Source organism: Somniosus microcephalus, chromosome 19 (assembly GCF_052327205.1).
Source record: "Somniosus microcephalus isolate GS21.2 chromosome 19, FLI_Smic_1.0, whole genome shotgun sequence".
NCBI lineage: Eukaryota > Metazoa > Chordata > Chondrichthyes > Squaliformes > Somniosidae > Somniosus > Somniosus microcephalus.
This window is the reverse complement of record NC_141005.1, coordinates 54,522,824-54,594,912: the sequence shown is the minus strand read 5'-3', so window position 1 is coordinate 54,594,912 and position 72,089 is coordinate 54,522,824.

The window sequence follows — 72,089 nt, the reverse complement described above, 5'->3', positions numbered from 1 at the left end:
CAGTCAAAAACCGGTCCAGCTCCCTCTTGAAGGCATACAGAGAATCAGCACCGACCACACCAGTCTGTTCCTACTCTTACATAGTTATGTCCTTGTTATAGTAATAACTCTGGCATGAGAGAGCCAAATTAAACAATACTACTTCAGTGACCCTTGGACAGTTAAAGTACTCCTGGGTAATAGTGCTCCATGTTTTAGGGGAAATCAGAGCAGCTTCTCAAGGGCAATTAGAGATGGGCAATAAATGCTGGCCTTGCAAGCGACACCCACATCCCATAAAATGAATTAAAAAAAAACACTTTATACACCACTTACTTAGCTGATGTTCCTGGTGGAAGAGCGGATGAATAGGGCTGAGGTTCAACTATTCCATGCTAGGAATTCTGCACTTATGTTATGCTTTGGGTAAGTCCCTTGCAGTTGAAACCTCATAGTGAACCTCTTTGTATCTTTGAAAACCAGTGCATATATGACCAGAATTAACACAAGAGTTTTGCAGGTAAAGGAGAGAGGAGAGGTGTAGGAAATGAAGATGAGCTTGGAGCTATTTTGGGTATTAAGGGAGAAGATTTCCCCTATGTACAGTGTAACAAAATTGTAAACCTATTCTTTATAAAAAGGTTTACAATTTCAGTACACATAATGCACAGAGGAAATCTTCCTGCTAAATTATCAGCTGTTGTGGTTTTAAAAATAAAAGATGGGACCCAATTTTTTAATGGAACTATCTGTCCTGCAGGTTAATCCCTTCCTGGAAGGAAATGCATGACCTCAACTTGGAAACTGTTCAAAGTGGCACATTTGAAATCACAACATGGTTTAATTTGCAGACAGTGCACTGATTTTACATTGAAAATTAGAATTAATTGTGGTTCTCCTGTTTTTGTTAGCCCACTAACAGGAATACACACCATTTATTCCGAGCACTTTCTTGGAGCTCAGAAGCATTAGGAGTTAATGCACAGCTAAGCAGTTAGTGAGGAAAAAAATCTGCCTTAATGGTGCTGAAATCACCCACTAGCCACCTTAATTGGCATGCAAGCCCTATAAATAACTTTCAGTGCCTCAATCCAGCTGTGGGGGGTCACAAATCAGAGCACTGATAGATGGATGAGGTGCTTCAGATTATTGTGGATGGTTTGAGAGAACAGAGAGATAAGAGTTAGAGGCACAACACAACACTAAGCAGAGAATCCAGCCACTGTAATATATGCAGACTTGTTCTTTCCTGGGATGTGGGCACCGCTGACAAGACCAGCATTTATTGCCCATCCCTAATTGCCCTTGAGAAGGTGGTGGTGAGCTGCCATCTTGAACCGCTGCAGTCTGTGTGGTGAAGGTACTCCCACAGTGCTGTTAGGGAGGGAGTTCCAGGATTTTGACCCAGCGACTATGATGAAACGGTGATATATTTCCAAGTCAGGATGGTGTGTGACTTGGAAGGGAACTTGGAGGTGATGGTATTCCCATGCGCCTGCTGCCCTTGTCTTTCTAGGTGGAAGAGGGCGTGGGTTTGGGAGGTACTGGTGAAGAAGCCTTGGTGAGTTGCTGCAGTGCATCTTGTAGATGGTAAACACTGCAGCCATGGTATGCCGGTGGTGAAGGTGGTGGATGGGGAGTCAATAAAGCGGCTGCTTTGTCCTGGATGGTTCGAGCTTCTTGAGTGTTGTTGGAGCTGCACTCATCCAGGCAAGTGGACATTATTCCATTACACTCCTGACTTGTGCCTTGTAGATGGTGGAAAGGTTTTGGGGAGTCAGGAGGTGAGACACTCACTGCAGAATACCTAGCCTCTGACCTGCTCTTGTTGCCACAGTATTTATGTGACTGATCCAGTTAAGTTTCTAGTCAATGGTGACCCCCTAGGATGTTGATGTTGAGGGAGTCGGTGATGGTAATGCCGTTGAATGTCAAGGGGCGGTGGTTAGACTTGCTCTTGTTGGAGATAGTCATTGCCTGGTACTTGTGTGGCACGAATGTTACTTGCCATTTATTAGCCCAAGCCTGAATGTCTTCTAGGTCTTGCTGCATGCGGGCATGGACTGTTTCATTACCTGAGGAGTTGCGAATGGAACTGAGCACTGTGCGATCATCAGTGAACATCCCCACTTCTCACCTTATGATAGAGGGAAAGTCATTGATGAAGCAGTTGAAGGTGATTGGACCTAGGACACTGCCCTGGTGAACTCCTGCAACAATGTCCTGGGACTGAGATGATTGGCCTCCAACAACCACAACCATCTTCCTTTGTGCTAGGTATGACTCCAGCCAGTAGAGACCTTTCCCCCTGATTCTCATTGAGAGCAAGGGCTGGCTTTTGCCAGCCGAGATGAGTTGCGGGCGGGACTGCTGCCTTCCGGGTTCTAGTCCCACCACAACAACGTCTGATGAACAAATGCTATTTTGTCCTGATTGGCCTTGTTAAGCCTGCCCTGCGGGCTTGCCGGCCAATTAAGGGAGAACCGGTGTCAGATGACGTCAGTGCATGACACTTCATCTTAACTAGATGTTTTCTTAAAGGGACAGGCCCCATAATTTTTTGACAGATGAATTGTCAGTGTTTGATAGCATTGCGGTGCTGTCAAACACTGATAATCACTGTCCAAAGGTGAGCCCTTACACCCAGGCTCACCAATGACTCCTTAGGAGAAAACAGATGGCAGCTGCATGTGAGATTGCAGAAGCCATCTGTCAATTCTCCCGATCAGATGAGGCTTCACAGAAACATCAAGGGGGAAAAATTCAGTATCGCCCCGTTTGGGGCGCCATTATTGGCCATGCGCAAAGTTTAGCGCCTGGCGCTAATTATTGCCTCCGACGGCAAACTTGGCTTTTATCGCCCCTGGAGGTGATTGGAGTGCTAAATCAGCTGCTTCACACCTGTCTTAAGGCACAAAGGCCGAGGAGCGAGGCGCTACCTCAGAGTGCTGGCGAAGCTCATGTGATGTCAGTCAGCAATGGAACACAGACACAATGGCGCTGGCCAGTTCTTAAAGGGGAGGGTCGATCTTGCTCTCCATCCACATCCTGCTCATTGCAGCCTTGAATCTCGGCCTGGAGAGACCTGTACATCAAATCTGCTGGAAAGAACAATGGAGAGACCCAGGGAAAGAGCTCAGAATGCAGCCCCCACAGTCTCTTCTAAATCGATACAAGGAAGGGCAAATCAAAATGAACCTGCAAAGTGCTGCTCAGTACCCAAAACTCCTTCACACAGCGTTGAATCTCTCCAGAAGTCTCTCTCTCTCTCAGAATGCATGGTGCAAAAATGTCGCCAACAAAAAAAGGCAGGAAGCGGTCACCTTTAAATAGCGCTCCCCTAGTCCCTTCCTGACTGCAAAACGCTCCCCTCAACCTGTCATTGCTAGCGGCAGGCGGTAAGGCAGGGGGCGCCACTGAATATCCGGTCCGGGGCGCTACCGGGGTGTTGTGCACGCGACTGATGTCACGATCTGCCAGCGCAGGAGATCGTGGTGGTAGTGTTTAGCGCCGCCACAAAATGTCTAGTTAATTTCGTGAGCGGCGCAAACATCGCTGCGCCCGGGCGCTAGTTGTTTTGCGCCCCATTAGCGCCCTCTTAAGGCGCTAACAGGAGGCACAAACCAACTGAATTTTCCCCCCCAAATCTTGTCACCTGCAGATACATATGAACAGAATAAAAATATTTCTCACTACATTCTCTCACCTGTCATACTTACCTGTACACCATTGCACCCATCACACTACCTCTGCAGCTGTCATTTGCACACTTTGTAAGGGGGGCATCTTTTAACTGGTTTATGGTAATTTACCTGGCCAGCAGCCTTTGCCTCTGAGCTCTGACCAATTCCAACCTTTTACCTGGTTTACGGTAATTCACCTGGTCAGCAGCCTTTTGCTGCTGCACTCTAAACCAATTTACAAACAGCGGTTTTGAATCGCTACCCCTCCTTCAGTTCTGAGTGGAGGAACTTATAATTAATGATATTAAAATGGACAAGTGGTTTGGATGAGAGAAAAATCAAGTTTTATTACCTAAATAAACTACAATCAAAAGAATAAAATATACCACACGAACACAGTAATTAGAGTAAAACTATATAACAGGGGGTTGCAGACGGCGAAAACGAGGGATAAAATGGCTCCAATGTTACTTAAACAATCTTAGCAATTACCCTTAAATCACTACCCCTTAACTCCTGCTAGGTTGCCTTGCCGAGGAATCAGAACACCCTGCTCACCTCTGGTCCCAGGAAGTAAAGAGAGAGAGATAGCTTCTCAGCAGCTATCTTATATACCTGGTGAGCCCCCTGCCGTTCTGCCTTGCAAGGGCTGTGTGCAAAATTCACACCCAAAGGGTCCAATACACAAGAGAAAGCTGTGATTGGCTAACTCAGAGTGGTTGGACTGGGTTGATGTGTCTTCCGGAGCTCCCTGGGCTGAAACAAAAGGGAAATACAACTGCTCTATTGTCCAGAATGCTAGGTGATTTAAACCCATTCAGTTCTTAAACGGTTCCCATTCAAGAGCCAAAAGTCTCTTCTGCAGTTTAGATGGCAGCAAGGGAGGCATAAGTGCAGCGATTTAGTGATTTGGATTGAAAGTGTCAAAGGCTGGTGTTGTGAGGAACAAGTGGAAGGAGAGAGGACAAAAAGGTGATGACCTTACCATTGCTGTCCAGAACGGGGTCGGCGTCTCCAGTGGCGATGGGACCAATCACCGGGCTTGCCACAATCCTGTGGACGCGCTCCTCAAGATCGCTGAGGGGTTGCAGCTGAGGCCGCCCTCCACCGGTCCGTTGCTGCTGTCTCCTATTATGAGGCAGCTTGGCCTGCAAGAAAAAGGATGGCGTCTGAGTAAATATACAGCCATGGTCTTGCCTGAAATGCCTCCCATAGTTGAATAGCCCTTACTGTATGCAGCCATGTTCTTGCCTGAAATGCCTCCCATAGTTGAATAGCCCTTACTGTATGCAGCCATGGTCTTGCCTGAAATGCCTACCATAGTTGAATAGCCCTTACTGTATGCAAAGTGTGGAATGTGCATGTGTGTTTGATGAAAGGGTCATAGGTGTTGGATGAGTGTTGGGCATTGGGGCTTTTAAGACCCTCTGGCCATAAAGTGAGGTTGAGATGGAGGGATGGAGAGGTTTTGAAAAAAAGGCACTCACCCTGACGACCCGAGTGAGGTCGTTGAACTTTTTCCTACATTGCAGATGGGTCCTAGGCACCATGCTGCTTGAGGTGACTCTCTGAGCCACCTCCCTCCACACTCTTCTGTACTCCCCGAGCTCCAGAGGCACTGTCGTCTTTCTATATCCTCACTATTAAATCATCCCATTGTCTCCAACTATAACTGATCCCGTTAACACCCTTCAACCTTCCCTTTCTGCTTTTACCTACAGTTTTTTAAAGTCCAAACTTGGTGCCAGCTAAATACTGCTACATGGTGGATGTAAAATGTCCATGGCATGATTTGAAGAAGAGCACAGGAGTTCCATCTGATGTCCTGGAGTGGTTTCAAACACCTGAAGGGATCCGAGTGGAATTTTCTAGAGTATATTTTCCCTTATTGGCCCTCATTTGTTTTTGTTTTTTTGCCTCCAGGAGATTACATGGCTGGGTAGGAAGCATCTTGTCAATGTGCTCCGGCCATTATGAGTGATTGATTGGGCAGGCTTGACGGACCAGCTGGTCTTGCCCTGCCCATTATTCTCGTATGTTCGCCCATTGTCCTGGCCAACATTTATTCTTCAAACTGCATCACCAAAGCAGATTAACTGGTGTTTTACCACATTTGTTGTTTGTGGGACCTTGCTGTGTGCAAATTGGCTGTCACGTTTGCCCAGATAAGTAATTCATTGGCTGTGAAGTATTTTGGGATGTCCTGAGGATAAGAAAGCTGCTCTATATTTTAATCGCTCCACCATTGGTGGCTATGTCTTCAGCTGCCAAGGCTCAAAGCTCTGGAATTCCCTCCCTAAACCGCACCACTCCCTAAGACGCTCCTTAACAAGTGGCTCTTAACAAGGTCATAATGACCTAAATTGCCTCCCCCTGCCGCTGCGTGTCGGGTCTGTTCAGCGTTGACAGACCCGACATCTGGGAAAGTTGCATGGCGGCTGGTTGACAGTGGGGTCCCGACCGCATTCAAAAAATAATTTCCCACCCGCCCCGCCCCCAAACGCGCCCACTGACCCCCCGAAAAATTCCCCCCAAAGTTTTTGAGGTGACGGTGAGAAGTGCTAAATATATTTTTTTATTAATTAATATTCCAATTGTTGCAGCTTGAAACAGATGTACTTTAAAGACAGATCCCTTTAATACAACTGGAGGACACATATAATGCATGTAGAAGTGAGAAATAAATGGTAGGTCTGACATAAGCTAGTCACAGAAAACCCTATTATCACTAATTGGCATTTTAATAGTATAGGCATCACGTCTTATGTCATTTCTGACATTTGTACTTTTTGCACCTGCTGGATTGTATTATCAAAACCAATTAGCAGAGATAACATAATCTAACCATATTAATACTCCAGAGCAACTTTAATAAATATTTAATTCAAGCAATAGTGGGAGGAATATTTTACTTTTATCCATTGTGTGGAATATAGTGTATTCAAATTCTGTCACCTTCAAACCTACGATTTTTCATAAATAGTCTTGTGGGATAAAGGTAAAAAAAAAATTACATTTCAAATATGATTGTTTTTGATGAAGCTTAAAAGGCCTCACTAATAATTTGCCTGCACTGTCTGTCCCTGTATCACTGTGCCCGGAATACTGTTAAGAACATAAGAATTGGGAGCAGCAGTTGGCCATATGGCCCCTCGACCTCAACTCCACTTTCCTGCCCTATCCCCATATCCCTTGATTCCTAAAATCTATCTATCTCAGCCTTGAATATACTTAACGATTCAGCATCCACAGCCCTTTGGGGCAGAGAATTCCAAAGATTCACAAGCCTCTGAGTGAAGAGTAAGTAAGTTGACTAAGTAGTAAACTTCCCTCAGTGCTGCAATGTGGCACTGTGGGGGGAAATTTTAGTCTCACCGCTGCACCGTTTATGGCTAAAAACAGGGTGGTTGTCAAGACCAATATCGTGCTGACTTACCGTTAGTTGTCCGCCCATTCCAATTTGATTCGGGCAACCAGAGCTCCCACTGGAAACAGGTGGGGGCATCATTAATATATACGCATCGGGGTCAAATGCCACAGTTGAGACCTCAACACCATTTCTGTCTTTACCTCTGTTGCTATTGCCAGGTCCTCAACCCGCCCACAAACCATGGGTGGTACAAGTCGGGCAGTGGCCATTTCTAGTAGTATTTAAAGGGATCCTTACTTAGCGAATATAAGAGAAAGCTGGAAGCAGCTCTGGCACACATTTTTACTGCTGTCGCCTTTGTGTCTGGAGCCTTAAAGGCTTCCAATACTTGATGATCTTGCTGCTGTAGGTGCTACAAAAATGTTCCCTGTCACTATAACCAGCTGCTGCCTTTCACTTGCGTCGCTTCCACCCATTCCCCTTTAAGGTGCTGCTGCAGGCCTTTCAAGCTCGGCCGCCCATCTGGGTTACCCACCCTTCCAATCAGCGAGTTGCCTGCAAGGAGTGCGATTTACAATTGGCGAGCAACCAGAGCCATACTAATGAGGCCCAGCCACGAAAAAGGATCAGGTGGGCAAAACAGATACACTGCCCACCTCCTGCCCGACATACACCAGAACAAAAATCGCTCCTGCGTCGTGAAGTACTAGAGTGTAGGCTTGCGTCTGTGATTAACACGGCAATTTCCCAACCTGAGCCATGGTATCAGCGGGAGGCAGGTGGTAAGAGGAGATAGATCACTATTCCCCACCCCATGCCAGGGAAAGGGGGGAAATTGGCAAGGGGTGAGTCCCACTGGGCCTCTATCACACATCCAATTGCCATCACATGAGTTTGGGTGAAATGTTAGCCCTCTTAGTTGGGAAAGGATTAAAAACAGGGATTTAAAATTTAAAAAATAATTTCCCAGTGGGTCCCACAAGTGGATTTTTTGAAACCAATGTGCTAGTCACTAACGGATTCTCTAGTGACTGTACTTGCCTAAGAATACTTTGGGCATTTTCTATTGTGCCTGCCTAGACCAGTAATGGCTTACTGGTAGTGTGGGCAAATTATAAAGAAGAAAGACTTGCATTTAGATAGCACCTTTTACAATGTCAGGAATTCCCAAAGCACTTTACAGCCAATGAAGTACTTTCTGAAGTGCAGTCACTGTTGTAATGTAGGAAATGTGGCAGCCAATTTGCACACAGCAAGGTCCCACAAACAGCCAAGTGATAATAACCAGATAATCGGCTTTAGTCATGTTGGCTGAGGGATAAATGTTGGCCAGGACACCGGGGAGAACTCCCCTGCTCTTCTTCAAAATAGTGGTAAAAGGACACCCGAGAGGACAGACTGGGCCTCAGTTTAACATCTCATCTGAAAGACGGCACCTCCGAGAGTGCAGCACTCCTTCAGTACTACACTGGAGTGTCAGCCTAGAATTTGTCTTCAAGTCTCTGGAATGGGACTTAAACTCACGACTTTTTCAGAGGCAAGAGTACTACAACGGAGCCATAGCTGACACATACAAGTTATGATAAATTGGGAGTGAGTCAGCTGTAATTCAACTGGATTTGTATGATGGGTCATGCCACTTGTCTCTTGTATGGGCAGGTCTGGAACTGTGAAGTGTAAAGTATACACGGGTTTTACAGGGTTCATCCAGGGTCTCCTGGATGAACGGAGAGGTCCGCTCACCGTTGAAAGCACGCGACGCAGCATTTAAATCTGGCGACGCGGCGGCTTACAGTGCAGCTAGGACCAACCTAAAAAAGGGTATCAGGACTGCCAAAAGGAAACAGACACTGCGGATAGAGGATCACTTCCGCAACAACTCGGACCCCCGGCGCATGTGGCAAGGCATCCAGTCCATCACTGACTACAAGGGCAAAAACACCAGTCCCCCGGTTAGCGATGCCTCCCTTCCGGAGGAGCTGAACAACTTCTACGCTCGCTTCGACAGGGACAACAGGGAGCCGGCTACCAAAGCCTTGCCAACCCCGGAAGACTAGGTGCTCACTCTGTCGACCTCCGACGTAAGGGGTGTTCTACGCAGAGTGAACACACGAAAGGCTGCTGGACCGGATAGCATCCCTGGACGGGTACTCAAGGAATGTGCTGATCAGCTGGCTGATGTCTTCACCGCCATCTTCAATCTGTCATTGGCCCAGGCAGTAGTCCCTACATGCTTCAAGACCGCTACCATTATTCCTGTGCCAAAACAAACGGCTGTGACGTGCCTGAACGACTATCGACCTGTCGCACTCACACCCATCATAATGAAGTGTTTCGAGAGACTGGTCTTAGCCCACATCAAAGCCAGTGTTCCTGCCTCTCTTGACCAACACCAGTTTGCCTATTGTGCAAACAGATCAACGGAGGATGCAATCACAACTGCTCTACACTCGGCACTGAATCACCTAGATGGTAAGGAGACCTACATCAGAATGCTGTTCATAGACTACAGCTCAGCATTCAACACTATCGTCCCCAACAAGCTGGCCACCAAACTCCAAACTCTTGGCCTGAACACTTCCCTCTGCAACTGGACCCTGGACTCCCTAACAAACAGACCCCAGTCTGTCAAATTAGGTAACCACACCTCCCCCCCACTGACCCTGAACACGGGGGCCCCACAAGGATGTGTGCTGAGCCCCCTCCTCTACTCCCTCTTCACCCACGACTGTGTGGCTGTTAATGGTTCCAACACCATCATCAAGTTTGCGGATGACACCACGGTAGTAGGCCAGATCACCAACAACGATGAGTCAGCCTACAGGGAGGAGATCCAGCATCTCGTGAAGTGGCGCGCCGATAACAACCTGGCCCTTAACACCAAGAAAACAAAAGAAATCATTGTGGACTTCAGGAAGTCCAAAGGCGGAAGTCACACCCCCATCCACATCAATGGGGCTGTGGTGGAAAGGGTGGACAGCTTTAAGTTCCTCGGAGTCTACATCACGGAAGACCTCTCCTGGTCCCTCAACACCTCCTCTCTGGTGAAGAAGGCCCAGCAGCGCCTATATTTCCTAAGGAGGCTGAAGAGATGTAATCTGTCACCCCTGATCCTCTCTAACTTTTACCGCTGCACTATAGAGAGCATCCTGACAAACTGTATCACAGTATGGTATGGCAGCTGTAGCTACTATGACCGGAAAGCCCTGCAGCGGGTAGTCAAAACTGCCCAACGCATTACCGGCACCCGGCTACCGAGCATAGAGCACATATACCAGAAACGCTGTCTACGGAGGTCACGGTCCATCATCAAAGACCCTACCAACCCCAGCCACAGTCTGTTCACCCTCCTGCCATCTGGGAGACGCTACAGATGCATTCGCACCCGTACAACCAGATTTAGGAACAGCTTCTTTCCCAGGGCTGTCATCCTACTGAACTCCACAAATAAACTCTAAAGCCTGCACATCTGCCAATGCACTTTATTAGGGTTATATTTATGTTAATATACTACAAGCCAAATGTATGTTGAATGTTTAAATGTCTTTATCCAAATGTACACTCTCGGGAGCTGCACGCCTACATTTCGTTGTACTGCACTTGTGCACTAACAATGACAATAAAAGTTGATTTGATTTGATTTGATTTTTGTTAGGGTTAAATCTCACTCTAAGGTCAGCAATTTTCACCAAATAGGATTCCAATTGTTGGGTCATTTTGATTTTATCTCAGGATGTGAGAGATGCTGGCAAGCGGAAGTAAAACTGTCCTGAACAGGTGGCGATGGGCCTACTTCTTGCGTTACCATAGTAACATAGAATTACATAGAATGTACAGCACAGAAACAGGCCATTCAACCCAACTGGTCCGTGCCGGTGTTTATGCTCCACACACGCCTCCTCCCACCCCTCTTCATCTCACCCTATGAGCATATTCTTCTATTCCTTTCTCCCTCATGTGCTTATCTAGCTTCCTTACATGCATCTGTGCGATTCGCCTCAACTAGTCCTTGTGGTAGCGAGTTCCACATTTTAACCATTCTCTGAGTAAAGAAGTTTCTCCTGAATTCCCTATTGGATTAATCAGTGGCCATCTTATATTTATGGCCCCTAGTTTTGGTCTCCCCATAAGTGGAAACGTCTTCTCTGTGTCTACGCTGTCAAACCCTTTTTATAATTTTAAAGATCTCTATCAGGTCACACCTTCTCTTTCCTAGAGCAAAGAGCCCCAGCCTGTTCAGCCTTTCCTAACCTCTCAGTTCTGGTATCATCCTAGTAAATCTTTTTTGCACCTTTTCCAGTGCCTCGCTAGCCCTTTTATAATATAGAGACCAGAACTGTGCACCGTACTCCAAGTGTGTCCTAACCAAGGTTCTATATAAGTTTAACATAACTTCACTGTTTTTCAATTGTATGCCTCTAGAATTTAACCCCCGTGCTTTACTTGCTTATTTATGACCTTATTAACCTGTGTTGCTACTTTTAATGATTTGTGTACCTGTAACCCCAGATCCCTTTGCTCCTCTATCCCACTTAGTCTCTTAGCGGGTAATCCTTGTGGTGATGGTGCTCCCACCATGATGTTGGGTTGGGAATTCCAGGATTTTGACTCGGCAACAATGAAGGACTGACAATATATGGCCAAGTCAGGATGGTGTGTGACTTGCAGGCGAGCTGAACGTATGAGGAGACTCATACCTTCTAGGTCCCTTTGTTTAGACGTATCGGGCAACCTATATTTTTATTTGACTCTTTGCCTGATCAACTTTCCGTGGCCTCTCATACATATTGATGAGGGAGTCTATCTTTTTTACATAGAGCTTTGAACCAGTAGTTCATGACTTTTATTTTTACATTAATGCTCACTGATAATCATTGCTGTCTCAGCTTTCAAACATCAACTGGGAACAGAATCCTGGAAATCTACAGTCCCTTCAAGAAGTTGGATTAGGATTTTCTCTAACTCCTTGCTTTTCAAGTCCCCTTAAGCTGTCTGCTCCATAAGTAATTCTATCTGTTATTTCTGACTCACAAATTCTCAGGACTACCAAGACACAGGAGTCTCACTATGGCCTGCAAGGGAAAGCTCTTTAACTTTAGATTTCTTATATGCTTTATTCCGGTTGAGGTTTGGGTTAAATCCTGCTGTCAAATAGTCAAAAGTACTTAACTACCTCTATCTTCTATCCAGAAAACATTAGACTTTCTTATTGACACTGATGTAAACAAGAGCACAATTCCAGGTTTCTGTTTGTCCTAATCTCCATTTGTTACAGTATTTGAGGGTAGTATCTGGGTGTGCAATAGGCGCTTTCTTGGATCTGTATTATTGAGCAATTTGCTGCATGATCACCCTCCCTCGGTGCATTGAAATCACTGGCAGTGAGATCATTTCCGAAAGCATTTAATAAGTACAAGGCTAGCAGACATGTGTAACTTACTCTACTGTCTCTACTATCTATTGCTTTAGTGTTTATTTAGGTACAGCAGAAGTTTTTATGTAACTAGAGATATTGTTGATGCTGAGTGCATTGAGACCAGCAGTTCCTGGTGTTAACTTTGCACCTGGTTTCTTTGAAATGCTTTAACTAAACCCCTGTTATATAAGAAGACAATAATACTATGCACTAGAAATGACCTTCACTGATCTAACTTGCATCCCACCCCCTCCCCCCCGGCCCCCGCCCCCCACTGCCATCAGGGTACGGCCTAGCATAGTGGTTATGTTACTGGACTAGTAACCCAGAGGCCTGGATTAATGATCTAAGAGACGTGAGTTCAAATCCTGCCGCAAGCAGCTGGGGAATTTAAATTCAGTTAATTAAATAAATCTGGAATTAAAAACTAGTATCAGTGACCATGAAATGACTGGGTTGTTGTAAAAACTCATCTGGTTCACTAATGCCATTTAGGGAAGGAAATCTGCCGTCCTTACCCAGTCTGGCCTATATGTGACTCCAGACCCACAGCAATGTGGTTGACCCTTAACTGCCCTCCGAAATGGTGGCTCACTGCCACCTTCTCAAGGGCAATTAGGGATGGGCAATAAATGCCGGCCTTGCCAGTGACGCCCACATCCCAGGAACGAATAATAAAAAAATATCATGGCTGGTGCTCTGACCTGCTACAGCTGGAGGTCCAGCAAAGATCAGACACTGGCCTACTCTTTGGCTTCTCTGCAGCTTCACAAATACCAGGGCATCCAAAGCTTTGCAACCCCTCCAACACATGCGAACGTTCGGCTTAACATCACCCGGGTGTGCGGTTATTATGATCACCATAAGCTGGTTGGGGGGCATTTGTAACTGAACTCTCCCCACCGGGAAACTGGAGAGTAAAATCAGGCGGGGTGTAAAACCGACGTTTGCCCCAATCCAGTGGATTCCCCACCTGGCAGGTTAGGTTACAATTACGCCCGTTGCCTCAGTTCCCATCCCGATTGCCCTCATATCCAGGACAATGCCGCAGGCCACCATTCATTTCTGGGTGAAGCTTTTTTTTTAACTTGAAAGTTGCCACTGAAAACGAAAGTGATCCAAGTGCTGCCATGTTGCATTTGCCATTGTAACAGCAGCATGTCCGTGTCTGACAGATGTGCTCGCATTTACAATATTCAGCACATGCCAAAAATCATCTTGTTGGTCTGAAAACAGCAGGCTTCAAAAGGAATTTTTGCTTTCATTTTCCATATGCCTCTGTGAAGTGTCTTGGGATGTTTTTCTATGTGAAACCTGCTGTATAAAGTTGTTATTGTTATATGTGACAAGCCCACTAAATACTAACACAGGGGATGATTGCTCTTTAGGGCAATGCAATATTAACACTGAGTCCATCAAAATTATGGTTTATTTTCCCATCTCACAATGTCCTTAATTATTCCAAAATGTAACTCTGAAGTACAGTAATGTTGCTACTTGTTATTATCCTCCATCACCCAAATTTATGGCTGCACATTGCACAGGAGGGCACAAACAGGGACCAGGCTGCAGTGGCGCAAACCTTTCAATGATCTCAGTAGATCACGAAACGTTACTGTAAAGCCACACTCAACCTCATCCTGCTGTGCCACTCATTACATCCCCATCACTCTGCCTTCCCTACCCTACTCCTGCACATCCTTACTCACACCAGCTTACCTTGCACCTCCACCCATCCCTCTCTATCTACATGATCACATTCCCATCTCACTAGTCACCTCTCACACTCACCCTCATCCTAGTCCAATCATACCAACTAACAACACACAAGGGTAGGCACTTGTGTATCTTAGCCAATGTTTATGTGAAGTTTCTGTTAATGTGTTGTCAAACATTGCAATCTTTATTCTCAACACTTTGCGTTCTTGGACAGATTTGTGTGCACCTTTAGAAGTGGCTTAGTGAGTTGCAGTGAATGGCGACGCATAAGGGTACCTGCCCCACAATGGTGATGAGTGTGAAAGGAATGGCTTGGGCATTGTAGGGATGCTTTATGTTGTTGGTGTGGGGTGGTGCCAACCTAGCGCATCATGTGTCAGCCAGGTTGTCAAGTGAAGCAAATCTGACCATGGTGAGGCCATCCCTGCCATTCCGGGCAGCAATATGCTCGGGTGCTGATGCCCTCTGTCCTGTGCAGCATCAGGTGATTGCGGAGAAGGTTGGTGCGGTTGTTGGTGCTGCTGGTGTGCCTGGTGATGCTGGAGTTGGGGCTGATCGTGCTCAGATTTTGAGGACCAAGGTGAGAGAGTATAAAGTGCACCCATGCTGATGGAATAGATGGCAGGTGATGTAAAGATGACAGAGTGATCTGTCAATGGTGGGAGAGGTAATGAGGTCAGACTGGATGGAGACTTGTGTAAAGACTTGCAGCATTCCGAATCTGTAGTGGAAATGCAGTTTACAGAAACTAGTGGTTAAGGGAACATTTCTCAATCAGCTGGGAGCTTTGACTTGACATTTGAAGCTGTCAACTCATCAGCTGATTCAATGACTGATGACCTCCCGCCTCAGCTTCACTGACAAGATCTAGGCACAGCAGGAAACTGGTGGGCGACCAGTCAAATTAAAAAAACTGGGGAAAAAAAGCATTGGTAAGTGGCTGTAAACAATCCACTAATGATTTGAATTGGGAACCCCGCCGCTGCCTGTTGTGTCTGCTCAGCGCTGGAAATCCAACATTGGGAAATGTAAGTGTGCGCGTTTTAACAGCAGGTTCACGGCCCACTGCCAAACATTTCAAATTTCACAGCTGACCCGCCACCCACCCTGTCCGCTGAGCGCCTGTGCTAAGTTGACAACTTGGGGAAGGAAAAAAATCACTTCCACTTCTGATCACCTTTCAGTAATAACTCTTGGAAAGTGCACACGTGTGAATCGGATGAGGGCAGAAACTAGCTTAGCTTTGATGCCTTCCCTGATTAAATAGACTGTATTAGATAGAAAGACTTGCATTTATTTCGTGCCTTTTCATGTCCCTCAGAAACCTCTCAAAGCACTTCACGTATAATAAATTGCTTGAAAATAAGGTCGTTGTTGTCATATTGGCTCCATAGCTCAGGGGTTAGACCACTGGTTTTGTTGCATATTTTCCTGGGGCTCAGCTGGAATTTATTTTAATATCAGCTTTATTCAGTGGTGGCACTTTTGCTGAGTCAGAAGGTTCAAGCCCCACTCCAGGACTTATGAACATAATCTGGGCTGGCACCTCAGCGAGAGAGTGCTGCATTCAGCGAGAAGTGGTACTCGGTAAAATAATGGGACTCAAGGCGGATAAATCACCTGGACCTGATGGCTTACATCCTAGGGTCTTGAGGGAAGTGGCGGTAGGGATTTTGGATGCATTGGTAATAATTTTCCAAAACTCACTGGACTCAGCAAAGGTCCCGGCAGATTGGAAAACTGCTAATGTAACACCCTTATTTAAAAAGGGCAGTAGACAGAAGCCTAACATCTGTGGTAGGTAAAATTTTGGAGTCCATTATTAAGGAGACAGTAACAGGACATTTGGATAATTATAATTTAATAGGACAAAGTCAGCATGGTTTTATGAAGGGGAAGTCATGTTTGACAAATTTGCTGGAGTTCTTTGAGGAAGTAACATATAGGGTGGATAAAGGGGAACCAGTGGACGTAGTGTATTTAGACTTCCAAAAGGCATTTGACAAGGTGCCACACAAAAGATTATTACTTAAGATAAAAAATCACGGGATTGGGGGTAATATTCTGGCATGGATAGAGGATTGGCTATCTAACAGAAGGCAGAGAGTTGGGATAAATGGTTCATTCTCAGACTGGCAATCAGTAACTAGTGGTGTTCCGCAGGGGTCAGTGCTGGGTCCCCAACTCTTTACAATCTATATTAATGATTTGGAGGAGGGGACCGAGTGTAACATATCAAAGTTTGCAGATGATACTAAGATGGGAGGGAAAGTAGTGAGTGAGGAGGACATAAAAAACCTGCAAGGGGACATCGACAGGCTAAGTAAGTGGGCAGAGATTTGGCAGATGGAATACAATACTGGAAAGTGTGAGGTTATGCACTTTGGCAGGAAAAATCGTAGAGCAAGTTATTATCTTAATGGCAAGAAACTGGAAAGTACTGAAGTACAAAGGGATCTGGGGGTCCTGGTGCACGAAACTCAAAAGGTTAGTATGCAGGTGCAGCAAGTGATTAAGAAGGCCAATGGAATGTTGGCTTTCATTGCTAGGGGGATAGAATATAAAAATAGGGAGGTATTGCTTCAGTTGTACAAGGTATTGGTGAGACCGCACCTGGAATACTGCGTACAGTTTTGGTGTCCATACTTAAGAAAGGACATACTTGCTCTTGAGTCAGTACAAAGAAGGTTCACTCGGTTAATCCCGGGGATGAGGGGATGGACATATGAGGAGAGGTTGAGTAGATTGGGACTCTACTCATTGGAGTTCAGAAGAATGAGAGGCGATCTTATTGAAGCATATAAGATTGTGAAGGGGTCGGATCGGGTGGATGCGGGGAAGATGTTCCCGATGATGGGTGAAACTAGAACTAGGGGGCATAGTCTTAGAATAAGGGGCTGCTCTTTCAAAACTGAGATGAGGAGGAACTACTTCACTCAGAGGGTGGTAGGTCCATGGAATATGCTGCCCCAAAAAGCTGTAGAAGCTACATCATTACATAAATTTAAAACAGAAATAGACAGTTTCCTAGAAGTAAAGGGAATTAAGGGTTACGGGGAGCAGGCAGGAATTTGGACATGAGTCTAGGTTTGGATCGGTCATGGCCCTGTGGGTAGCAGAGCGGGCCCAGGGGCCGTGTAGCCTGATCCTGCTCCTATTTCATGTGTCTAATTCGGTTAGATTCAGGAGATGGTCCTGTGATAGTGGATTGGCGGTTAGGATCAGATCAGCCATGATCTTATTGAATGGCGGAGCAGGCTTGAGGGGCCGATTGGCCTACTCCTGCTCCTATTTCTTATGTTCTTATGTTCTTATGCATTGACAGAGGTACTGTCTTTCAGAAGAGACATTAAACCAAGACCCCATTTGTCTATTCAGGTGGATGTAAAAGATCACATGGCATCATTCGAAGAAGAGCAGAGGCATTTCCCCATGTCCTGGCCAACATTCATCCCTCTACCTACTCTACCAAAAATAAATTAACCGGTTATTTATCTCGTTGCTGTTGGTAGGACTGTTTTTGCACAAATTATCTGCCAAATTGCCCACATAACAATAGTGACTACAATTCAAAAGCGATTCATTGGCTATGAAGCACTTTGGGACATCCTGAGGGCTCGAAAGGCTCTATATAAATGCAGGTCCTTCTCTCTTTGGATGGGCAAATGTGTTTCTCGCTGTTTAGGCTCGCACGTGAAGAAGGGGCACATGGGCTGCAATCGCCTGTGAAAACTGTAGCCCAGCTTGAGTCAACAACTTCACGATAGAAGAGTAGAAAAGGAGAAGGGGAAAAAATAAAATCTTCTCATCCGAATGTCATAAGATGTCAATGTAATAGAGCACACTAAGGGTGAGATTGGCATTGTTGGCATAAACACTGGGCCAAAAAATAATAAAATTCTCATGTATAATTCATACAGTCTATTATATAAAGAATAGCAAGTGCTAGAGTGAATGATTTCAAGGCTGTATTCTAATCCTGAAGTTCAGATGACAGCTATAAACTACTTTCCGTTTGCTACTGCAGTTTATGACATCTGTTTGAAGCCTTTTAATAGATTATTGTTTTGTAATCACTCCCAAGTATCCATTATCCTCTGTTTAATATTTGGTTTGGGGGTCACTGTTGTGTTTTAATGTTTCCTTCCTTTTAAAATGGTCTTTACATAATCTAACTAAAGGGACCCTATTTCAGTCATAATTTTTATGGTTTGAAAGCTTGTTTGCTCATTGACTTTTTTGGCTGTCATTGAAAAGCTTCTGTTACAGAGCTACCCACTGTAAAAGAAGACGGGATATTAAGCCACTGTAGCGTGCTGTCAATATTTAACACAAAGCCTTCTAGCTTTGATTGGATTCAGATTTGACTTCAAGTTAGCATTTTGCAATAATGTCTATTTAAGCAATAAGCTCTTACATTTACCAGCCAGTAAAGCTCTCCTGCACTCCGGAGAGACAATGGCGTGTTGTACTGTTTTGCTGCATGAATGATCCTTCACTTTTCACAGGATTTGTTGATGCGATTGTGAAGCCAGAAGTGGTTGAGGGTCCAACCTGATCAACCCTTGACTCACTTGCATGGGCCAAAAATCCAAAAGGGCAGCTGTTAATTAGTTGCCCTGTTACCAGCCCCACACCCAAAACTAGAAACAAGGAGTAAAATTGTTTGCAGTGCTCAGATGGTTAATTTGTTTTCCTCAGTTAAATGCATAAGTAAAATATATCCTTCGTGAACGACCTTAACTTATGGTAATACTTGCCCTATTCCATTGCTGGCCCTGACATGTCCCTGGCATAATTGCTCCTTTCACTGATTGCACTGTCTCATTAAGCATTAAATGTGCTCCATTGACGCAGTGCACCACGGGACGTTGTCCATTCCCCTCTTCGTGCCTGGTTGCTGTAGAGCTACATTTGTTTAATGCACTGCTTACTGAGCACAAGGAGACCATCCCTGGTAAGAAAAGAAGTATACGTGCGAGTATAACCTCAAAAGAGCATAAATATTCATTTTGCTGTTGAAATAAAATTCTCAGCATACCGCAGTAAAGCACCCAGTGTACTGCGATAATAGATTTATTGCATAAAGCATGACTAGTGAAAATACTTTGATCATAATCCAGATCATGAAAATAGCCCGGGCTGGCTCTTACAGACTAAAATAAATCAAAATTTAAGGTTTGCTGTGTAACTAGGATTGATAATGGCTCAGTTGTAAACAGATGGACGTAAGGCAGAATGGCTTTAGGCAGCTGTCAAATTGCCATTGGCACTGAAGTGTGAATGGATTTATGTGCGAACATACCTCTCTAATTGTTGTTTATGACATCATAAAAGACATGGGTCTTTCCACAAAACCAGTCAGCGCATTTGCTATTGAACTACAAATAGAAATGTTTCATCATGAGTTTCTAGCCAGGAAGTTGCAACTTTAGTCTCAAGTCATATATAAGTAAATGAATGGTTTACAGTAAGAAAGGAAGACTTGCATTGATACAGCACCTTTCACGATCCCAGGATGTCCCAAAGCACTTTACAACCAGTGAAGTACTTTTGAAGTGAAGTCAATGTTGCAATGTAGGAGTGCAGCACTTTCTGATCTATCCTGATTTTATAACTATCAATGAACGTTCAGTAAATACCACGTCCTACAAAATTAATATTAGACCTGGTAACAGAAAGCCATACAATAGACAGGTAGTGGGAGCAATACAACATTTCCCACTTTTTTCCTGGAGACGCTGGCTAATGTTGGGCCTCGGTTCCATGGCTGTTGACTGCTGTCCAGTGCCTTTCCCAAGTGGCCGTTCTGCGCGAGTGAGCCTCGACGGTGAGGATCTGCACTGTATCTAACTGCAAAGGGCACCTAGTCCGATCTTGTCCTTTTATCTGACATCCAATTGCAATTTCCAACAGAGGTCACTGGATACCAGTGTGGGACAGGAATCCTAGCTGATTGTTCTCCTCCCTATCCTAGGTGTATTGTGGTCAATTGTAACACACCTACCGCCAGCTGAGATCAGTTATCTTGCCACAGATAAGGAATCAAACATGCAACTGATCTGTATGGCTCAGTACTGCACCAGGTGATAGGAGGGATGCAGCATTTCTTGTTCAGGGTTTTATGCTGCACCTATTAGATAATGATGTCATCAGTTTAAGCTAATAAAGAATACACATCAAAATCAGTGAATTAGGAATAATAAACACCTCGAGGTGTAAAACAAGCGTCTGTCCCCAACCCGCCCCATTCCAACAGGTGGGTTAGATTAAAAAGGATGCATTGGTTGTGATCTTCCAAAATTCCCTAGACTCTGGAAAGGTTCCAGCAGATTGGAAGGTAGCTAATGTAACCCTGCTATTCAAGAAAAGAAGGAAAGAGGAAAACAGTGACCTACAGGCCAGTTAGCCTGACATCAGTCATCAGGAAAATGCTGGAATCCATTATTAAAGAAGTGGTAACAGGGCACTTAGAAAATCATCATATGATTAGGCAGAGTCAACATGGTTTTATGAATGGGAAATCGTGTTTGACAAATTTATTAGAGTTTTTTGAGGATGTAACTAGGAGGGTAGATAAAGGGGAACAAGTGGATGTAGTGTATTTGGATTTCCAAAAGGCAATTGATAAGGTGCCACATAAAAGGTTGTTACACACAATAATGGCTCATGGAATTGGGAGTAACATATTAGCATGGGTAGAGGATTGGTTAACAGACAGAAAACAAAGAATAGGGATAAACGGGTCATTTTCCAGTTGGCAGGTTATACCTAGTGGGGTGCCGCAAGGATCAGTGCTTGGGCCTCAGCTATTTACAATCTATATTAATCACTTAGATGAAGGGACCGAGTGTAATGTATCCAAGTTTGCTGATGATACAAAGCTAGGTGGGAAAGTAAGCTGTGAGGAGGATACAAAGAGCCTGCAAAGGGATATAGACAGGTTAAGTGAGTGGGCAATAAGGTGGCAGATGGAGTATAATGTGGGAAAATGTGAGGTTATTCACTTTGGTAGGAAGAATAGAAAAACAGAATATTTTTTAAATGGTGAGAAACTATTAAATGTTGGTGTTCAGTGAGATTTAGGTGACCTTATACAGGAAAAACAGAGGGCTGAATTTTGTGAATGGAGATGTGCTGGAGGTGGGACTGCTGCTTGTCGGATCTCAGTCCTGCCTCCATCATGTTTTGGCCAACCAGAGGGATTTTCCCCTGATTGACCTTGTTAAGCCCGCCCTGCGGGCTCAGCAGGCCAATTAGGGGGAAGTCACTGACAGAGCACACTGACGTGCCATCTATCAAGACTTCTTGAAAGAAGAAATGTCAGCATTTGAGAGCTCTGTGAAGCTGTCAAACACTGACATTCTGTGTAGTTTGATGAGCTCTTGTGTTCAGGACTCATCAAACCTTTCAACTTTGTAGATTTCAGATGACTGTTGGTTCGGAGGATCTAACAGCCAGTCTGTGAAATCAACAAGGAAGATGTCAGGACTCCCGATCCAGAGCGGATGAAGGCTGTAGGCAGAAACCAATCCAGCCCTCTGTGTTTCCTGTATAAGGTAACCTAAATCTCTCTGAACACCAACATTTTTTAACACTTAACACTCACCTTACTTACTTACCACTCCACACTTGCACCCATCACTCACCTCTACATCTTACTTTCACAACCCTCTGACCACCGCAGACCTCCTACGCATCCTCCAACCCCTGCGGGGTTCTCCGAGGTCGGGAAGTCTTCACCTAAAAAGGTAAATTGGCACTAATCCTTTTTTCTGCCTGTTAACTACCTGTTAACAGGCAGTTAAAAGTATTTAATCCCTTTCCCACCTCGAGGAGATGGGGCCCAAAGCAGGACGTCTTGTGAAGGAATAAGCAATATAACCTATTCAGAAAAATACACCATTCTATGAAAAAATTCTGGCCTTATTAAAACATGACAAACTGGGTCTGGAAATCTAGAAACCGAACGATGAAAAAGCTGTGATAGCATTCTGGCGATAGAGATAAGATAAGTTGTTGACACTGCATCAATAACCTTATTGAAACAGAAGGTTAAAGGCTCCTGAAATCTGAACCTTTGGGAATAAGACAAAAGTTACCCGGTACAAGGTGTTCTAATTTACACCTCGTAAAGGAGCACATAAAAGTAACAAACATCTGCCTTCATAAAAATGATACCAAGTAAAGCGCACCTGCTGATTACACCATTTTTTATGATAAATTTAGAACACCTAGAGAAGAGACATAATTCTGCAGTGCTACCAGCTGAGGTGACTGTAAGAACTGCAGGGGTTAGCAGAAAAATGACTAGAGATAATTAGCTTACATCAGCAGAAAACCTTAAAGGAAACACCACTGCAAATGGGATAATAGACTCGCTTAAAGGGGCATAGCGATTCGTGGCTTCAGAGCTAGCTCTGTAAGCCTACAACTCTTTGTACCTCGGGGATCAAGGTACTGTATTTGATTTTGGTGGATATCCTGAATAAACTTTAAGAACTGTAAAACTGTAGCGAATTTAAGATTTGAGAGTAAGGTTCTCTGATAAGATTGTAAAGCTTTCTCTTTTTGGAACTGTTAATGTTGTGATTGACTCACCAACTGTAAATTATATGTCGGTTCTTTAATAAATCTATATATTTTTAGAATTGTCTCACATAATACTTCTGTATCAAACTCGCAAACTCAATCTCTGTACACTCTTTGGTGAGGAGTTGCAGAATTCTGGGGGAGTTTTCCGGACCCTTTTAATATCCAGAACGTTACAGTCTAGCTAAACTTATTAAAAGTGCTATCTGGAGGATGGTAACATTTTCAGGTTGTTCCTTTCCTTTAGGGAGAGATAGTCCGGATCTTTAGATACAATTAAGCGTCTTTAGGATTCGGCTACCTCAAAGTTTAGTTGAAAGTGAACATCTGAGGAATACGCCTGATCCGGGGTAGCCCTAAAGGGGCAAGGACTAGTAATTATCCTTTCAGTTGGCGCCCAACGTGTGTGTTAACGAGTTGCTACAGAACCCTATACTTATATTTATATCTATATCCATCTTGTAGATTGTTATGTATAGAAGGAGTGTTTTACTGACAGTGGTACTAAGACCCAGATTTAAGTCTCTAGAGACAACAAGTCCCTGATCAGGCCTTGTAGAACTTAAATCAGAACTCCCTCAATATACCATTGAGGTCTAGAAATTTCTTATAAAGTTCCTATTAAACCCTAACCGAGGTTAGGTCCTAACGAAATGGCAAACCCTGACGGAATTGGCCAAGTCTTTTTATTAGGAAATTCAAACGATTGCTTTATTAGGGGAAATAATCCTATCCCTATACCTCCACAAGACCAAGTAATAATTTTTGATGGATCGTCAATGACGATTAAAAAAGGGACATCCCAACAATCCTCATCTGGGATGGGGATAGTAGTAGGGACTTTTCGAGATTCCTATACTTTTTTATCCAGAAGAATTACTGTCCATACCCGTTGGCCATAAGACAGAGCAATATGCTAAAGCCGCAGCACTACAGTATGCTTTAGAAAAGGCAGACCCTATTAAACCCACACTAACCTGTATGGATAGTGACTACTGTAAAAGAGGATATAACCAAAATCTAGTTTTCTGGGAACAAACAAACTTTACCAATCATAAGGGTAAACCCATAAAACATAAGTCATTGTGGGAAGACATTCTCTGTTCTAGAATGAAGAAACAGAATTGTCAGGTGATTCATGTAAACGGGCATACCACTGGGACAGTACATTCAAAAGGAAACAGCCTTGCAGATGAACAAGCGAAACGTTCAGTCTGCATGACACCCCCTCGAGAGGGGTCTGCCAAGATTAGTGTAATTACTAGGGCAGAATGGGCATCTAATCAGGATGAGGAACTGATTCAGCTATTAGACACAACAAAAGAGAATCCACCAGGATATCCACCAAAGTACTTTTACTCGGAAACCCCTACTGGTATTGTGCTAGTTAAGTTGCCCAAGGGAAACCGAGAAGTACCCCCGAGACACAAACGAGAACAGCTTGTAAAAGAAGCTCATGAGGGCATAGGTCAAGCACATTGTGGTGCCAGAACAACATTCTGCAAATTGACTCCCTTATGTTGGTGGCCAGGCATGCTTAAGGCCTGTAAAACATACGTGGCAAATTGTGAGCCATGCAATTTAACCAATAAGTCATCACTAATTAAGCCACCACCATTGGTTCCTGTGAAAACTGATGAGCCAATGGGAAAATTCTTTATTGACTTTATTGGACCACTTCCCCCATCTTTGGGATACAGACATGTTCTCGTTTGTGTAGATGGATGCACTTCCTTCTGCTGGCTGTTCCCCACAAAACCTGTTTCAGAAAATGCACTTGCCAGGGCTATTACTGACATAATTACTGTAGCTGGTGCACCCAAAACCTTGCACTCCGATCAATGTGGAGCCTTTGTCTCCAAGGTCTTCAAAGACTACTGCAAACAAAAGGGGATTGGGTTAGAGCACAGCACGCCACGTCATCCGCAATCAGCGGGGCTGGTGGAATGTAAAAACCAGGAAGTAAAAAAGCCATTGGTCAAACTGTTGAGAATCAGGGGAAATAAGTAGAACACCATCATTCCGGAGGTACACTTAATAATGTGCCCGCATCTGCATCAGGGACAGTGTCTCCTCAAACTCCATATTGTCTGATGTATGGGGTTGAGATGCATACACCGCTTACCCATGGTTCTTTTATTGCCTCTAGACTCTCTGATTCCTTGACCCGACAGCGACAGTTAGATTTTAAAACAGAAGTAACAGAGGAGATTCCTCAAATTGATCAGAGGATAAGAGAGGCAAATAGGCAGAAAAAATGGACAAACAAAGCATGGCAACCCCTAGCAGGAGAGTGGGTACAGGAAAAGAAGTTTGAGCAAAAACCTGGTTTAAGACCAAAGTGGAAAAAACCTGTTCAAAAACATTCTGTTATTAATGAAAGAACAGTTAAAATACATGTTAACCAGCCGAATGGCAAGCATATTCTTAAAACTGTCTCCATAGACAATCTCAAAAGTTGTCCTGCGGGATACCGAAACAGAGGAACAATACAAGGTGCAGTCGTACACTGTCTTTCTAGACCCAGCGTGGAGCACGACACAGGAAATGGATGCGATCGAACTACTGATGATGGTCAACCAGACAGTGTCGCCGACTCCCCCACACGATGCTTGGCAACGCCTCAGGAATTGGATTCGCAAAAAGCCACAACCAAAACAAGTAAAGATCAACGAGTTACTTCAACGAAGGAGGAAAACACTGTGGATGGAGAAGGAATCAACTGAGCTCCTGGCAAGGCCTTTACGAAAACAAGAATCTGTCCTCACGCTGGATCAATGGAACAGCGTGTCAAGCTTCAGCCAGTTCCAAATGACATCTCCTTGACACGTATGAATAACTCACCTCTACGGAACGTACATATGCCAATTGGACATTCTAAGTACATGTTGTTTCGCTAATTGCATGACAATGTACCTATCATCCTTTTAATTTGTGTTCAATTTAAAATAAGGCAAAACATTGTCCTGGGATGATTAAAATAAATTTTCATGTAGCACATGATTGGGCTCTTGTGAATCTCGTGACATTAATGTGCTACTGTAACCTTATTAGTAATATTGACCAAACTCTGTCTTGATGCTCCAGTTCATTTTTTGGTCAAGAGGGGGGTGTGAAGGAATAAGCCATAGAACCTATTCAGAAAAATACACCATTCTATGAAAGAATTCTGGCCTTATTAAAACATGACAAACTGGGTCTGGAAATCTAGAAACCTAACGATGAAAAAGCTGTGAAAGCATTCTGGCTATTGAGATAAGATAAGTTGTTGACACTGAATCAATAACCTTATTGAAACAGAAGGTTAAAGGCTCCTGAAATCTGAACCTTTGGGAATAAGACAATAGTTACCCGGTGCAAGGTGTTCTAATTTACACCTCGTAAAAGAGCACACAAAAGTAACAAACACCTGCCTTCATAAAAATGATACCAAGTAAAGCGCACCTGCTGATTACATCATTTTTTATGATAAATTTAGAACACCTAGAGAAGAGACATAGGCCTAGAAATTCAGTGGTGTTAGCGCCCACTTAGCGCCTAAAGAGGTCTTTAGTGCCGGCGCTGTTGGTAGCCTGGAATTCAGTGTAGCGCAAATGGTGGCGTTAGTCGGTAGCACTGCGCCGGCACCGATGACGTCATCGGTGTGCGCAGCGCCCCGGTTCCAACGCGATGCCGGCCCAATGCCCAAATTCAGTTGCCGCCGCCTCACCCGTAGTGGGCGCAAAGAGCGTTTGTAAAACGGGGCCTTGCAGCTCCGAGAGGCCGGGGCGTAAAGGTGGAGGTGTGGCCGGCCGCTTTCCCGGCGGCCGCTTGGCCGCTCCTTCCTCCCCGGACTCCCACACCACCCCCCCCGCAGCATTGGTCTCTGACCCCCACGAGCCCGGCACTTCTCCGTGGTGCCGGGCTCATTTGCCGGGGGAATCCAGCGGCGATCTCATGGCTGCAGGCAGCTCCTCCTTAAGAGAAGGAGGAGGCCTGCAGTACCCCAGCCTGCCGCACCGCATCGGGTGGCGCTGCGGCAGCTGGACGCCTGAAATTGACTTTCAGCGCCCCAAGCGGAGGCGGCCAAACCCTGCAATAGCGCCCGCCTCCGTCTTGGGGCGCTGCAACTGAATTTCAGGCGGGCGCTACGGGAATCCGGGCGTGCGCTAACTTTCGGGCGCTAAAGACCTGGCGCGGCGATAGCGAATTTCTAGGCCATATGTCTGTAATGCTACCAGCTGAGGTGACTGTAAGAACTGCAGGGGTCAGCAGAAAAATGACTAGAGATAATTAGCTTACATCAGCAGAAAACCTTAAAGGAAACACCACTGGAAAAGGGTATAAAAATTGAACTCTCAAATGGGATAATAGACTCACTTAAAGGGGCATAGCGATTCTCGGCTTCAGAGCTAGCTCTGTAAGTCTACAACTCTTTGTACCTTGGGGATCAAGGTACTGTATTTGACTTTGGTGGATATCCTGAATAAACTTTAAGAACTGTAAAACTGTAGCAAAGTTAAGATTTGAGAGTAAGGCTCTCTGATAAGATTGTAAAGCTTTCTCTTTTTGGAACTGTTAATGTTGCGATTGACTTACCAACTGTAAATTATATGTCGGTTCTTTAATAAATCTATATATTTTTAGAATTGTCTCACATAATACTTCTGTATCGAACTCGCGAACTCAATCTCTTTACACTCTTTGGTGAGGAGTTGCAGAATTCTGGGGGAGTTTTCCAAACTCTCATAATATCCGGAACGTTACAGTCTGGCTAAACTTATTAAAAGTGCTATCTGGAGGATGGTAACATTTTCAGGTTGTTCCTTTCCTTTAGGGATAGTCCGGACCTTTAGACCCAATTAAGTGTCTTTAGGATTCAGCTACCTCAAAGTTTAGTTGAAAGTGAACGTCTGAGGAATACACTTGATCTGGGGTAGCCCTAAAGGGGCTAGGACTAGTAATTATCCTTTCATTTTCCCGCCTCCTGGCAAAAGGGCATGGAGGCGGGATATGGGCGGGTTTGCCATTGCCCCCACTTTCTGCAACTTTACCGGCAGTCCCGCCTCCATACCCGCCTCTTCGGGGCTGACAAAATCCAGCCCAGAGAGCGAGCATGCAGGTACAGCAAGTAATTAGGAAGACAAATGGCATGTTGGCCTTTATTGCAAGGATTTGGAGTACAAGAGTAAGGAAGTCTTGCTATAATTGTACAAGGCCTTAGTGAGACCATACCTGGAGTAATAGTGCACAGTTTTGGTCTCCTTATTTAAGGAAAAGATATACTTGCCTTAGCGGTGATGCAACGAAGGTTCACCAAATTGAATACAGGGATAAGAGGGTTGTCCTATGAGGAGAGGTTGAGTAGATTGGGCCTATACTCTCTGAAGTTTAGAAGAATGAGAGGTGATCTCATTGAAACATGTAAGATACTGAGGGGGATTGACAGGGTGAAGCTGAGAGGTTGTTTCCCCTGGCTGGAGAGTCTAGAACTAGGGGCAATAGTCTCAGGATAAGGGGCCGGCCATTTAAGACTGAGATGAGGAGGAATTTCTTCACTCAGAGGGTTGTGAATCTTTGGAATTCTCTACCCCAAAGGGCTGTGGATGCTGAGTCATTGAGTATATTCAAGGCTGAGATAGAAAGATTTTTGGACTCTAGGGGAATCAAGGGATATGGGGATAGTGTGGGGAGGTGGAGTTGAGGTCGAAGATCAGCCATGATCTTATTGAATGGCGGAGCAGGCTCGAAGGGCCATATGGCCTACTCCTGCTCCTAATGCTTATGTTCTTATTAAAATCAGGCCTTTGATTCCTCATATTAATCCACTGGGGCAAAATAGCATTTTGTATTACTGAATAGAATCAGTGCTTTGAGGCAAGATACCTAGACTATGCTTTGCAGTACATTATGGTGTGCAAAAACACACAACAATAAATATTACATTCAACCCTAACAATTAACTGATGGGCCTCCTCTGTTGTCCAGCTCAGTGATGCTATTATTGTTTGGTTGTAGATTTACCTATGCAATTGTAGCCGCCTCCAGCAATCGTTTCTCTTCCTGGCCCTGCACCATTAAGTCTGGAGTCCCCCAAAGTATCTTGGCCCCTCCTCTTCCTCATCTACATGCTGTACCTTGGGTGACATCATCTAGAGACATGGAATCAATTTCCACATGTACACTAATGATACCCAGCTCTACCTCTCTCAACCTCTCCACTCTCTCTGTGCTGTCAGACTGCTTGTGCAACATTCAATCTTGGATGCGCCACAATTTTCTCTAGCTGAACATTGGGAAGACGACATCATGTTCGGTCCCTTACCACCAACTCCAACCACCTACCCAGCCACTTTCCCAAACTGAACCAGACTGTTCGCAACCTCAGTGTCCTATTCAACTCTGAGCTGAGCTTCCTACCCCATCACAAAGACTGCCTACTTTCACCGCCATAACATGCTTCACCTCCACCCCTACCACAGCCTATCTGCTGGTCAACCAACACCTAAGCCTTTACTATTCCCAACTCAACTATCCCAATGTTCTCCTGACTGGCATCCTTCTTCCTTATGTAAACTTCACCTCAACCAAAGCCCATATCCTATTCCACACCAACTCCTGCTCACCCATCACCCCTGTCCTTACTGACCTATGTTGGCTCCTCGTCCCCCAAAGCCTGAAATTTAAAATTCTCTTACTCATGTTTGAATCTCTTCATAGCCTTGTCTATATCTGTAACCTTTTCCTTCCCCAAAGTTCTGTTCCTCTAACGGCCTCTTGTACATTCGCCCTCCTTTCATCCCACCATTGGCGGCTGTGCCTTCAGCTGCCTAGGCGCCACACTCTGGAATTCCCTCCATAAACCCCTTTGCCTCTCCACCTCCCTCTCCTCCTTTAGGGCCCTCCTTAAAATCCACTTCTTTGACCAAGCTTTTGGTCACTTCTCCTAATATCTCCTTCTTTGGCATAATGACCATTTTTGTGATTATGCTTCTGTGAAGCATCTTGCGATGTTTTTCTACATTTAAAGCGCCATACAAATGCAAATTTTAATCATCTAATTTGGGTTGATAATTCTCCCCTCCCTAAATGTACTTATCTACATATTTTTGCTCAGAAACTAAAGATTAATTTTGTCCAGTCAGATGAGGTGATACAATATTTTGTTACTAAACAGGGCCAATTATATTATCAAAATGTCATGAAGGAAGCAGTGGCATTATCTTACCATGAGTAACCTAACCAGCAGAGATAGGAGTCTGTTATTATCTGAGCTTTCATATGCCTATTACTTTTTAATACTCTGTAATCTGTACCTGTCATATTGTAACATGCAGTAATAACACTGTTTTATTACTACACTTAGTGTTAAATGGAGTATTGTACAACAGAAATCCCTTTCAAAGCTTGTCACAGTCCTTTTCCATCAATATTCTGTCTAAACATGACATTGAAAATGAGTGTACCCATTTTTGACTCTTTTGCAAACCTTCCATATATTTTAATCTATTTTAATGTATGTACACTCTTGCCTGTTTGAATTTTTGAAGTTCTCCATTTTCTCCTGAACTTTATAAATCACATGCGGGTAAGAAGTAGCTTTCATCCAATTTACAGTCAAAATTGGGAAACTGAAATTTTGGATCCCGATCGCATACGAAATTCAACCCTTTGCTAAATCACATAAGCACACATGCTACAGGATCCAAGCCTGCAAGAAGAATCACTAAAATCTACTGCCTTGCAAATAGCATCCAAATATTTGGCCTCAGGCATTAGCGATGGTTCAGTCTCACCTCTGAGTTAGAAGGTTGTGAGTTCAAATCATGAGACTTGAGCACAAAATCTGGGCTGATATTTCAGTGCAATGCTGAGGGAGTGCTACACTGTTGGAGGCGCTGTCTTTCAGGTGAGCTGTTTAACCCAGGCCTCATCTGCCCTCTTGGTGTCCAATGGCAATCTTTCGAAGAAGAGCAGGGGAGATCTCGCTGGTGTCCTGGCCCATATTTATATCCCTCAACCAACATCAGAAAAACAGATTATATGGTCATTATTTTGATGCTGTTTGTGGGATCTTGCTGTGTGCAAATTGGCTGCCGCGCTTCCTACATTACAACAGCGACTACACTTCAAAAGTACTTCATTGGCTGTGAAGGCTATGACAGCCGTTATGTAAATGCAAGTCTTTTATTAAACACATAGGGGGTGCAGGACAGAAGTCTGGGATGAGATGCCCTTTGATATTCTCTCACCCTGTGGGATGTCCTCTATCCACAGTCAAAATCAAGAAGCCACTGTGTAGGGAATCTTCATTGACATTGTATTGTTCTATGCTGTGCTGCTGCCTTATCGCATCCCACTTTGTATCGTAATGATTCAATTTACGACCAGCTCAGATTCATAATGTGTTTTGTGATCTATCAGTTAGTAGAGTTTGAATTTGTAACAACAACAACAGCTTCCATTTATATAGTACCTCTAAGGTAGTAAAACGCCCCAAGGTGCTTCACAGGAGCGAAATCAGACCAAGTTTGATGGAGCCACAAAGAGCTATTAGGACAGGGAAAGCTTGGTCAAATAAGTAGGTTTTAAGGAGCGTCTTAAAGGAGGAGAGAGAGGTAGAGAGGCAAAGAGGTTTAGGGAGGGAATTCCAGAGCTTAGGGCCTTGGCAGCTAAAGGCACGGCCGCCAATGGTGGGGCGATGAAAATCGGGAATGCGCAAGAGGCCACAGTTGAAGGGGCGTAGATATCTCGGAGGTTTGTAGGGCTGGAGGAGGATACAGAAATAGGGAGGGCTGAGGCCATGGAGGATTTAAACACAAGGATGACAGTTTTAAATTTGAGGCGTTGTTGGACTGGGTAATGTAGGTCAGCAAGCACAGGGATAACAGTTGCACGGAACTTGGTGCAAGTTAGGATACGAGCAGCACAGTTTTGGATGAGCTGAAGTTCATGGAGGGTGGAAAACGGGAGGTCAGCCTGGAGAGCATTGGTATAGTCGAGTCTGGAACAATGTTCCCATTAAGCTGCGTGGCGGCCGCGCAGCACTCCAGGGATCCCGCGCAGCCGGTGAGCCGGCCTTTAAAGTGAAAAAAACGCCCATGTGTGAACTTTTGAATGGGCCGCGTGGCCCAAAAGATAATTACGGGGAACATTGGTCTAGAGGTAACAAAAGTATGGAGGCGGGCTTCTGTAGCAGATGGGCTGAGGTGGGCAATATTACGGAGGTGAAAGTAGGCGGTTTTCGCTATGGAGAGGAGATGAGGTCGGAAGCTAAGCTCAGGGTCAAATAGGACACTGAGGCTGCGAACATTCTGGTTCAGCCTTAGACAGTGGCCAGGAATAAGCTTGACGTGCAATATAAACGTGCTAACATGTAGGGGTAGATTTTCAACTTCTTGCCCGGGCGTAAAACTGGCGTTATGGATTGTCCGTCTGATACAGAAACCGGCTGATTTTCTTCTCCATTGAAATTTGGGCAGTTTCTATCATTGGTGGCAGATCAACAATGCCAGTTTTACAGCTGGGCAAAAAGTTGAAAATCTACCCCATGATATTCCTAGGTGGACTGGTGCAGTATAAATTCAGGTGTTGAGGCAAACTGTGCCACTGGAATACTCAACATCTGCCACAAGAGGCAGCACTGAGCTATGTAAATTCTTTGGACCCCTCTAGTGGTAACAATGGGGTGCTACAACATACTGTTTAACATGAACCACACAACTTGGCCCCAATGTCTCCAGGCGTGAAGCCGGTGGCTATGCCAGGATGGTGACCACTAGTATCCTCCAAGCAGTGAGCACTTCATTTTCATGGAGTAGGTGGGCACAAGTGCCACCCACAGAACTATGAGTGCTTACCTGCCCCATGCAGCCAGAAGGGGAACGAAGAAAAATTGGCATTTTTAAAAAAAAACGGGGGATCATATTTAGTTGTTATTAGTTACATGGAGGAACAAATTCCGGTATGCGCGCTCCTGGTGCAAGCCTGGAGTTCACATTATAATGCTGTGCACTCCCAACCTGTTATTAAGTCCATAAAAATAAACATATAAGATTCTGAGGGGGATTGACAGGGTAGAAGCTGAGAGGTTGTTTCCCCTGGCTGGAGAGTCTAGAACTAGGGGGCATAGTCTCAGGATAAGGGGTCGGCCATTTAAGACTGAGATGAGAGGAATTTCTTCACTCAGAATCGTTGAGTATATTCAAGACAGAGATAGATTTTGGGACTCTAGGGGAATCAAGGGATATGGGGATCAGGTGGGAAAGTGGAGTTGAGGTCAAAGATCAGCCATGATCTTATTGAATGGCGGAGCAGGCTTGAGGGCTGAATGGCCTACTCCTGCTCCTCATTCTTATGTTCTTATGCTCTTATAACGGCTGGGAAAGCACAATTTGGTGAATTGTCATCCAAGCAACACCAGAAACAGGCACATGGGAAATTTTACCCCAATCTTGTTCTTTTGTCAATAAAAATTGGTTGAAACAATATGATAACTAGTTTACAAAGTATTACAAAGTATTTACAGCACAGAAACAGGCCATTCGGCCCAACAGGCCCATGCCGGTATTTATGTTCCAAACGAGCCTCCTCCCACCCTTCTTCATCTAACCCCATCAACATATCTGTCTATTCCTTTATCCCTCATGTGCTTATCTAGCTTCCCCTTAAATGCATCTATGCTATTCACCTCAAATATGCCATGCGGTAGCAAGTTCCACATTCTAAGCACTCTCTGGGTAAAGAAGTTTCTGCTGAATTCCTTATTGGATTTATTAGTGACTATCTTATATTTATGGCCTTTAGTTCTGGTCTTGCCCGCTAGTGGAAATATCTTCTTTACGTCTATCCTAGCAAACTCTTTCATAATCTTAAAGACCTCTATCAGGTAAACCCTCAGTCTTCTCTTTTCTAGAGAAAAGAGCCCCAGTCTCTTCAATCTTTCCTGATAGGTATAACCACTCAGTTACAATGTACATAAATATGGGTGATATTTAAATTGTTGAATACACTGACGGATCTATTTGAATTATTTGCTAATTGCATTTGTGTGCGCTCTCTCGTTTACTAATATGTTGTCACAAAAGATTATCAGATACTTAGAGAATGTTTCCGCCTCCAGTGAGTGCAGAAAGCGAGATATCTTAATGCTAAATTCATCTCAGAGCAAGGTGCCGATTATACAGTCAATTACTAAGGCCATAAATAACATTATCAGATGATCACAGAAAGACAGATAAAAAGGAAAAAATGCAGATGCTATAAATCTGAAATAAAAACAGAAAATGTTACAAAGACACAGCAGGTGCACCAGAAACTGTAAAGAGAAATGATGGGCTAATGTTTTGGGTTTAGACCCTTCAATTCTATGCAAAAATTAAGTTAACTTTTCTCTTTTCAGGTGCTGATGGACCTGTTGTGTAATTCTAGCATTTGCTGTTTGTATTCAAATGAAATGCGATGCCTACAGAGAAGACACTGATTACTTGTTGTCATTCTTGGTTACTTAGAGCTTCAGGAACGCAATGTACGACAAGGAGAGAAACAGCTGGCTGACTGACATCGAACACCGGGCTTCTGATCACAATGCTGTGTTCTGGCAAATATGTTGTTTAATCATTGGCCAACACCATGTATAGAGAAGCATCTATTTAATGGGGCTGAACCAGTCACTCTATTTAGATAGGTCTAAAAAAAAAACAAATTAGCTGACAGATTAATCGCTGTTAGATTTGTCACTAACTGACAGAGTCTTCATAAAGATTGGGCCACGACCCATTTGTTCTATGATCTATGGATTTTTTCTTTAGGCACATCAATTTATCGTCATTAGAAAAGAAACAAAAAGCAGAACATCCATGGCTCAATACCTGACCTGCACTGAATAGGCTGATTTCAGCAAGGCGGGGTGGCAGGGTGGCAGGTGGGTAGCGGTGAGGGTGGTGCGGTGGGCGGGGTGGCACGCGGGGGGGGTAGAAGCATTAGAAGTGGTAAGATTGCATGTGGAAATTGGTCAAGTTTTCCATCCCTGATTGCTATCCATTGGCTACTGAAAATAAAGACATGCACTTATATAGTGTCTTGTCACATTGCTGGATACCTTCCAAAAGCACTTCAACAAAAAATTACTTTAAAGTGCAGTAACTGTTGTTATATAGCCAAACACCACTTTGTGCATTGCAAGATCCCACAAATAATGATGAGCTAAATGACCAATTAGCTGTTTTTGGTGTTTGTTATGAGTATTGTTGGCTGGGGCAGCAGGAGAACTCTCTGCTCTTCTTCAAATAGTATCAGGCAATCTTTAATATCCACCTGAACCACAGGAACAGTCAGATGGTGCCTCACTTTAATATCTTCTCCAAAGGACAAAGACCCTCTGATGGTGTAACAGCCCCTCAGTACTACGCTGGGTTGTCAACCTATGTTATATTCTCAAGTCCTGGACTGGGGTCTAAACTCACAGCCTTCTGATGCAGGGGGGGGGGGCGGGGGGGAGAGTACTAACAAGTGAGCCAAGCTGGCACTGCTGTAAGTATATCACTGTGATAATTCTGCATAGATGAGGAATGGAACACCTCTATGGTGTGGATAGCTGAATCAGACATTTGACTGCAGTTAGCAACTAAGCCACTAGGGGAGCCACGGTCTCATTTTTGAAGGAAAGATGGAGATGTGCGGCTCCAACATAACAGGCAAAATGAAGGAATAGAACCACTCCTTTAATTTTCATTCTTTAACAGAGCTGTTTCCAATACATTTCTGCTAAGTGGTAAGGTTGCTAAACCCACTCCTAATATAAGGATTTCTACTTGCCGATTGGTAATTTTTTTCAAGCCTCACTATTCCATCTGCTCAAAGCAATCTGCTCCAAGTACAATGAATGAGGCAAAAATTGTCGACGCAAAATGTCTGCAGCATTTGAAGATGATTCTGCATGTAAACGTCTCCTTGAAAACGTGACAACCTGCAATCAGTAAGGTGGCAGCGGACAGGTCTACTGGTGGATCCCGAGCAATCACTATTGGAGCGCTGTGAGCATTCTTATCACTAAAGGATTTTTGTGATATTTTAATGTTAGCCTACCACACTACAAGAGAACTAGAGGTGAGAAAGACCATTCCCGCCCCCGCCATTAACTTATCCCGCCAGGAAAACCTGTAGTCTGCCCACTCCCTCATCCAACTGTTTCTTAAATGATTTTTTCCGCACCTCCTACTTGGATATTGATTACTAGTCCCCAACTGAGACTCATTTTGTTTGTGTGTTTTGTGCTGTTATTAGATCTCCTGTTTGAAGATGACATAGCAGCACAGCTGGTTGGAAATCCAACACACTGTGCCATTGAGTGGTAGGATACAATCCGCTGCACAATCACTTTCTGATCTCAGTTGTAGTGGTCTGGAAAGGTGCTGTAAGGTTACTTTTTTCTCTTGTTCAGAATACAAAAGGTTAAGAAGTCAAGCAAGACACTGTAGTTATTTTCCAACTTTAAAGAATTTAACTTGACGCACAATGCGACTATTTGTACCAGAAAGAAAATAGTGTCCGTTCGATACAGAAACCGGCCAATTTTCTTTCCCATTGAAATTTGGGCAATTTCTATCATGGGAGTCCGATCTACAATGCTAGTTTTACGTGCAGGCAAGAAGCTGAAAATCTACCCCATGACGTCCCTGGATAGTTGGAGCCTAGGTGGACTGGTGCAGTATAAATTCAGGTCTTGAGGCAAACGGTGCCACTGGAATACTCAACATCCACCACAAGAGGCAGCACTGAGCTATGTAAATACTTTGGACCCCTCTAGTGGTAACAATGGGGTGCTACAACATACTGTTTAACATGAACCACACAACTTGGCCCCAATGTCTCCAGGTGTGAAGCCGGTGGCTATGCCAGGATATGTCGACTAGTGTCCTCCAAGCAGTGAGCACTTAATTTTCATGGAGTAGGTGGGCACAAGTGGCACCCACAGAACTACGAGTGCTTACCTGCCCCATGCAGCCAGAAGGGGGAACGAAGAAAAATTGCCATTTTGTTTTTAAAAAGGGATCATATTTGGTTGCTATTAGTTATATGGAGGAACAAATCCACTCTTGGTGCATGTTTGGAGTGCATATTATAACGCTGTGTACTCCCAACCCATTGTTAAGTCCATAATGGCTGGAAAGGCATAATTTGGTGGATTGTTGTCCGAGCACCTCCAGAAATAGGCAGGTCGGAAATTTTACCTTGACTTAGTCTTGTTTTCTTTCCAATAAAAATGGGTTGAAATAATATGATAACTAGTTTACAAAGTATTACAAAGTATTTACAGCATAGAAACAGGCCATGCGGTCCAGCAGGTCCATGCCTCCTCCCACCCTTCTTCATCTAACCCTATCAACACATCCTCCTATACCTTTATCCCTCATGTGCTTACCTAGCTTCCCCTTAAATGCATCTATGCTAGTGGTCTCAGCTACTCCTTGTGGTAGCAAGTTCCACATTCTAACCACTCTCTGAATAAGAAGTTTCTGCTGAATTCCCTATTGGATTTATTAGTGACTGTCTTAAACTTATGGCCTCGAGTTCTGGTCTCGCCTGCAACAGGAAACATCTTCTCTACATCTATCCTATCAAACCTTTCATAATCTTAAAAACCTCTATCAGGTAAACCCTCAGTCTCTTTTCTAGAGAAAAGTGTCCCAGTCTGTTCAATCTTTCCTGATACAATCTACATAAATATGGGTGATATTTAAATTGTTGAATAAACCGGAACTGGCAGATCTATTTTAATAATTTGCTAATTGCATTTGTGTGCACTCTCTCGTTTACTAATATGTTGTCACAAAGATTATCAGATACTTAGAGAATGTTTCCGTATCCAGTGAGTGCAGAAAGCGAGATATCGTAATGCTAAGTTCATCTCAGAGGAAGGTGCCGATTATACAGTCAATAAATAACATTATCAGATGATCACAGAAAGACAGATAAAAAGAAAAAATTTCAGATGCTATAAATCTGAAATAAAAACAGAAAATGTTAGAAAGACACAGCAGGTCCACCAGAAACTGTAAAGAGAAATGATGGGCTAATGTTTTGGGTTTAGACCCTTCAATTCTATGCAAAAATTAAGTTAACTTTTCTCTTTTCAGGTGCTGATGGACCTATTGTGTAATTCTAGCATTTGCTGTTTGTATTCAAATGAAATGCTTCCTGCTCAGATTTATTTTTGAGTGTGGCACTAGGTGATGCCTACAGAGAAGACACTGATTACGTGCTGTCATTCTTGGTTACATAGAACTTCAGGAACACAGCGTACGACAAAGAGAGAAACAGCTGGCTGACTGACGTCTGACACTGGGTTTCTGATCACAATGCTGTGTTCTGGAGTATACCTTGTTTCTTCATTGGCCAACACCATGTTTGGTGTTTGTTTTGAGTATTGTTGGCTGGGGCACCAGGAGAACTCTGTGCTCCTCTTCAAATAGTATCACGCAATCTTTAATAGCCACCCGAACCACAGGAACAGTCAGATGGTGCCTCACTTTAATATCTTCTCCAAAGGACAAGCACCCTCTGATGGTGTAACAGCCCCTCAGTACTATGCTGGGTTGTCAACCTATATTATGTTCTCAAGTCCTGGACTGGGTTCTAAACTCACAGCCTTCTGATGCGGGGGCGGGGGGTGGTGGTGAGAGTGCTACCCACTGCTGTAAGTATATCACTGTGATAAGATTAGATAATTCTGCACGGATGGGGAATGGAACATCTCTATGGTGTGGATAGCTGAATCTGACATTTGACTGCACTTAGCAACTAAGCCACTAGGGGAGCCACGGTCTCATTTTTGAAGGAAAGATGGAGATGTGCGGCTCCAACATAACAGGCAAAATGAAGGAATAGAACCACTCCTTTAATTTTCATTCTTTAACAGAGCTGTTTCCAATACATTTCTGGTAAGTTGTTAAGGTTGCTAAACCCACTCCTAATATAAGGATTTCTACTTGCCGATTGGTAATTTTTTTCAAGTCTCCCTATTCCATCTGCTCAAAGCAGTCTGCTCCAAGTACAATAAATGAGGCAAACATTGTCAACACAAAATGTCTGCAGCATTTGAAGATGATTCTGCATGTAAACGTCTCCTTGAAAACGTGACAACCTGCAATCAGTAAGGTGGCAGCGGACAGATCTACTGGTGGATCCCGAGCAATCACTATTGGAGCGCTGTGAGCATTCTTATCACTAAAGTATTTTTGTGATATTTTAGTATGGGAGGGGGTTAGCCTACCATACTACAAGAGAACTAGAGATGAGAAAGACCATTCCCGTCACCGCCCCCCCCAAACCCCCGCCATTAACTTATCCCTCCAGGAAAATCTATAGTCTGCCCACTCCCTCATCCAACTGTTTCTTAAATGATTTTTTTCGCAACCCCTACTTGGACATTGATTACTAATCCCCATCTGAGAATCATTTTGTTTGTGTGTTTTGTGCTGTTATGAGATCTCCTGTCTAAGGATGACATAGCAGCACAGCTGGTTTGAAATCCAACACACTGTGCCATTGACTGGTAGGATGCAATCCTCTGCACAATCACTTTCTGATCTCAGTTGTAGTGCTCTGGAAAGGTGCTGTAAGATTACTTTTCCTTCTTGTTCAGAATACAAAAGGTTAAGAAGTCAAGCGAGACACTGTAGTTATTTTCCAACTTTAAAGAATTTATCTTGACTCACAACACGACAGTTTGTACCAGAAAGAAAGTAGTAATTTTTCATACATCCTTCTAGTGAGTACAGGACACAGAATTGATCAGATTTTGTGTCTTGGGGAGGAATGGAAGTTTCCTTTCCTACAGCATTTTGTTCTGATGTCATTTGTGGTTCTGTTTTGTGAGCTTTTCCAAAATCTGTTGTTTAATTATTAAACATCTAAAAAAATCTGTTAACATTTGGCAGGCCTTGCTATCTTATCTCTGCGATTGTCCGCATTTATTCTTCTTATCAGTTATTTCAGGTGTAATCTTACAAAGGCTCCATTTCATCCTGGCTAACACATAGGTTTCTCTCTCTCAGCATCCTCAACAATATGCATCCTGACTTGGTCAAGCTGATTTACCAAGAAAGTGAGGGTTTCATCCAAGTCCATTATTTTTAGTCTTTTAAAAAAAACAACCATCAAGAGTCCAAAATCTTTCATGTGTTGTGTATAATTCAGTCATGTTTTCAAAGGGCAGGGAGTACAAATTGGAGGACAACTCACTCCAGGCTGTTTTTGCAAAGCTCCCAATGATTGGCATAGTGCTGGGTACAGGCACCTGTGTATAATCCAATCTAATCACACCAGGAATGGAGTGCAGCTAGAGGAGAGGACAAGAAAGATTGGAAGGAGAAAAAAACTAAATAGCTTAGAAATATAACACCTTCAATTTTCTATCTGAAAGCAGCAATCTATTTCTTCCAATCCTTTCCTTTCAGGTTGCAGGTGACATTGACAAGACCATATTTATTGCCCATCCCCAGCTCTCCCACAGGCGGTTGTGGTGGGCTTTAGTCATAGAGTCATAGAGTTTTACAGCACAGAAAGAGGCCCTTCGGCCCATCGTGTCTGCGCCGTCCATCAATCCCTGTCCAGTCTAATCCCATTTTCCAGCATTTGGTCCATAGCCTTGTATGCAATGGCATTTCAAGTGCTCATCCAAATGCTTCTTGAATGTTGTGAGGGTTCCTGCCTCTACCACCCTTTCAGGCAGTGAGTTCCAGATTCCAACCACCCTCTGGGTGAAAAAGTTCCTCCTCAAATCCCCTCTAAATCTCCTGCCCCTTACCCTGAATCTATGCCCCCTTGTTATTGACCCCCCTACGAAGGGGAAAAGTTCCTCTTTATCTACCCTATCTATGCCCCTCATCATTTTGTACACCTCAATCAGGTCCCCCCTCAGCCTTCTTTGCTCCAAGGAAAACAACCCCAGCCTGTTTAGCCTTTCTTCATAGCTGAGGTGCTCCATCCCAGGTAACATCCTGGTGAATCTTCTCTGCACCCTCTCCAAAGCAATCACATCCTTCCTATAGTGAGGCGACCAGAACTGCACACAGTACTCCAGCTGTGGCCTCACCAGCGTTCTGTACAGCTCCATCATAACCTCCCTGCTCTTATATTCTATGCCTCGGCTAATGAAGGCAAGTATCCCATATGCCTTTTAAACCACCTTATCTACCTGTTCCGCTGCCTTCAGGGATCTATGTACATGTACACCAAGGTCCCTCTGACCCTCTGTACTTCCTAGGGTCCTACCACTCATTGTGTATTCCCTTGCCTTATTTGTCCGTCCAAAATGCATCACCTCGCACTTTTCAGGGTTAAATTCCATTTGCCACTTTTCCGCCCATCTGACCAACCCGTTTATATCGTCCTGTAGCCTGAGGGTTTCCTCCTCGCAATTTACCACCCCACCAATTTTCGTGTCATCTGCGAACTTACTGATCATACCTTTTACATTCTCATCCAAATCATTTATGTAGATCACAAACAGCAAGGGACCCAGCACCGATCCCTGAGGTACCCCACTGGACACAGGCTTCCAGTCACAAAAGCATCCTTCGACCATCACCCTCTGCCTCCTGCCACTCAGCCAGTTTAGGATCCAACGCGCCAAGGCACCCTGGATCCCATGGGCTCTTACCTTCTTGACCAGTCTCCTATGCGGGACTTTGTCAAAAGCTTTACTGAAGTCCATGTAAACCACATCCACAGCACCTAGTCACCCCCTCGAAAAATTCAATCAGATTGGTCAGACATGATTTACCCTTGACAAAGCCATGCTGACTATCCCCGATTAATCCTTGCCTCTCCAAGTGGTGACTAATTTTGTCCCTCAGAATTTTTCCAATAATTTCCCTACCACAGATGTTAGGCTCACTGGCCTGTAATTCCCTGGTTTATTCCTGCTACCCTTCTTGAATAATGGTACTACGTTAGCTGTTCTCCAGTCCTCTGGTACATCCCCTGTGGCCAGAGAGGTTCTGAAAATTTGTGTCAGAGCCCCTGCAATCTCCTCCTTTGCCTCACACAACAGCCTGGGATACATCTCGTCTGGGCCTGGGGATTTATCCACTTTTTGGCCTGCTGAAACCGCTAGTACCTCCTCCCTCTCGATGCTAATATGTTCAAGTATGTCACAGTCCCCTTGCCCGATTTCTATGTGTACATCGTCTTTCTCCATAGTGAACACAGATGCAAAAAATTCATTTAAAACCCCGCCTACATCATCTGGCTCTACACACAGATTGCCACTTTGGTCCCTAATCGGCCCTACCCTTTCCCTGGTTATCCTCTTGCCCTTAATATACTTATAAAACATCTTAGGATTTTCCTTTATTTTGCTCACCAGTGTTATTTCATGGCCCCTCCTCGCCCTCCTAATTTCTCTTTTAAGTATGCCCCTGCACTTTTTATACTCCTCTAGGGCTACCTCCGTCTTTAGTCTTTTGTAACTGCCAAAAGCCCCCCTTTTTTTCCTAATGCATTTTTGTATATCCCTTGTCATCCAAGGTTCCCTTTGCTTGTTGGTCCCACCCTTGACCTTTACAGGAACATGTTGGCGTTGTACTCTCTCTATTTCCCTTCTGAAAGTCTCCCACTGTTTTGATGTGGATTTTCCTATAAGTAGCTGCTCCCAGTCCACTTTGGCCAGATCCTGCCTTATCATATTAAAATCGGCCTTCCCCCAATTTAGAACCCTTATTTCCGGGCCGTCTTTGTCTTTTTCCATGACCACCTTAAATCTCACCGAATTATTCTTGCAGTGCTGCAGTTCTTGTGGTCCCACAATGATATATAGGGAGGCCCAGTGACAACAAAAGAACAGCGTCCAACTCGGGATAGCATTGTGACTTGGAGGTGAGGGTGTTCCCATGACATTGCTGCTCATGCCCTTCGTGAAGCTGGATGTTGCTCATGTAATTGCTTGTGTATGGTTATAGCTCCACTTGGAGTTGCCAACTCTGGTTGGAGGTATTCCTGGAGGTTTGATCACGTGACATCTGCAAATATTATTGCATTTACTTTACTAAGGTTGGGTCCCCTGCAATTGGATATCTTTGCTCGCGGTTTCAAGCCAGCAGCTGTTGTGCAAGAACTTTCGAGAACCAGGAGGCCACTCGTGAGCAGGTGAAGAGGGGAAACCGAGGGGAGGGAAAGAGGGGAAACCGAGGGGGGGGGAAGAGGGGAAACCAAGGGGGGGAAGAGGGGAAACCGAGGGGGGGGAAGAGGGGAAACCAAGGGGGGGAAGAGGGGAAACCGAGGGGGGGGGGAAGAGGGGAAACCGAGGGGGGGAAGAGGGGAAACCGAGGGGGGATCCGAGGGCGGGGAAGAGGGGAAACCAAGGGGGGGGGAAGGGGGGGAAGAGGGGAAACCGAGGGGGGGGAAGAGGGGAAACCGAGGGGGGGGAGGAGGGGAAACCGAGGGGAGGGGGGGAAGAGGGGAAACCGAGGGGGGGAAGAGGGGAAACCGAGGGGGGGATCCGAGGGGGGGGAAGAGGGGAAACCGAGGGGAGGGAAGAGGGGAAACCAAGGGGAGGGAAGAGGGGAAACCGAGGGGGGGAAGAGGGGAAACCGAGGGGAGGGAAGAGGGGAAACGAAGGGCGGGGAAGAGGGGAAACCGAGGGCGGGGGAAGAGGGGAAACCGAGGGCGGGGGAAGAGGGGAAACCAAGGGCGGGGAAGAGGGGAAACGAAGGGCGGGGAAGAGGGGAAACCGAGGGGGGGAAGAGGGGAAACCGAGGGGGGGGGGAAGAGGGGAAACCAGTGGGGGGGGAAGAGGGGAAACCGAGGGGGGGGAAGAGGGGAAACCGAGGGGGGGATCCGAGGGCGGGGAAGAGGGGAAACTGAGGGGAGAGAAGAGGGGAAACTGAGGGCGGGGGAAGAGGGGAAACTGAGGGCGGGGGAAGAGGGGAAACGGCGGGGGAAGAGGGGAAACTGGGCAGGGGAAGAGGGGAAACTGAGGAGGGAAAGAGGGGAAACCGAGGGGGGGAAGCGGGGAAACCGAGAGGGGGGAAGAGGGGAAACCGACGGGGGGGGGGAAGAGAGGAAACCGAGGGGGGGAAGAGGGGAAACCGAGGGGGGAAGAGGGGAAACCGAGGGCGGGGAAGAGGGGAAAACGAGGGTGGGGAAGAGGGGAAACCGAGGGTGGGGAAGAGGGGAAACCGAGGTGGGGAAGAGGGGAAACCGAGGGTGGGGAAGAGGGGAAACCGAGGGGGGGGGAGAAGGGAAACCGAGGGGGGGGGAAGAGAGGAAACCGAGGGGGGGGGGAAGAGAGGAAACCGAGGGGGGGAAGAGAGGGAACCAAGGGGGGGGGGAAGAGAGGAAACCGAGGGGGGGGGAAGAGAGGAAACCGAGGGTGGGGAAGAGGGGAAACCGAGGGGGGGGGGAAGAGGGGAAACCGAGGGTGGGGAAGAGGGGAAACCGAGGGGGGGGGGAAGAGGGGAAACCGAGGGGGGTGGGAAGAGGGGAAACCGAGGGGGGGGGGAAGAGGGGAAACCGAGGGGGGTGGGAAGAGGGGAAACCGAGGACGGGGAAGAGGGGAAACCGAGGGCAGGGAAGAGGGGAAACCGAGGGGAGGGAAGAGGGGAAACCAAAGGTGGGAGAGCGATTCAAAGGCGGGAACCAGAGGTGGAAGGAACTTTGATTCTACCAGTAACTAATAGTAACTCACAGAAACTGCACTGATAACTAATAGTAATACTGGTAACACTCAGATTCCCCATTATAACCATTAGTAATACAATAACTCACTGATAGTCTATAGGTAACTGGTAGTAATAGGTGTAATGCCCCAATATCGTACCTGTAACTAGTAGTAATCCTATAACCCGCTGATATTCATTCTGTAACTACAATCAGAATCCCCCTGTGCTGCACAAGGTGCGGTCAGGCTCCCCAGCCGATGCCACTTTTAACAGGCCCCATCTCTCTCCCTATCTCCTTGGACTCTGGTTTGGACTCCGGTTCTGTGTGAAGGTGACGACTCTAAACTGGGAGCCTCAGTCAGAGCTGATCTGTACTTGGACTTCACACTTCAAAACCAGACGGCACAGACTGACCTGAACCAAACCGAGAGATCGCTCAAAGGACAGTTGGACCAGTGTTTGGGGCAGTTCTCACAGGTATATCATCCTAAACTCAGATCAGCACCAACATTTGTAAACCACTCCCTGAGCTCAGACTCAATAAAGGAGAGTTTTCACAGAATGATAGAAATTACAGCAGAGGAGGCCATTCGACCCTTGGTGCCTGTGCCACTCCATACCCCTCAGATCCTTTTATATGCCTCCTTTTCAAATACTTATTCCATTCCCTTTTCAATTAAGTTGGAGTTCAAAAACCATCCTTCCCCTTTCCCCCTTAGTTCTTTTAGTGAGAATCTTTGGTTTCTGTCACCTAGTTCCCCATTCGACAGTGGAAACAATCTTTCACTATTTACCCACATTAAAATATCCAAGTTTCACTCACTCCTTTACTGGCTGCTCCTCTCTTGACGTCGCTCCCACTAGCCAGGTTGCTCCTGTTGCTCTCAGTCCTGCAGGAAATGCTGGGCCCCAGGCCCATGCTCACTCCTACTCCATTCTCCCTCTTACCCCACTGCCCAAGCCCCAATCCCCACTGCAGCCAGTCCCCAGTCCCTTTCATCCTCCTGAGACCCAATCCTCTGACTCCCAAACTCCCTCTCTTCACCCACCTGATCCCGAAACTCCTGACACCATTCCCCAGACTCCCTCTCTCCCCTGAATCACCATCCCGACACCCATTCCCCCAGTCTCGCTCTTTCTCCTGAATCACCATCCCCCGACACCCATTCCCCAGTCTCCCTCACTCTCCTGAATCACCATCCTCGACACCCATTCCCCAGTCTCCCTCTCTCCTGAATCACCATCCCCGACACCCATTCCCCAGTCTCCCTCTCCCCTGAATCACCATCCCCGACACCCATTCCCCAGTCTCCCTCTCTTCTGAATCACCATCCTCGACACCCATTCCCCAGTCTCCCTCTCCCCTGAATCACCATCCCCGACACCCATTCCCCAGTCTCCCTCTCTTCTGAATCACCATCCTCGACACCATTCCCCAGTCTCCCTCTCTCCTGAATCACCATCCCCGACACCCATTCCCCAGTCTCCCTCTCCCCTGAATCACCATCCCCCGACACCCATTCCCCAGTCTCCCTCACTCTCCTGAATCAGCATCCTCGACACCCATTCCCCAGTCTCCCTCTCTCCTGAATCACCATCCCCGACACCCATTCCCCAGTCTCCTTCTCTCCCCGAATCACCATCACCGACACCCATTCCCCAGTCTCTCTCTCTCCTGAATCACCATCCCCGACACCCATTCCCCAGTCTCCCTCTCCCCGAATCACCATCCCTGACACCCATTCCCCAGACGCCCTCACTTCCCGAATCACCACCCCCAACACCCATTCCCCAGTCTCCCTCTCCCCTGAATCACCATCCCCGACACCCATTCCCCAGTCTCCCTCACTCCCCGAATCACCATCCCCAACACCCATTCCCCAGTCTCCCTCTCTTCTGAATCACCATCCTCGACACCCATTCCCCAGTCTCCCTCTCTCCTGAATCACCATCCCCGACACCCATTCCCCAGTCTCCTTCTCTCCCCGAATCACCATCACCGACACCCATTCCCCAGTCTCTCTCTCTCCTGAATCACCATCCCCGACACCCATTCCCCAGTCTCCCTCTCCCCGAATCACCATCCCTGACACCCATTCCCCAGACGCCCTCACTCCCCGAATCACCACCCCAACACCCATTCCCCAGTCTCCCTCTCCCCTGAATCACCATCCCCGACACCCATTCCCCAGTCTCCCTCACTCCCCGAATCACCATCCCCAACACCCATTCCCCAGTCTCCCTCTCCCCTGAATCACCATCCTCGACATCCATTCCCCAGTCTCGCTCCTTCTCCTGAATCACCATCCCCAACACCCATTCCCCAATCTCCCTCTCTCCCCTGAATCACCATCCCTGACACCCATTCCCCAGTCTCCCTCTCTCCTCCTGAGCCCCCATCCCTGACTCCCAGTCCGCTGTCACTCTGTTCCCCTGCCCCAATCCCCTGCCGCCTAGTCCCTGTTCACCGTAGCCTCACACTCCTTCCCACTCTCTCCAGAGGCTTCTCTACAGTGGCAGCTGGTGACGTCACAGGGCTAGGGGCTGCTGCTGTGGTGAGAAATTTAAAAGGCGAAGTTGGCCCGGGAGATTCATGCCTCATTCCAAGAGACAGACTCCTGGGCTCTCTGGGAGGGATGACAACCCTAAATTCCACAAGTACCAGCAGCCTAATTAGCCATTCCTCATGTGAGTCTGGACAAGGAGTCTCAGCAGGCTATTGAAGATGTAGAGGCATCACATGTGAAAGCTGATAATGTTATTATCTTACTCACTCACTCACACACATGCGCTAAATATCTTTAAATTTCCACTAAATAAGAGTAGGAACCTGAGCTCATTTTTTCCCCCTTCCATTTGAGGAACACCAAAGCCAATTGTGGCACGCCACCCACCAACCAACTGTGATCAAATAGCTGAGCAGAGGTGCAATTTATTGCTAATAATGGTGCCGTTGTTGCTGTGAGCTGAATTCTGAACTTACCTTTTCAGAGCTAGCTGACATTTGACCAGTTGCCATGACAACTCGCAGGTATAACTAAGCAGGCATTGGAGGACTTTGCTTTTTCCATTTTCCTTTCAGAATTTCTTTTATTATAAATTGATTTTTTATTTGTGCAATAAAATGCTAAAGCTTAAATAAATAAACGGAACATTCCACGGAAAACAGTGAACATTGTTAGAGAGGAAAAGGCATAAAGCCCAAATGCACTGGGTTCAGTAATCTCCCTAAACATTTAAAGGTTTGATTGAAATCTAGAGTGTGACTAGACAAGAATTGGTCTGTGGCATCAACCAGTGAGTGATGTTGGAAAACAATAAAGCAAATTACTATTGCCTTTGATGTCACGCAGCTAATTGCCCGCTATCAAGTTCACAGTATCGATCAGCCATTACCTTGCACATATACAAGTGACTGGAAGCCAATGTTCAAGAAAAAAAGAAAGACATTGCATTAATATAGTGGCTTTCAGGACCCCAGGACGTCCCAAAGCACTTTACAGGCAATTAAGTACTTTTGAAGTATTGTCACATTTGTAAAGTAGGAAATGTGGCAGCTAATTTGTGTACAACTAGGTCCCACAAACAGCAATGTGATAATCATCAGATCATCTGTTTCAGAGAAGTTGGTTGAGGGATAAATATTAGCCAGGACACTGGGGAGAACTCCCCTGCTCTTCTTTGAAATAGTGCCGTGGGATCTTTTACGTCCACCTGAGCGGGCAAACAGGGCCTCTGTTTAACGTCTCATCTGAAAGACGGCACCTCCGACAGTGCAGCACTCCCTCAGTATGTTGCAAGGAAGAACATCGAAAATCTGAAAATGCAGTGGTGGTAACTGTTTTATTTATGCTCAGATTGTAGAAGTGACATTGACTGTAGAAGAAAATACTCTTTACTTTCCCTCCCCACTGTAATCTTTGAAACATTAATTTAATGTCACACTTCCCAACAATACCCACTGCACCGACACTACTCAAATCTATTGAGGATCCCTCATGGCCGTTCAACTGTTACAGCTATTTCCATAAGGAAGGTTGTCATCTTTTACCAGACCCAAAACTGGGCCGGATGCAGAGTAAGGGGGAGTTGGGACAGGAACAGGATCGTAGTTTGAGTTCTCAGGTGTCCTTTGCTGCAGGTGAAATTTCATTGAAATCCCATCTAATCTCAATAACTAACGTCTCCACATCGTAACGTATGGAGATAAGTGGGAGACATTGGTTATTAAAATCAGATGTTTGGGAGTAGATGCCCGCCCCCTCCCCCCCACAATGCGGTTTCCACAATAGAGCCAATGGGAGGTGACATGAATCAGAGAAAGACTTATGAAATAATATGGGTGGCGCTGTCCAGGGAGAGTATAAATACTCGGGCACGGGCCCAGCTTGCGCAGGACATTCTTAACAGGAACTAGTGAAGGACACAACTAGATCTCCATGTTGTAAAACAGTTGATTAAAGCTTTGTTTAATGCTTAGACCAAGTGTCTAATAGTTTTTTTTACGTCAGGAGGCATGTTCCATTTTGAAGCCGAGCCTCACTAACATAGTGGGGGGGCTGCGTGTAGAAAACGAGCAACCCAGGGCAGCTTTGGGCATCCACAATATCAGGCAGTCCAGCCGGCCTGTGGGTCCAGATAAAGGAAGGTACGGCGGTGGAGGTTGGTGGGGGGGGGGGGGGGGCTGGGTGGGATTGATCTTGGGAGGGATGGGGACCCGGTGAGATTGTGGCCAAGGTTGTTTTTGTGGGGCCCAGAGGAGCAATCCTGTTCCCTCCGGGCCCAGAAAAATTAATTAAAACTTTCCCCCTTCAACTGGACCGCCAGCTGAAATTGTGAGGTGTGTGCACGGTGCATGGTCTGCCCAGTACTGTTCTAAAATAACAATCAGGGTCCTATGTACATTATAGGACCCTGATTTCAATATTAAAAGGGCCTACTGCCTGGCACAGGCAGGCGCTCCGGCACCCCCAGCGGTAGGCCCTTGCGGATATAGCGTCGGCCACGCTATCAGCGGGAACATGGCGATACGTCAGACCCCACCAGTTCCCGAGTGTTGGAGCCCCGTTTCTGCAGGGCAGGAGGCCTCAAGGTCTCCCCCGCCGCCCCCACCCCTGTACGAGAAGTTTCCAGACACCACGTTCAACAACTGAGTATGAGGATGACTGGATAAATCACAGGCCGCAATGTACTGAGATGTTTACTAATCAGTATTGTTAATGGATGTAGTTAAATCATATGACTGTTAAGTAAAAACAAATTGTTTCTGTAGCTTGTCTTGTCAAACAAAATCCATACTTGTGCTGCCACTTTAGTCATTGTAGTATTGTGTAGAAATATTACTTTTAGACCCACTGATGTTTCTCTACATGACTGTTATACTGGGTAATGAATCACACGAAGAAAAGAACTACAGGACATAATCATTTCCTTGTGACACGCAGATAAATGTTCTTTTCTCCCGCTCAAATGTTCTCTCCTCCTCTCCTGAAGACACTGACCAATGCTGAGGTGTAGGTCCATGGCTGTCAGGCGCCCTCCGGTACCTCATCCAATGGCTATTCTTCATCTGTGATCCGAGACAGTGGATGTTAGTGGGCTATTAATCAATGGGACATCATAGCCAAATGGAATAATGCTCTCACTAGATTTCCCCGCCACCCCTGCCCTCACCCCTACCCCTCACACACTTTCCAGAAGGGGGTCTCTGGCCAGCATTCAGGAGGGGGAGCCCTGCATTTTCTACTTTCTATCACAGAGGCAGTGAGCCCAATTATAGGGCACTTTCCACTATATATATAAATAAAACATTTAAGGAGCTTTAAGAACATAAGAAATAGGAGCAGGAGAAGGCCATTTGGCCCTTTGAGCCTGCTCTGCCATTCAATAAGATCATGGCTGATCTTCTACCTCAACTTCACTTTCCTGCACTATCCCCATATCCCTTGATTCTCTTAATATCCAAAAATCTATCGATCTCTGTCTTGAATATACTCAACGACTGAGCCTCCGCAGCCCTCTGGGGTAGAGAATTCCAAAGATTCACCACCCTCAGTGAAGAAATTTCTCCTCATCTCAGTCCTAAATGGCCAACCCCTTATTCTGAGACTGTGACCCCTGGTTCTAGACTCCCCAGTCAGGGGCAACATCCTCCCTGCATCTACCCTGTCAAGCCCTGTAAGAATTTTGTATGTTTCAATGAGATCACCTCTCATTCTTCTAAACTCTAGAGAATATAGGCCTAGTCTGCTCAATCTCTCCTCATAGAACAATCCCCCCCATCCCAGGAACCAGTCTGGTGAACCTTTGTTGCACTCCCTCTATAGCAAGTATATCCTTCCTTAGGTAAGGAGACCAAAACTGTACACAATACTCCAGGTGTGGTCTCACCAGGGCCCTATATAATTGCAGTAAGACATCTTTACTGTTATACTCAAATCCTCTTGTGATAAAGGCCAACATACCATTTGCTTTCCTAATTGCTTGCTGTACCTGCAGGTTAACTTCCAGTGATTTGTGTACAAGGACACCCAGGTCCCTCTGAATACCAACATTTCCCAATATCTCACCATTTAAAAAATACTCTGCTTTTCTATTTTCCCTACCAAAGTGGATAACTTCACATTTCTCCACATTATATTCAATTTGCCATGTTCTTGCCCACTCACTTAACCTGTCTATATCCCCTTGAAGCCTCTTTGCATCCTCCTCACAACTTACATTCCCACCCAGTTTTGTATCATCAGCAAACTTGGATATATTACATTTGGTCCCCTCATCCAAATCATTGATATAGATAGTGAATAGCTGAGGCCCAAGCACTGATCCTTGCAGTACCCCACTAGTTACAGCCTGCTGACCTGAAAATGACCTGTTTATTCCTACTCTCTGTTTTCTGTCCGTTAACCAATCCTCAATCCATGCTAATATATTACCCCCAATCCTATGAGCCCTAATTTTGTTTAATAACCTCTTGTGTGGCACCTTATCGAATGCCTTCTGAAAATCCAAATAAACCACATCCATTGGTTCCCCCTTATCTATTCTGCTATCTACAACCTCAGAAAACTCTAACAGATTTGTCAAACACAATTTCCCTTTCATAAATCTGTGTTGACTCTGCCCAATCCTATTATTATTTTCTAAGTGCCCTGTTACCACATCCTTAATAATAGATTTTAGCGTTTTCCCTACTACTGATGTCAGACTAACTGGTCTGTAGTTCCCCATTTTCTCTCTCCCACCTTTCTTAAATAGTGGGTATCAATTTGCCACCTTCCAATCCACGTGAACATTTCTAGAATCTATTGAATTTTGGAAAATGACAACCAATGCCTCCACTATCTCTATAGCCACCTCTTTCAAAACCCTAGGATGTAGGCCATCAGGTCCAGGGGATTTATTAGCTTTCAGTCCCATTCTCCAGTACATTTTTTTACTAATATTAATTTATTTCAGTTCCTCATTCTCGCCTGAGCCTTGGTTCTCCACTATTTCCAGGAAGTTTTTTGCGTCTTTTTCCGTGAAGACAGACACAAAGGGCTGGATTTTACCAGCTCTGCGGAGGTGGGTCTGGAGGTGGGACTGCTGAGAAAATCCAAAAAAATGGGAGCGGGTCCCAAACCCACTTCCAACCCACCTCCAACCAATCTTCCCGGGAGTCAGGTTCTCGATTTGCGCAGGAACCCGCCTCCTAGCGGCGGGAAGAGGATTATAGCCACTTAACTGCCTGTTAACAGGTAGTTAACAGACAGTTAAGAGGCTTTTTTCAATTTTTCGACTGCTGCTGCGGGCTTCCAAACATCGGGGAACCCCGCCAGGGTAAGTGAGGTGTGCTCTGGGTCTGTTGTTATGTTGGTGTTTGGATGACAGCTGCAGAAGGGATGTGAAGGATGCAATGGGACACTGGTGAGTAGCAGAGGTAAGGAAATGTTGTGAAAGTAATTTTTAATGTGTTTAGATGTTTCTGCAGGTGACAAGCTGTGAAGTGTTTGTGTAGGCTCATCTCATCGGGAGAAGTGACAGATGGCTTCTGCAATCTCAGCTGCCATCTGTTTTATCCTAAGGAGAGAATAATTGGAGAGCCTGAGTGCAAGGGCTCACTTTTGGACAGTGATTGTCAGTGTTTGACAGCACCTCAATGCTGTCAAACACTGTCAAATCATCTGTCAAACAAATGTGGTGCCTATGCCTTAGTAAGAAAACCGGCAGATGAAGCGTCACAGAGCTGTCAAACGATGACATTTCATCTGCCAAAAGCTCTTTTTTTATTATTTGTTTTATGGGATGTGGGCATCGCTGGCAACGCCAGCATTTATTGTCCATCCCTAATTGCCCTTGAGAAGGTGGTGGTGAGCCGCCTTCTTGAACTGCTGCAGCCCGTGTGATGAAGGTACTCCCACAGTGCTGTTAGGTAGGGAGTTCCAGGGTTTTGACCCAGCGACGATAAAGGATCGGCGATATACTTCTAAGTCAGGATGGTGTGTAGCTTAGAGGGGAACCTGGAGGTGGTGGTGTTCCCATGCGCCTGCTGCCCTTGTCCTTCTAAGTGGAAGAGGTCGCGGGTTTGGGAGGTGCTGCCGATGAAGCCTTGGCGAGTTGCTGCAGTGCATCTTGTAGATGGTACACACTGCAGCCACGGTATGCCGGTGGTGGAGGGAGTGAATGCTTAAGGTGGTAGATGGGATGTCAATCAAGCAGGCTGCTTTGTCCTGGCTGGTGTTGAGCTTCTTGAGTGTTGTTGGAGCTGCACTCATCCAGGCAAGTGGAGAGTATTCCATCACACTCCTGACTGTGCCTTGTAGATGGTAGAAAGGCTTTGGGGAGTCAGGAGGTGAGACACTCGCCGCAGAATACCTAGTTTCTGACCTGCTCTTGTTACCACAGTATTTATGTGGCTGGTCCAGTTAAGTTTCTTGTCAATGGTGACCCCCAGGATGTTGATGGTGGGGGATTCGGCGATGGTAATGCCATTGAATGTCAAGGGGTGGTGGTTAGACTCTCACTTGTTGGAGATAGTCATTGCCTGGCACTTCTGTGGCGCGAATGTTACCTGCCACTTATCAGCCCAAGCCTAAATGTTGTCCAGGTCTTGTTGCATGCGGGCATGCGGGCAAATGAAACATCACTCATTGACGTCAGCTGTAACCGACTTTCCCTTAATTGGCCTGCTAAGCCCGCTGAGCGGGCTTAACAAGGTCAATCAAGGGAAAATAGCGTGGGTTGGCCACAAGTCGATGGAGGCGGAACTAAAACCCGACAAGTGGGAGTCCCGCCTCCAAAAGCTCCCCATTGACAAAATCCAGCCCAAAGTATTTGTTTAAATCCTCTGCCATTTCCTTATTCCTCATTATAATTTCTCCTGCCTCAGCCTGTAAGGGGACCCACATTTATTTTCACTAACCTTTTCCTTTTTACATACCTATACAAGCTTTTACAATCTGTTTTTATGTCTCTTGCTAGTTTACTCTCATATTCTATTTTGCCTTTCTTTATCAATTTCTTGGTCCTCCTTTGCTGAATTCTAAAATCCTCCCAATTCTCAGGCTTACTACTCTTTTTGACAACATTATAAGCCTCTTCCTCATTTAACTATGTTGGCTGCAGGAACCTAGGTCTGACTATGGCTTAGCTGTCTTTGACTGATACTAAAGCTTGTTCCTGTAACATCTCTGGAAATGAAACATTATCAGCAAGCCTTATAATCTTCCTCGCTCTTATGAGTTTGTTGAAGATATTTTGACTCAGCCTCAGGGGGTTTGATGCTCAGTATTGAGCTAGCATCCAGGAAGAGGATGAAAGGAGCAGTGAGGATTAAGTGTAATTGTAATATGTGCTCCAAGGGTTAATAGTCAAAGCAGAAATGATACTTACTGAGGCAATACATCCATCATCTTAACTGTGGTCAGACACTGAAACAGGCTGCAACCAACATTGTATGGATTCCTTCAGATTAATGGGACTCAAATGTATTTAATGTAACCCCAGGTCTTCCAGATGGACGAAGCCATCTTTAAAGCCCATTAACCAGACTTCTATAATTGTGCTGGCACTAGTGAGATGCTTTTGCACTGAAGGTGAAAAATATTCTTCTCCACACTGTCCTCCCATTGTGTCGTGGCTAACTGTCATACAGTGAACTGAATAGATTGCCAACACAGCCATGTGCTGGTCCTCCCTATTTAATGACATGCCAGGAAAGAATGTCCACCCAATGTAGATGGTGTAAGCACACACTTCTTCCTTTCTCCTCTCCCCTCACCACAACCCAACCCTTGTCCCTTTATCATTTCAGATACCCAAGAATTGGAACCTTCCCAGTCAAAGGAGGAAGAGGAAGAAGACCATGAAGATGAAGAGGAAGAAGACAGTAAAGATGAAGAGACACCGTCACTCGATCTTACACTCGCAGCCACCAGCTCAGAGATTGACCCTGCGCATATTTTAGAGGCTAGGATAGAGGAGGGATCTGCAGATGGTGAGACACCGGGCACAAGTGAGCAGGAGCCAGGGCAGGGGGGGAAGGATAGCGCAGGTGCCAGCTTGCCGGAGGGCGAGGTCTCACACTAGTGTTGCTGCAGAGGTGTCTGATGAGGGCTTCAATGGGCCATGCTACAGAAGAAGGCTGTAGCGGATTTCCCGTGGTTACAGTCACAACAAAGGGTTATTAGTCCAGCAACAATAACCACCACTCGATTCAGGCCCGAGTGGTTTTAAACAGCAAACTTCAATATTCATTGACTAATAACAGTATTGTTTTTATACACCTGACCTACAGTATTACATTAAATGAACAATTAATACAACCTGTTTTCTTCATAAAGTCTCGTTCAAGCTGATCAGACTTGTAGATCTTTGTGAATGGTTCTCCGACCATCCTGAGAGCACTCTGAAGTTAAGAGGGAAAAGAACATAAGAAATAAAAGCAGGAGTAGGCCATTCGGCCCCTTGAGCCTGCCCTACCATTCAATAAGATCATGGCTGATCTGGGCTGCACCTATGCACAACAGTCTGCGTAGGTGCATGTTGGCTGAGGCCACTTACTTAGGTGCTTACCCTGCTTCTAATATTTCAGCCTTCATCTCTGTTCTACAAGCTTTGTTTAATGTGTAGGCCAAGTGACCTTGCAGTCTTCCATAATTCTGATTGCCTTGTACTATCTTTTACTGTGGTATGTGGTGTCTTAGCAACTGCCCCCTTATCTCGGTATGGGCCATCGCTTGACCTGGGTGTTTATCATTCTCTCTCTTTTGAGTTTCCAAACTGTCTTTGTTCAGATGTTTACCTTTTCCTCCACAGTCGCTGGCTGGCTAAAATACTAACACAAAGCATGCTGGGATACTTTGACCATTTAAACAATTTTAAAATATTCTGAAAAAGGCAGATGGGTTTACACAACCGAATGCTTGGTGCACTGGAAAGCCTGACAGAAAGCCTGCGCACAATGTCAAGGAGCATGGAGAAGTCCAGCACCAACTTGGCACAGGGCATTGTGCAGAACTTGGAATCCATCCTTTCCAACATGGAACAGGTGTTCACTTCCATCAGCACACCTGTGGAAGCCAGGTCTGATGGCCGATATCACAACTTACATTGCAGCACAAACAGCTTCCACCAAAGGTCTGAGTGCTGCAGTGGAAGCTCAGACTACTGCCTTGCAATCTCAGACTTCTGCCATCATGGCGCTGAATATTACTGTTCAAAGGGGCTTCCAGGGTCTCATAGCAGTCCATCAATCTGTTCTCTAATAGATCAGCAGGATTGCTGAGGTGCCGTCCTGGGAGAGTGGTAGTGGCGCCGTGGAACACGGACCTGCTGCCCTCTCTCAGGATGACAACATTCCTGCTCCCACCCCTGCCAGTCAGCCTGGGCTGCCAACCAGCCCAGACTGCTGCGGCCCAGGCTGAGATGGTGCAGTCTGTAGCAGGGCCCTGTAGGCCCAGAGCTGCTCGAGGTCGTCCTCCAAGGCCATCAGCAGTCTCTTGAATTGAAGGTCAGCAGCCTTCCACCACCCATGCTGCAGCCACTGGGGAAGCACCGGGTAGGGGCACTAGGATAGGTAAAGGCAGATGGAAGACAGGCACTAAAGGAATGCACAAGGGTGATTAGTTTAATATTGTATGCATCATGTAATGATTGAATTTATAAAATTGGATTGGAATGTGCATTTTCTAGTTTTTATTTTTGTGTTGTCGGAAATAGGATGATGTGATGGTCAGTGATAGAGGAAAGGTAAGGAGTGTAGGACTATTGGTGAATGGGGAGGTTACTGGTATCACTCATGAATAATTTGATCTCATAGAGCCCAGGCAGAAAAGGGCTGTCTATGTTGTAGCCTTCCTTCCTCTTCCTGTTCCTCTATTTCCAGTTGCACTTCCTCCTCCTCCACTGTATCTACTTCCTCCTCCTCCTCGTGCTCCTGCCCCTCAGCTTCTCGCCTGACAGGTGAAAGCAAGGGCTGTTCCCTCATGATGGCGAGGTTGTGCAGCATGCAGCATACCACCATAAATCTTAATGCCGACTCAGCTGAGTACTGCAGGGCTCCTCCAGAGCGGTCCAGGCAGCGGAAGCATTGCTTGAGGACGCCTATGGTTTGTTCTTTAACGTTCCTTGTCGTAGTATGGCTCACATTGTAGGCCTGCTGTGCACATGTGCGTGGGTTCTGGACTAGAGTCATGAGCCATGTCATGAGTGGATAACCCTTGTCGCCCAGTAGCCAGTCTCTGACTTGCCGCGGAGGGTCAAATACAGGTGGCACAGAGGACGGTCACAGAATGAAGGAATCATGACTGCTGCCTGTGGTAGCACACCAGATGCACATTGAGGGAGTGAGATCCCAATCGGTTCATGAAAATGGCCGAGTTCAAATGAGGCACACGCAAGGTAATGTGCGTGCAGTCAATGGCACCCTGCACCACGGGGAAGGCTGCAATCCATGCAAAACCCTCGTGTTTGTCTCTGGCAAGAGGGAATGTAATGAAACTGTTTCTCTGTGTATAAAGAGCCTCAGCAACTAACCTGTAAGTAGTTCAGGATCCTTTTAAAGAGCGCTGGTCGAGGGTCCATCATTCTGGTTAACACGTGTTCAGCTGTGCAAGGTTAGGACAGGACATTGGCTGGAGTGTGCAGTGCGAAAATGGCAGCGCACTGATTCGCATCATCATCTCGTTGCTCTGCATGCTGGAGGCGGTCGTTAGGTGCACGCGTGCAAACTCCTTTACCAAGATGGCGTCCTGACCACTTCTCGTCAGAAGTGTGCGCACACATTTCGGACCCCATTTTCGAGATTTGGTAGCTGCAAAAGGCCTAAAGAGCGGGCGCTACACAGCTTAATTTAGCCCCCAAAATCTGGTCATTCATTCATTTGATGTGCTGTTTGTGGGACCTGCTATGTGTAATTTGGCTGATTGATTTCAATGAAAAGGAAAATTGTGGTAAGTTGAAAATTGCCTAATTATCTTCACAATATGTGTGAACTGTTGAAAATGTAATTGCATTAAAAAAAAACCTTTTGGTGCCCAGTGGATGTTTCAATTCAACCAGTGATTTGCTTCTTAGTGGAGGAAGCTAACTGTGTATCATTCTGTTCCGACAACTGTCAGACACTATGATGTACATTGACATGAGGTACATCACCATTTGCTGCGTTTGTAATCAGGCAAAATTATCTTTTTGACGAGCACTTTTTCCACAAAGACGGTAAGCCGAGCAACAGTATTTAGACTTCTTTGTACTCCTTTCACGTAAGAATGCAGGTATTTATTCTACTGACATCTATAACCATCACTAAGCAAAGCAGTCATCTGTCAAGATGTCTGTCAAAGTACCTAAATAAATACATAATTATATATAGTATGTATTTATTTAAAGCACTTTCTTTCCCATTTGTATAGTCAGGAAGTGTGAAACAGCTCAGCTAATATCTTCCGTTTAAAGTATTGAGTGTGGCGCAATTGGATTACGACGTCTTTCTTGGCATGGATTGTGTTCTTAATAAGCTTCTGGATTTGGGATTCACTTGACTTATGAGCACAGAACTTGATAAATATATTTGACCTGTTTATAACTTTTTCAATGGAAACAAGTCTTTATTTCGAAACAGAGAAAGTGAGAAATAATTTTAGCATTGTCTAAAATATTTCTGTACGGACAGATAATGCATTTATAGCAAGTTGCTTTTTTCGCTATTTTAAACAGATTAATACAGTAGACAAAGACATTCTTTGACACTGACGTTGAGCATTTCCACGCTATTATCAATCATTCCTTGACTGAAGTGTGTAGATCAGCAGGAAGATGGTTAGCATAAATATTTCATACACCAAGATAGAGTTAGAGTTAAATTTTTTCATCTGTGCTGGCTGTGTGCAAAGAGATACAGGGTCTCAAAAAATATACTCTCAGATATATTGACAATTAGATGCGTTTTTACAGCAGGAGCTACTGGTTATACTGAATGGCATAAGTTGGTGGACAGGACAGCGGCTGCAGGCTACTTTTGAAATAGCGAATGAGAGAAGAGTCCACTTTGGTAGGTGATACAATAAAATGAAAAACCTGTCCTCTTCTTGGAATTAGACTCGTGCTTCAATATTTAGAGGATCATTTGTTTCACATAGCAAGGAAATCATGTGCATTTTTTTTTCGGTCGGGCAAATGCAACAATCGGCCACTGTCAGAGAATCTGCTGAAGCACTCGCGCGTTTTTTTCTTCAAAGTGTGCATTGATTTTTATTTCCCCATTGACGTTTTCAAATGACAAGGGTGTTAAATTCAGACCCAAGTTGACCTTGTAACCAGCCTTTGAAGCAGCCTGCAATAATAGTGTTTTTTTTCCAGTGTCACCTTGGCTCACGGACAGTGGGGTTGATTTTCACCCGACTCACCTGCTGGTAACTGGCTGGGTGGGCAGTTGAACAACGAAGGAGAGGAGGTTGGGTTTTCTAATCCACTTGTAACTCGGCCTTTTCCTGACACGGCAGATTTTAAGCTGCGGGATTCTGCAGGTAGATGGGGCTGTTAAGTCTGTGTGTTATATTGAGAATTACTACACAGACCACAAGAGTAAACTTTAACAGGTCCTTACTAGTCGAGGGTCAGGGTGGAACTGCCCAATAAATCATTACACAGTACTTATATACCGGTGTGGTCACCACCGGTATTACAGTATACAGCAGCCAAGATAAAGTAGTGCAACTCTTAAATAGTTCTCTTAAAGGTGGAACGGTTCTCTTAAAGGTGGAACGGTTACATACACTACAATCCTCCCTTTTTAGCTTAACCGTATATATTCCCCATTAAACATAACATCATAACATATATACACAACTTCATGTAAAAACAGTTCACAGATTCAGTCTCTCTGGAGGCTTCCTGACTCGGTCCGGATAATGCCTCGGTGGTGTAGTAGTTTTCGGTGGTGTAGTAGGTTCTTTTGGCAAGGTCGATTCGGCTTGAATGCCAGTGTCGGGTTCATCTGATTCCAGTATCGCCGGATCGGAGGCAGATACTATGGGTATCTCTGCTTCATCATTAGACGTATAGAGTTGTGGAGTAGGTTGTCCCTTTTCGGATGACCCTATGATCTGGTCAACATGGCGCCTTATTATGCTTTCACCAATGTCCACGGTATACATCAGCGGTCCTAGTCGTGTACAAATAGCTCCAGGCTGCCATTTCTCGGTACGGTAGTCCCGGGCCAAAACTTGTTGACCTATCTGGAAGGTTCTAGTTGGCCTTTCATTCATGCCTTGAAATTGCCGGTTCTCTACGTCCCTTCTGATGTTTGGCTTGATCAAATCCAGCCGACATCTTAGTCTTCTATTGAAAAACATCATGGCGGGAGTTTGGTTTGTAACCACATGTGTTGCATTCCTGTACGCCAACAAGAAGTTATCTACCTTATGTTGTAGATTTATGTCTTCATTACCCATGGCCTTTATGGCTTTCTTGAAGGTCTGGACAAACCTTTCAGCTAATCCATTGGTGGCGGGATGGTATGGGGCAGACGTGTAGTGCTTAACCCCATTGTTTTTTTAAGAACTTCCTGAATTCTTCGGACACAAATTGCGGTCCATTATCAGAACAGATCTGTTCCGGCAGCCCATTCCTGGCAAATATGGTCCTTAATACGGTGATGGTTTTTTCCGTGGTGGTGGAGGACATCTTTATTACCTCCGGCCACTTGGAGTGTGCATCCACCGTGATTAAGAACATTGAGTCCATAAATGGACCAGCAAAGTCGATATGTACCCTTTGCCATGGAGATGAGGGCCACTCCCATGGATGTAGAGGGGCTTGTGGTGGGGCGTTTTGGACCTTCTGGCATCCTAAACAGCTCTTGGTCATTTCTTCGATGTCTCCATCGATACCTGGCCACCACACAAACGCTCTGGCTAGATTCTTCATTTTCACTCCACCCAGATGCCCCTCGTGAAGCTCCTTTAGCACTTTATGCTGGAGTTTGGGTGGAATCACCACTCTGGATCCACACATCAAAGTTCCTCGGCACACTGACAGCTGTTCTCTTCTTTGCGAGAATGCTGGCAACAGTGGTTCGCCATGTGCTGGCCATCCCTTCAACGTTAAATCGTAGACTCGTGAGAGAGCCGGGTCATTTCTTGTTTCCTTTTCGATCGTAGAATTTGTTACTGGTAGACATTCCACTATGGTTGAGTGGAACATCTCCACTGGGTCCACTGTAGGCGCCTCTTCTGCCGTTGGCAACGGTAGGCGCGATAAACCGTCAGCATTCCAATGCTGTTTTGATCCTTTGTATTCGATGTCATATTGGTGTGCCCCTAGGAAAAGGGACCACCTCTGTAGCCTTTGCGCTGTCATAATGGAAACGCCCTTTTTAGGGTTGAATATGGATACCAACGGCTGGTGGTCTGTCAGCAGTGTAAACTTCTGGCCCTGCAGGTAATGATTAAACTTCTTTACTCCCCACACCAGGCTGAGAGCCTCCCTATCTATCTGAGCATAGTTGCGCTCAGCGGAGGTCAATGATCTGGATACAAATGCGACTGGCCTTTCCGAGCCATTTGGCAACTTGTGTGAGAGTACTGCTCCAATACCATAAGGAGAAGCATCACAAGCTAAACGAATAGGTAGCGTTGGGTTGAAGTGAGCCAACACTTCCTCTGAGGTGATCAATGCCTTGCTTTTGCGAAAGGCCTTTTTACAGTCCTCGCTCCACTTCCATGGTACTTCTCTCTGCAAAAGAGCATTCAGCGGATGCAGCACCGTGGATAGATTTGGCAGAAACTTATGGTAATAGTTAATCAACCCTAGGAACGACCTCAACTGGGATACATTTTCCGGAGCGGGAGCCTTCACAACAGCTTCGATCTTGTCAGGTGACTTGTGCAGCCCCTCCTGGTCAATGATATGACCACAGTACGAGATCCGTTTCTGAAAGAACTCACATTTCTGGCGATTAACTCGAAGGCCATATTCCTTCAACCTGGTGAGCACCAGTTTCAAATTAGCAAGGTGTTCCTCACAGTCATCTCCTGTAATCAGGATATCGTCCAAGTAACATTGAGTGCTTGGAATTTCCTGTAATACCTGCTCCATGGCCCTCTGCCAAATTGCTGGAGCCGAAGCCACTCAAAAAAACAGTCTATTATATCGATACAAGCCTCTGTGCGTGTTGATTGTGAGATACTGGCGCGACTCTTCCTCAACTTCCATCTGTAAGTACGCTTGTGCCAGGTCTATCTTGGTGAAGCGTTTCCTGCCAGGCAATGAAGCAAAGATATCCTCAATCCGCGGAAGCGGATATTGCACCGTGTGAAGCACCGGATTAACTGTGATCTTGAAGTCTCCACAGATGCGGACCTTCCCCGGTTCCCCTGGCTTGTTACTCGATGAACGCTTCATGACGGGAACAATGGGCGTGGCCCACTCACTCCAGTCCACCTTAGACAGTACTCCTGAACGTTCTAGCCCTTCCAGCTCAGCTTCCACAGCAGGTCGTATCGCATAAGGTACCGGTCTGGCTTTGAAAAATTTTGGGGTTGCATGTTCTGCAATCTTGATTTTTGCCTTAATTCCTCTCAGTGTTCCCAGTCCCTGTTGGAACACCTCTTTAGCCTCATCCAATATTCTGGACAATCGTTCAGGTTTGACATCTTTTTTCTCGGAATCTACCGTTATTGCGTTTAGGGAGTGCCAGTCCATATTTATTTTCCTGATCCACTCCCATCCCAGAAGTGGTGGACCTCCCTCAGGTAGTACATATAAGTCCATTCCTTGGTGTTCTTTGCCCTTGTGTACCACCTTGACTTTTATCTTCCCGATGGGGTATACTCTTTGCCCCGTGTATGTCTGCAATACTATCTTCGTATCCTGTAGGGGAATATGTTTGAATAACCTTTTGTAATCTTGCTTATTCATGACCGTCAACGCCGATCCGGTGTCCAATTCCATCTTCATTTGGACTCCTGCTATCTGCAGTGTGACCCAGATAGTTTGTCGGTCAGCTTCCTTACTCACATTGTGAATTCTCAGACTACCCAGTTCCTTGCTGTTGGAGTCTGAATCCGAATTCTGTTCATCCGAACTCTTCTCAGCCACCTTATGTACCTTTCTGCACTTTCCCTGCGGTGACTTTTTGTTGCTGGTCTTCTTTCCTGACCGGCATACTTTAGCTATGTGACCAAGCTTGCCACATTTTCTACATTCCTGGTTTTTAAACCAGCATTGGTTCTGATCGTGTGTTGTCTTCCCACAACGATAACATTTCGTTGTACCCGAAGCCATTTGATCTACGCTGAGTACCGCTGCCTTCAGCTGCATTTCCGCAGTGCCTCTCGCTGCGGCTTCGTGCGATGTTGCAATAGAGACAGCCTTATCAAGTGTAAGATCATTCTCTTCAAGCAGCCGCTTTTGTGTTCCTTCTTTCGACAATCCACACACGAATTTGTCTCTCAGTGCCTCTGTCAGGCTTTCCCCAAACTGGCAGTATTTCGCTAGCTTACGCAGTTCAATTAAATACTCCGCGTTGCTTTCCTCTTTCAGTTGCGTTTTCGCATAAAATTTAAATCGTTCCGCTAACATTAGCGGTGTGGGGTTCAAATGATTTTTCAGGACAGCCACAATTTTAGCAAAAGTCTGATCCGCTGGTTTAGCTGGTGATAGAAGATGCTTCAATAGCCCGTATGTCTTCGCACCCATTGAGTTTAGTAAGGTTAGTGCTTTATCTTCATCTGATATTTTATTTGCCTTACAATATATCTCTATGCGTTCTACATACGTGGCCCAATCTTCAACATCGGGATCGAAATCGTTGATGTTACCATGCTTAGGCATCTTCGCAACCTTCTTGAGAACAAAAAGAAATTTTTCTTTTCTTTTTTTTTCAAAATGGCGGTTTCCCGCGCTTGTCTTCTTCCCCCGCCTACGAAAATGGCGGCTTCCCGCGTTTGCCTTTCTCCCCCGCTGGCTGTAATGGCGATTGCCGTATTGCTGCGTTCGCCCTCCCCCAGCGGTTTTCAAATCGCGCCTCCCAGCCCCTCCTGCAGCCCGGTCCTTTCCCCCGGCTGCGGCTGAGTTCTCCGCGTTTTTTTTTGTTTTTTATTCTCCCGCGCCTTACGCTGACCCGGTCGCTGTGCCTCGCGGCCTCGGTAGCTGCCCGGCCTTTTTCACCGGTCGCGGTCGAGCTCTCTCTCGATGCTGTTGCGTCTCCCAGCCCGCTTGCAGCCCGGTCTTTCGCACCGGCTGTGTTTGCATTCACCGCGGCTCCCGTGCCTTACGCTGTCCCAGTCTCAGCGCCTCTGGCCCCGACTTCTGTCCGGCTCTTTTCCCTGGCCGTGGTTGAGTTCTCCGCCCTTATATCCTCCATTTTTCCCTCCCCTACTTCACAGTCAACATGGCCGACTTGCTGCTCGTCGCTGATCGGCTTACCCACCACCGTGATAGAAGGGATGATCACTGCCTGTTGCTGATGGAAGGCTTCGTGTCAGAATCCTTCCTGTGCTCTGCAGACCCGAGTCTTCTCTCAGCAGAATGATGAGGGCGGATGCCTCCTCTCGACGCCCGTTAAACTGCCTTGGATGTATCTCTGCCGCAGGGTAAGATCGTACTCGTCGCCACTGTTAAGTCTGTGTGTTATATTGAGAATTACTACACAGACCACAAGAGTAAACTTTAACAGGTCTTTACTAGTCGAGGGTCAGGGCGGAACTGCCCAATAAATCATTACACAGCACTTATATACCGGTGTGGTCACCACCGGTATTACAGTATACAGCAGCCAAGATAATGTAGTGCAACTCTTAAATAGTTCTCTTAAAGGTGGAACGGTTCTCTTAAAGGTGGAACGGTTACATACACTACAGGGGCGCCCGCCTAAAGCAGGTGGGACCTTCTGAACAGGACCTCGGTTACATTCGAATTTGAATGGAAATAAAAATGGGGAGAGATATAAAATGGGCTGGCAATTCGCTATCACCCGTTTAACACTATCGCACAAAGTCAAGATCGAACCCAAGAGTGAGAAAGACAGGAAATAAATGCTGCGGATGCTGGAAATCTGAAACAGAAAATGCTGGAAATACTCAGCAGGTCAGGCAGCATCTGTAGAGAGAGAAACAGAGTTAACGAGCTGTATTTTGCCAGGCCCGAGGAGTCGGGTTTGGAGGTGGGTCAGGTGGGAAAGTTGCAAAAAATGGCAGCAGGCTCCGATCCCGCCTCCAGCCCGCGTCTGAGCAACTTTCAGACCCAGTTTCGGTCCCTAAGAGGCGGGATAGGCCCTTAAGGCCCTTAACAAGCTCTTAATTGCCTCTATAATCCCATTTTGAGAGGCCTTTCTGAATTTAACACATTTCCCCCATGCTGCACCTCTCCTCTGGAATACGCCAGTTAATCCTGGCGGGCTCACAGCAGATGGCTTACTAACAGCTGCAGCTCCACCATTAAAAAGGAGTTTTCTACAATGATCATTTGCAGGTGGGAGAACTTTGTTTTCTCAGGTCTGGGAGAACTTTTAGCAGGCCTACTCATTTTGGAAGTTTTGAAGCTGAGATCCATCTCCACTGTGACCTCCTGGGAAACCCCTCTCCACACCTTGACTGAGCGCTTCCTAAACTGAGGTATTTACCTGCAGCATGGGAACCACTTCTTTCCTTAACTCCTGGACCTCAGATTCGGACGAAGACCAGCCGCGGCAGCAGCAGAACCCGGAACAACAGCAGCACCAACAGCAGGAGCAACAACAGGAGCGCGAACCTGCTGCTCACCCACCTGAAGCTGCACAAGCCAGAAGGCGCCAGCGCAGGGAAGGACATCGCCGCAGGAGATACCCCCAAAACAGGGTCTACAGACAGAGGATGAGCTACCTCAACATGACTGAGCAGCAGTGCCAAAGGAGGCTCAGACTTTCGCGAGAGGTAGTGGGTAACATCTGCGCAATGCTGCAGCAAGACCTGGAGCCCAGAGGAGTGGGTGGACACCCCTTACCAGTGGCCGTCAAAGTCACCACCACACTCAACTTTTTTGCTTCAGGCTCATTCCAGGGGTCAACAGCAGACATCAGCGGCATCTCCCAGGTGGCCGCACACACTTGCATCATGCAGGTAACTGATGCCCTCTTTGCCACAATTACATCAACTTCTCCAAGGACCAAGCAAGTGTAACCGCGCGTGCAGTTGGCTTTGCTAATCTGGCAGGCTTTCCAAGGGTGCAGGGTATCGTAGACTGCACACATGTGACACTTACGGCACCCCATCACAATCCAGGTATTTTTGTCAGCCGTAAGGGCTTCCACTCCCTCAATGTGCAGCTGGTGTGTAACCACAATAAGGAAATTTTACATGTTTGCGCAAAGTACCCTGGCAGTTGCCATGACTCCTTCATTCTGCGACAGTCTAGTGTGCCTCCGCGCTTCAGACCAACTTTGTGGATGGCTACTTGGAGACAAGTGCTGAAGATGTGGCTAATGATGCCATTGAGGAAGCTATCCAACGAAGCTGAGGAGAGCTACAACTCCAGCCACATTTCCACCAGATCCATTATCGAGCAAACCATCGGCTTGCTGAAGATGCGATTCAGATGCCTTGATAGATCAGGTGGAGCCCTGCAGTACTCAGCAGCCAGGGTCTCCAGAATTGTTGTGGTCTGCTGTGCACTTCACAACATGGCACAGCATCGTGGCTTGCAGCTGCCTGAGGTACAAGTGGCTCATCACATAGCCTCCTCGGATGAGGAGGAGAGCAACAACGAACAGCTTGTGGAGGTGGATCAACCAGCAGCAGCAGCACGCGAGAACATGGCTGCCCGGGATGCAAGGGATGCACTGAACTTGGCCAGATTTGCTTAGGCTACCCAATCAAACACATTTGCCTCGCACCTTCTTACCACACCATCGACAATGGACAAGAACCTGCGGATTCCTATCACTCTGACCACCATACTAACAATTCCAACTCGCCCTGAGCCCTCAATGGGGAAGTCCCATTTGCGAAATGACATAGCCCACAACGTCAACAGTTTGCCATCAAGTCATTTTATCACATAAATTCACAGATGGCATCTCAGAATTAAACACAACAGAACACCCAAGTGACTACCCTTGTGACTACTTGTGCTTTATCTTCCTCTTACGCATGTTCCTACGTGGTGCTTCCCCTGTGGGTTCAGCAGATGTGGAGGCCCCTTGCTCACTTTCATGTTGCTCCTGCCTTGACACCTTTGGCAGGCGTCCTCTGGGATTGAGAGCCTGTGAGGCCTCGCCAACAGTCTGCTGCTCCTGCGGCTGTGCAGGGGCTGAGACGCCGATCTCAGTTGGGTGAGGACTCAGGTGGGGCTCTGACCAAGGGCTCTGCAGTGGCATGGTTGTGTGAGCGCTTGGAGAGGAGCCCCCACTTCCTTGTTCTCTGCCACCAACAACCCTCTCATGGGTCAGCCCCACTTCAGAGCTAGCAAGTGGCTTCACAGCACCTTGCTGCACTTCAGGGGGTCCATGAGGACCCATTTCTGCACTGGAAGTCCTACTCCAGAGGACTTCCATGAAGGTCTGGTTTCTCTGCTCGATAGCTGACCATTGCTCCTCAAGAGATGTCAGTCTATTCTGAACAATGACCATGTTTTCAAGACCCTGGCAACTTAGCTCCTCCTCTACCATAGCCATCCACTCCTCTGTGGTAGCCAGCCTTACCACGGAGGTAGCCATCCTTTCCACGGACGTTGCCATCCTTTCCGTGGTGATGCGTTCATGCGCCAATGCCTCCACAAAGGCTCTGCTCATGTTAGCGATGGACTCCTCCATCCGCTTCACACTCGCAGTGACCCTGGAGACAAAACCTGCCATAGACTCCTGCACCTGTTCCTGGAGTTCCAGCACCGCTCTCCTTCTGGATGGACCCTGAGGCACAGGATCAACATGCAGCTGAGTCGAGCTGGGAAAGTCCTGCGCCCTCCGACGAGGACTCTCCACTGCTGTCCCTGTCTCCACCATGCTCACTTGTGAGCTGTGATACATCAGGTGACAACACTACTCTATGTCACGAAGGTCCCACCGAGGTGAGAGTGCGCTGGTGCTGGGTGCGCTGAATTCTGCTGACGCTGCGCCCTCAGAGGTTGCAGCTTCCTCTGAGGAGTCTGGTGGCTCAGGTTGTTCCTCCTGGACAGTGGGGAGGGGGCTGTCGATGGTCCTGTGGGGGAGTAAAGGAAAGAGTTAGATAAGTGAGATAAACGTTGCATGCACATAGAATTGTGCAGATGATCATAAGTCAATCTGTTAGAGCAGTAGAATCAAGATCAGTCACTCATGCAATGTCAATGAGAGAGATGAAAAATTATTCTGTCACCAGCTTGCTCTGATGCGCCCATCTGTCGGTCCCTCACTTGCGCATCCGCCTCCTCTGCACTGGTGAGCTGGGCTATTGAGGGTGGCCCTCCTCCTGTCTTCGCCCTTTCCCTCTTATTGTGGGATCTCTTTTCCTGCAATGAAGGACACAAGTGGAGTTTGAGTGTAAAGAGTCCATGCTTAGAAGGACACAAAGATGGAGTGAGGTTCCAAGACCAAGGGCCCTCCCTGTGTGTTGTAAGTTGTTGGCATAGTATAACAGTGATGGGGAGTGTGAGGCCTGTATAGTCGAATAGTTAAGTGAATGTGAACATAGAGAGAGGGAATGGTTAAAGGTGCAGGGATATAAGGGTCAAGTGGGATGGGGAGGAGGAGGTTGACAATGAAGAGTGGTGGGAATGAGAGGCGATGGGGAGCAGATTGACGGTCATGGTGATGTAATACTCACTTTTCCTGTGCGGAGAAGGTCATGAAACCTCTTTCTACCCTGCAGCCAGGTTCTGCTGCACATTGAGATGGCACTGACCTCCTGTGCCACTTGCAGCCACACAGCTTTGGTCTGCTGGGGAGGTTTCTTCCTCCCAGAAGAAGGAAACAGCACTTGCTTATGCGCTCTTGCTCCCTTCACCAGAGCTTGGAGGGAGCTCTCATCAAAGCGGGGTGCGCACTTGGGCCTTGAGTTTGCCATCGTTGCACCACTAATCCTTCAGAAGTCTCAGCATCAAAGTAGTTAGGCAGAAAATGAACCAAGGCTGCTTGCAGGCCTTAAATGCAGCTGCATAGATGACATCACCGAAGGCAAGTTTCAGGGCCAAAAGACTTATTGGGCCAGGGGTTCCCACACGCTGGAAATCACGTTCCCAATTAGGGCAAAATCGCTCAATTGTCTCGCCTCACATCGGGGGAGAAACCTGCCGAACACCTGACCTGCCCCCAATGACAAAATCCAGCCCAACATTTCAGGTCGATGACCCTTCGTCAGAACTGGAAAAAGTTGGAGATGTAACAGGTTTTTAAGCAAGTGTAGGGGTAGGGAGAGGGGGGAGGGGAGGAAAGAACAAAAGGGACGGTCTGTGATAGGCTGGAAGGCAGGAGAGATTAAGGGACAAAAGGGGTGATGGTGCAAGGCGAAAGGACATGGTAATGGGACAAGTTAAAAAACAAAAGATGACTCTAGATAAAGTGTAAATGGCGATAGCAGAATGATCGACAGCTGCCATGTGAGAGCGAGAGAGATGGAGACAGCGAAGTCGAGGAAGGGAAGAGTCAGAGATGGACCATGTAAAGGTGAAGGAAGGGTGGAAATTGGAAGCAAAGTGAATGAAATTTTCTACTGTTGGTTGCAGACCCCTCTTCAGAAGGTGGGCACCCAAAACCTAAACTTGTCCGTTCGTTCCAAAGATGCTGACTGACCTGCCGTGTGTTTCCAGAAGTTTCTATTTTTGTTGTAGTAAGTGGATGATGTTGCATAAGCCGCTTTGGCTTTTCTTTTTGAAGCACAGCCATGAGTTGGCACAAGTCAATGGGCAATCCTGTAATTAAGATCACTAAACACATTGCCTATCATTAAATCATAGTCACACTAGCATTACAGGATCATTCTGAGAGAGAAGTCTCGGTAATTATAGCTTAGAATAAAAACCTAGGAGTCAATAAGTTAACTGGCTTGTCAACTGGCGCGCAAAAGCCAACCAATGAAATGAAACATTAGGAAGGCTGCGACCATTTTAAGCAGCTTGGAAGTAGGCTGTGTCTCTAAGCCTGGAAGCAGTGGGGGATATCTGTTTCCTGTGGCCTGTTTATGTGCGTGTAAGCGGTGGATGTGGCAATGTAGTTAACCGTTTGAAGAGTACAGTGGGATATCTTCACTAATACTTTTTCTTGCCAATTTTTCTCCCATCAGTTTTCTACTCACCCCTCTCTGATATGTTGCTTCCTTGCTGGGGTACAATTCCATGGGCACCACTTATTCTCCAGCACTTAACTCAGAGCTTGCTATTCATACACGAGCCTTGTCAGTGAATGTTGTCAGGCTAATCCATCATAGGGGGACATCCCAGGACAGCTCAATCCTGTCTTCACCCAGCTTCCAGATGCTCACTTCCACCAGTGTCACTGGCTACCAGTGTCACTGGTTCCACCAACAGCGGGAACCATGGCAAATTGTCCTCCACCTAATCACAGGGCTGGATTTTGCCAATGGGGAGCTTTTGGAGGCGGGACTCGCACTTGTCGGGTTTTAGTCCCGCCTCCATCAACTTCTGGCCAACCCACGCTATTTTCCCTTGATTGAGTTGTTAAGCCCGCCCAGCGGGCTTAGCAGACCAATTAAGGGAAAGCCGGTTACAGAGAACATCAGCGTTTGACAGATGAATTGTCATCATCTGACAGCTCTGTGAAGCTGTCAAACACTGACATTCTATGTAGTTTGATGAGTTCTTGAATTCAAGACTCATCAAACCTCTTTCTTTAGCAGAAATTAGACAGTTGCTGCATTGGAGAATGTAGCAGCCATCTGTCATCTCTGCCGCGGAGGTGCGAGACTCTCCACATCCCCAACTCTTGAAGCCTGAAGGAAGAAACAAAGGTAAGTAAACTTTCCACTTACCTCAAATACTCACCTCACCACACTCGCACCCATCACTTACCTTCACAGCACAATTTTGCACCCCTCCGACCCCCTCCGACCCACTGCTCACTCGGTGACCCTGGCGGGGTTTGCAACCTTCGGGAAGCCCGCACTTGTGTGGGCAAAATGGAGATAATCCTCTTATCTGCCTGTTAACTACCTGTTAACAGGCAGTTAAATGGCACTAATCCCCTTCCCGTCGCCAAGGAGACGGAACCTGGCGCAGGACGGCTACCCACCTCCCGGCAAGATGGCACGGAGGCAGGTTGGGGGCGGGTTGGGCACCCCCACCCCCCCAGATTCTGCCATTTTCCAGGCAGTCCTGCCTCCAAACCCACCTCCCCAGGGCTGGAAGATCGCGCCCATAGTTTCCACTTGTGGAGAGTCCAAAACTACAGGCTATAAATACAAGATAGTCAGTAAATATATCCAATAAGAAATTCAGGAAAAACTTCTTTTACTTAGAGAGTGGTTAGAATGTGGAACTCGCTACCACATGGAGTGGTGTTCAGGCGAATAACATAGAAGCATTCAAGGAGAAGCTAGCCAAGCACATGAGGGAGAATGGAATAGGAGGATATGTTGCTGGAGTGAGATGAAGTAAGGTGGGAGGAGGCTCTGGTGGAGTATAAACACCGACATAGACCTATTGGACCTAATGGCCTGTTTCTGTGCTGTAAATGCTATGTAATGTAATCAAAAGATGCTGAAGGGATTCGCAGCGCACCTGTAAATGAAACCTCAGTATGTTCAAAAGGAGATTCAGAAAGTAGATGCACTTTAAGGATTAACGCCTTGAAGATGGTGCACTGAAGTTACATCTTAATCTACATTGGGAAATATTATACTATTAAGGCCCATTTGAATTCAGGATTAATACCTTCCCACAGTAACAACAATGTCTAGTCACAAATCAATATTATTTCTGCCACGCATTGAAATACTGTGATTTATAGAACTATTGGAATTCATTATCAATGTGTTTCACTTACAGAGGAGCCTAACAAAGCAGTTACAGTGACTTAAGTGTGTAATGTAGCGTACTTAAAATCTGACTCTTTAAAGGTCAAATGGTTCATTTCCTATTAAGCTGATTCATTTGCATGATTACATCCTTATGCTCAATTAGATGGGTTGACAGACAGCTAGCTGACAGGAAATCAAGGAAAGAGTGGAAAATTTGGTGCAGTACCTGGGTGGTAGTTGGGTCTCAGTAACCTTCAAACACTCATTGGAATCACATAGGAT